We start from the raw sequence: 51593 nt of genomic DNA on the forward strand, positions 1-51593 counted from the left end.
TTCTCATGGAGCATTTCAATGATTTGTCTCTTCCTCGTCTTGGCAAACACATACAGGTCCATGTAGACTGCAAAAGGTGGCTCACGGTCCTTGGAATGCCTGTGGACATCCGTTCCTTCCTTATATTTCGCAAAGCAGTTGTACTGTAGGAGTTGCGATATAGAAAGGTCAGATTTCGATGCTCCATGCACAAGTTGGGACTTGATGTCAGCACCATGTTCGATCATACATACAAATTGCAGCAGTGATGGTGGTACAGCCTGTTCTAGGTCTGTGTCGTTAAAGGTGTTGCTGAAATTTGACTTTTGATGTAGCATATCTCGTCTTATTATCCCAGCAGCTTTTGCTTGGTGGATCGCTTCACCGTACTTGGATGCTTGTGAGAGGATTGAGCCCACATCATTTTCAAAAGCCAGCATAACATCTCGTCCTTGGTGATGAGCTTGCAGCTTGGGAATGTGAAAAAGCAGCTGGTCCTTGAGTCGAGTAGGATGAACATCAGGCGATTCAACACCAAGCTGCTCCAGCCTCTGCTTGTAAAGCATGGTCAAATTAGCAAGCTTCAATATGAGTGGATCACTACTATCACTGGCATTTTTCATCTCACTAATGTAGGTGACTAGTTCGGAGAAAGCAATTGGATATGCTTCCTTCCAGTGCTCCTGTGCTTTCTCTTGCTCCTGCACCTTTAGGTAGGCTCGTTCTCGGTTATACAATGCCACCAAACAAGCAGGGTGATATTTCAGTTCTTGTGCTATGACAACTCCTACACTTAGTTTGGCAAGGAGTTTTCTATCACTGAGTGTTTTTGCACATTCATTTATTCTGTTATTCACTTGCATTGTCATTGCTTCTCTAAGCTCCCCTCCTTTTTTGCAAAAGAAACATTCTTGTGTTTTAGCTTCTTGGACCTTTCGTGGGATCTTACTTCTACCGCCCTCATCACTAGTACCTGTAGGGGTTGATCTTTTTTCAGCTCTGTGTAACTTTGTGTTGTTAAATAGAAGCCTACAACTCTCATGATATTTTGCCTTCTTTTGTCTTAAGGTTTCATTTATCCCACCACCTTCGTCAAGTCTTGCAGGGTCTAGCTTGATTGGTAGTGCATTGAGTGAGTGAAACAGAGGAATATTCGTTGCCAAGTTCATATATCCATCATCGCCTCTTCTGGCAGGATTGCCCTGGGGGGACTTTAGATCTTCTTTCTTAACCTCCTGACATAGGCAACACTTGGTCCAGTCAGTGTTCCACGATTTTACAGTAGCACTTGTGTCCATGGTCAGTATGACGTTCAGGGTTGAGGGTTTATCCTTTTACCACCCTGTACGTGTATAATAGACACTTTCCTGTATGATAGTGTAAAAAGTAATTGAATGAATTAGCTAATTTCCGATAGCATAGTTAGCTTAGCTTAGCTTACACATTGAAATAACACACAATTAACCACAATTTTGAAACACATCACTTGGCACACACAAGTCAGTTTGTAAGTACTCACAGTCACAGATATCTACTCCGGATTAAACCAAAACGATGTGTGGCTGATAGAACTGGCTGCCACCATGTGCTCTCTGCATTTTGCGTCTACTCAAAACACACATGTCGCGCAAAATGGTGCCTTAAAGGTGCAGTACCGAATTTCGCCACCAGGGCGTTTCAATATACTATAATATACTTAAGTAACTACAGTTGAGTAGCTACAGTGACATTCAAGTAACTGTGGAACTGTTAGTTATATATTTTTCTGCAATCCCCTAGAGACTAATACTCATGGTGACAAAAGTCGACAATGGTTCCCAATGGGTTAAAGTATTTCCTGTGGTCGTAGACCCATAAAATAGGTATCAAATTAAAGGTCTTAAATTATCGCATCCATTTATGACCTTTAAAATTTGATTAACCCTTTATGTGCCGATTTATTACGGTTTTCGGGTGGCTAATCTGGCGGCCATCTTGGAAAATGGCCGCCATCTTGGATTTTCAATTGGCCAATCAGGCAGATTTGATTAGTACCACTTGGAGAACAAGTGTGCCAAATTTGATGTTTGTATCATCATTTGCACGATTCTTCTGAAACATTGCTGTTATCTGCCCCACTAAAGGTCTGCAGAAGCAGCAGGGCGCTGGCGCTTTGTATGTGGCACCTGGAGAAGGTCAGCAAAACACGAGAGGATGTCAGACTCTAGTAAACTTCTTACTTAACAACATACTTTTATCATTTTACAAGAGGAAACATCTACATCAGATGCAGAGGATTACTTGAAATGTGAGTATTTGGGGCATTAGTCCTGTACAATGGACCTTCTCAAACTATTTAGTATTGACAATATACTCCACTATGTGTTTACCTTTTTGTAAACCTGTCAAACAATCTTGTGGATTAAACTGTGTACAATTTCAAGGAACAGAGTTGAGGATCAGATGTCTCACCTGGTCGTCCCTGCAGCAGGGACACTGTCTGCAGACTGCAGGCCTCCTCTGGCGGGCAGAGACTCTCCTTCCTGTCTGGTTGTCCTGCGGGAGGACGGGCACTCGACCCTGCAACAACACACACTCATGTTAGGATGAGGCTCTAGAGTCTACAAGTACATGCAGGGTGGACCTTTTTCAAGTATGTTGTCATGTCGTAGTATACAAATCAAATGTGTTATAGTTTTATGTGCTGGAAGATTAACTTGCCAAAGATGGATGTGGTTGTTGGATAAAAATCATAAATGAAGAAACATGAAACATAATCAAAGTCTGAAAACCTCCTCAAGACGAGACAGGTCCGGTAACAAAACAAGAGCCACCTTTAGGCCCTCATGTCAGTTAATATTGTGCTTTAGTGACACATATGTGACGTGATTACAATGTTATATAATAAGCATATGTCTGTTTATTGTTTGAACATATAATATTGCACATGTATATGATGGAAATAATGCTAAGTTAAAGTGAGTGACTTTAATTAGCTTGATTCAAAGTTACAATATGAATGTATTTCAGCTTGAAGCTGGGTGATATAGCCTAAAAAGTTAATATAAATGATTTGTATTAGATACAACATTTATTTGTTAATATTGTCATATAGCCTAGTTTTGATGAATGCATGTGTATTTTTGGTAGTTTTTAATGCAAAGATGTATTAATTGAGTCGTCACAGTATACTTGACCTTAATCTGATAGTTACACTGTTTAATGGTAGGCCTACTTATCGTTACAGGAGACTAAATGATTTGATAAACATCAGTAAACTGTGAGGTTTCTGAAAATGTCGACGGCAAAGCACATTGGAAACAACGGGGACTTTCAACGTTATGAAATCTTACATTTTCCATAATTAAAGTGTGTTTTCTCGCTGTAATAACTCTCAGGGGTTCTCTGACTCTTGTCGGGATGTAAAAAGACTTGAGAAGAAGCGATAATTTGGCAGAATCGTCGAGTGAAAGCGGAGAAAATATTTTCGTGACCGTCTTCAGGTAGTTTTCAGGTTGTTATGGTTTAAATATTGATCCGATATTGACGCTAGTCCTGCGTCAAACCATAGCAACCATGGAATCCTCTACGTCCATTTTGTAAACATAAATATTGAATCTGTAGATATATAACTGGTATTAAACTGGAAATGTATAACACGCAGCTTTCAGTTTGCTAGCTTAGAGATAAATCACAATGTGCAGCAGAGACAAATATCAATACATGGTTTATCGTTATCTTGAACCTAAAGACGAAACCTCTATGGAAAGAAATTATGAAAACACTTGTTATTGAACTATTAGTGGTTGGCCTACATACCTGTTGATGTTGTTGTTGGTCTGATCATTACTCAAATACAGCAAGTTGAGCTAATGAAACATCTGATCTCAAATGTAAAGTACAATCAGCCTGAGATGAAGTCCATGTCTTCATATGAATTTACAGATCTGAAAGCTTCCAGTGTCTGATATAAAACGTGTTTAACTATAAATATATAAATGCTTACGTGCTGTGATTTCATTGCAATCATCATGTAAAATATAAACTAGACTTTGTTTATATGTTCCTCTGAGTGAACCATACTGTGGCAACTGGACACAAGGACCTGTGTTTTGTTAAGTAGAACATTAAAGACAGAGTTAGTCTCTTTCATGATTGTTTTTTTGACAGCACTGTCCATCAAATAGTTGAGCCAAACTGTTGGCAGGCTAAACAATTATTGATATTGAATCTGCACATGTACATTGGAGTTGTAACTAGTAATTGACCAATCAATAGGTGCATCCAGAGAAACAAATACCAACTTCTTTGATTATTGATGTATCCTTTAAGTAATTATCCATGGAAAAAATGCCAGAAAATGCAGTTTTTAGATCTTGGCTTTTCTCTGTTAAATATTATATTAAAGTCAACATCTTTGGGTTTGGACCATAGGTTTGGACTCAACAAAACATTGAATCACTTGGACTTTGAGTCTTTTGAGGTTGTTCCTTTTTTATTATTTTTGGACAATTTATTGAACAAACAGTTTATCGTAAAAGTAATCTGCAGATTACTAATTAAAATAATAATTAGTTGCAGCCCTAATATAAACACTTAAATACTGTGTTCAAGTGTGGACACTACACTTTCTTTCCCCAAACCATCTCCATCTTCGCCACATGGGCCTTGGATGATTTGGAGAAGGTGCTTTTAACCACGTTGAGAGGAGCAGATTTACCGCTGAGGTAGACCTTATTGAGACACGAAGGAACCCAGGACTCCTCTTCCTCCTCCTTCCCTACAGCTTCCACTCCTTTCTTCTTGTTCAGGGTACATGAATGGGCAAAAATGTATCCCGTCATAAAGGCGTCGAACCCGGCACGGTGCGATCCTGAGTCGGCGTTCTTCTTCTGCTCAGTCTTGGACGATTTCTCGCTTAATTTTTCACTTCCTCCATCTTTTGTTCTGCTTTCTTCACCACCATTTGTGTTGGTTTTTGCGTTGTCATCAGTAGTGGGTGTTATTTCAAGTGTGTTGTCTTGGCTCACTCCGTTCCCCTCGATGTCTGTTTTCTCTCGTTCATTCTGTTGGGTGTCCATTAGAGACCCTTTTTCTGAGGATGACTCGGCCCCTTGCTTCTCATCTGGCGTTTCTTGCAGATCCACCGCCATGTGGGGGATTTTGTGTTGAGGGGCACCGTCTTCCGCTGCCTCGCCTTTACCTTTCCTTTTTTCTTTACGTCTCTTCCTCTTAGGCGGTGGCTGCAGGAGAAACTGGTGGTGGTTGCTGAGATGGGGTGGGGCACTCTTAGTTCTGGCGATGAGCAGGAGGGGTGGTGAAGGTGGAGGATGTGGAGGAGGAGGAAGCATCTCTGGAACAGAGCTGTTGTAAAAGGAGTTGTCCTCAGGGCCCTGAAGCAGCTCCTGGTAGATCTGGAAGTGTAAGGTGTTGCATTCAAATATAATTCATCACCGAACTTCCATTAAAAATCCCAATACACTCAGAGTGTTGTTAAGAAATCTCATACTGCTATACTGTACGTACAGTGGAGCTCTCTCGTTTCATGAAGGCATCATCACAGTCAGTCAGGTTCATGTTGAGGAGTGTGAGCTCAGTCTTTCACAACGTTTGAAAACACCTGTGAGAAGAAGAACAAGTGAACATGAATGTAAACAGAGAGCCAGCTTTAATAACACAGAAATATGTTTGCATATTAACTGAAGGACTATATCTAGCGTGTGTTTCTCTGGTCCTTGCTGTTCCACTCAGGTCTCCACATGGCAGTAGGATAACATCTGTGCAGGTTTCCTTATAGAGGCTGTAGGTGGAGGTTTGGCCACAGCTTTCTGTGGGGATCTTCATCTGAAGACGACCACTCCCCCAGTGGTCGTCTTCAGATGGCTGTAGGAATCTGCAGGTGGAGGCGGAAGCTGCAGGTTGCTGACAGAGGCTGTGGGTGGAGGCTCGGATAGCAGTTCACTTCGAGAGGTATAGGCACTGGCAAAGGCTGTAGATGGAGGTTCAGCCATCAGCCATTCAACAGAATGTGCAGTTGGAGGAGATGGCTGCAGGTTGCTGACAGAGGCTGCAGGTGAAGAGTGAGGCAGCAGTTTGATGCTGAAGCTGCTGGTAGAGGATGTAGGCAACAGAGAGACAGAGGCTGCAGGTGGAGAGGAGTCTGTCATCTCACAGGCTGCAGCTCAAGGCTGATGTTTTGTCTGGTAGAAGTAACAGGTGGAGGCTGGAGGGTGGAGCAGGTGTTCTGGCAGGTGATAACTGTTGCTGTTGAGGCTGAAGCTGGAGTAAGAAGACTGTTAACAGAGGAGCAGGAACTGATTCAGAGGAAGACAATTCATCAGTGGTGAGATACATTAAGATCAATGAAAGTAAACTTAACTCAACTAAATACTAACTCTTAACACTAAATACTTATTCTTAATACTAAATACTTAAACTTATTACTAAATACTTAAACTAAACACTAAATACTTATACTTACTACTAAATACTTACTCTTAACACTAAATACTTAATACTTAATACTTCAACTTAGTACTTAAACAGAAAACTTAAACTAAACACTTACTCTTAACACTTTATACTTATTACTAAATACTTAAAATTAAAGACTTGACACTTAATACTTGTGCTTGGCACTAAAAACGTAACACTTAATATGAAATACTTCAAACAAATGACTATAACTAAAAACTTAAACTAAACACTTACTCTTAACACTTTAGACTTATACTTATTACTAAATACTTAAAACTAAAGACTTAGCACATAATACTTATGCTTGGCACTAAAAACGTATCTCTACACTTAATAAACTTAAACTTATCTGCCATACTTTAAAAAAAACTAAACTAAACTTAAAGCACAGTATTATTAGACATGTCAGCTTATGAGAGTGTGTCTTAGTGCTTTGCCCTTTTTGCTGGTGGATATTCGGGCTCTGGTTCACCAGAAACATCCACGTTGTAGAGCGGAGGCTGGACTCCAGCACCGTAGGACACGTCCACATGGACCAGACCGTCTTCATCCACTGTCTCTGTGAACATCGGACGGTCCAGTCGCTCCCACAGCTTCTGCTTGATACGACGACCCAGACCCAAACTATATGGACGCAGGCGACCGTCCGGGAACCTGAGAGGAGAAACACAAAAATAAATCTTTATGATGAAGGAAAATAGAGAGATAGATTTCTAAGAGAGTGGAAACTCTGTAAATGAACTGACTCATTTGTGACGCAACGTACCTCAGCATGTTATCCACAACTTCATGGTAGATGAGCTGGTACTCCTCGACTGAGCGGTTGTGGATCCTGATAGGGTCTTCGAGGTGCAGGGGAGCATTGGAGGTCCGGGGGCTGGAGGCCACATTAGAGACAGGTGGCAGGTCAGCAGGTTTAGGAGGAAGAGCCGCGGAGGTCTGCTTCCTTTTCTGGGGAAGGTCTGCAGAAGCAGCAGGGCGCCGGCGCTTTGTATGTGGCACCTGGAGAAGGTCAGCAAAACACGAGAGGATGTCAGACTCTAGTAAACTTCTTACTTAACAACATACTTTTATCATTTTACAAGAGGAAACATCTACATCAGATGCAGAGGATTACTTGAAATGTGAGTATTTGGGGCATTAGTCCTGTACAATGGACCTTCTCAAACTATTTAGTATTGACAATATACTCCACTATGTGTTTACCTTTTTGTAAACCTGTCAAACAATCTTGTGGATTAAACTGTGTACAATTTCAAGGAACAGAGTTGAGGATCAGATGTCTCACCTGGTCGTCCCTGCAGCAGGGACACTGTCTGCAGACTGCAGGCCTCCTCTGGCGGGCAGAGACTCTCCTTCCTGTCTGGTTGTCCTGCGGGAGGACGGGCACTCGACCCTGCAACAACACACACTCATGTTAGGATGAGGCTCTACAAGTACATGCAGGATGGACCTTTTTCAAGTATGTTGTCATGTCGTAGTATACAAATCAAATGTGTTATAGTTTTATGTGCTGGAAGATTAACTTGCCAAAGATGGATGTGGTTGTTGGATAAAAATCATAAATGAAGAAACATGAAACATAATCAAAGTCTGAAAACCTCCTCAAGACGAGACAGGTCCGGTAACAAAACAAGAGCCACCTTTAGGCCCTCATGTCAGTTAATATTGTGCTTTAGTGACACATATGTGACGTGATTACAATGTTATATAATAAGCATATGTCTGTTTATTGTTTGAACATATAATATTGCACATGTATATGATGGAAATAATGCTAAGTTAAAGTGAGTGACTTTAATTAGCTTGATTCAAAGTTACAATATGAATGTATTTCAGCTTGAAGCTGGGTGATATAGCCTAAAAAGTTAATATAAATGATTTGTATTAGATACAACATTTATTTGTTAATATTGTCATATAGCCTAGTTTTGATGAATGCATGTGTATTTTTGGTAGTTTTTAATGCAAAGATGTATTAATTGAGTCGTCACAGTATACTTGACCTTAATCTGATAGTTACACTGTTTAATGGTAGGCCTACTTATCGTTACAGGAGACTAAATGATTTGATAAACATCAGTAAACTGTGAGGTTTCTGAAAATGTCGACGGCAAAGCACATTGGAAACAACGGGGACTTTCAACGTTATGAAATCTTACATTTTCCATAATTAAAGTGTGTTTTCTCGCTGTAATAACTCTCAGGGGTTCTCTGACTCTTGTCGGGATGTAAAAAGACTTGAGAAGAAGCGATAATTTGGCAGAATCGTCGAGTGAAAGCGGAGAAAATATTTTCGTGACCGTCTTCAGGTAGTTTTCAGGTTGTTATGGTTTAAATATTGATCCGATATTGACGCTAGTCCTGCGTCAAACCATAGCAACCATGGAATCCTCTACGTCCATTTTGTAAACATAAATATTGAATCTGTAGATATATAACTGGTATTAAACTGGAAATGTATAACACGCAGCTTTCAGTTTGCTAGCTTAGAGATAAATCACAATGTGCAGCAGAGACAAATATCAATACATGGTTTATCGTTATCTTGAACCTAAAGACGAAACCTCTATGGAAAGAAATTATGAAAGCACTTGTTATTGAACTATTAGTGGTTGGCCTACGTACCTGTTGATGTTGTTGTTGGTCTGATCATTACTCAAATACAGCAAGTTGAGCTAATGAAACATCTGATCTCAAATGTAAAGTACAATCAGCCTGAGATGAAGTCCATGTCTTCATATGAATTTACAGATCTGAATGCTTCCAGTGTCTGATATAAAACGTGTTTAACTATAAATATATAAATGCTTACGTGCTGTGATTTCATTGCAATCATCATGTAAAATATAAACTAGACTTTGTTTATATTTTCCTCTGAGTGAACCATACTGTGGCAACTGGACACAAGGACCTGTGTTTTGTTAAGTAGAACATTAAAGACAGAGTTTGTCTCTTTCATGATTGTTTTTTTGACAAAAGTTTCATGTGAAGATTTACACTAATTTAATCTCTGTACATTGCCTTTTTTTGATATCACAGGGCAGGGCTCTTCCTGGGTGTATGGCCTTCCTGAAGTGGGACAGGAGACAACAAGAACAACACAACCAGTGTGATCCACAGCGGTCAACACCTAGCACCCCATTATATACACGTGATTGCTTTGATATTGAATTCAATGAAAACACCTCTATTAAATAATCCTGTGTTCTGTGACATACTTTACCCTCAGTGATGTGTTCAAGCTGAACTACTTCCAAACAATGTTGTCACCAGGAATCTGTTTCAACTGAAAGTATTTGTAACAACAAACAAATGTAATTCCTTCTCCATCACACAAACAGAAACAAGAAAATGTTTGTCCAGAGGGTGGCGCCAGAGGACAGGCTGAGTTACTAAAGACCAAATGGTTTATCCTGTGAAGGAGCTATACACCAACTTTCACTGTAGTCAGTTTGCAAACATTTAAAAAATAAAATGATTATCAATCTTGTAGTTCACAATAAAAATGAATGTATCTACAAACAAAAACGTTTTAAAAACGTATTTAAAATGGGATGTCAACTTGTGAGTGTGGTACAATTGGTGCCACACTGCTGATATATTAACTATTACTTCCATGGACAGTCGATTCAAAAATGATGTGCTGGTTATATTAAAGGGATTATAGTATGGCATTTTGTTTTAATCATCCTTCAAGATAAAACCAGTATAAGTAAATAATGAAATAAAGACAATGATCATTTTTAAAGAGCATACATTTATTTTTTCAAAAGGTAACTCCTGTAAAAGGTAATTATACAAACATCTAAAATGAAGAATGAATGCAAATCAAGAATCTGGCTCTTTCCAGAGAAACTTAAGAAACAATACCTGGCTTGATCAAAACAGCTGCCACTGAATTGCACTTTATTACCGTCTTTAATACTATTAATAGTAGGTAAAAATGTACAAAAGTCTTACAAAGAAATAAAAACAGTATAGAGCATGAGAAACAGACTTACATTTCAACACTGCCAGACTGAAAGGTTGTTCCACAAGCAAACTGACCCCCTATTCCATCATTCTTAAAACATGGCAAATGAAAATCAACACAAAATCCTGGTTCCCTAGTTAGGGATTACTTTTTAAATCCATCCATCCTGAGGGAGGGGGGGGGGGGGGCATGGACCAAATTCCAAGCCAATCTATTCAATAATTGTCAAAATGTGTCACTAAAAACAGAAATGGTCAACCTCATAGTGACAGAGGAAGGGGATCTACCCATCCCTCTGGGGTTCAGCACTGTCCATCAAATAGTTGAGCCAAACTGTTGGCAGGCTAAACAATTATTGATATTGAACCTGCACATGTACATTGGAGTTGTAACTAGTAATTGACCAATCAATAGGTGCATCCAGAGAAAAAAATACCAACTTCTTTGATTATTGATGTATCCTTTAAGTAATTATCCATGGAAAAAATGCCAGAAAATGCAGTTTTTAGATCTTGGCTTTTCTCTGTTAAATATTATATTAAAGTCAACATCTTTGGGTTTGGACCATAGGTTTGGACTCAACAAAACATTGAATCACTTGGACTTTGAGTCTTTTGAGGTTGTTCCTTTTTTATTATTTTTGGACAATTTATTGAACAAACAGTTTATCGTAAAAGTAATCTGCAGATTACTAATTAAAATAATAATTAGTTGCAGCCCTAATATAAACACTTAAATACTGTGTTCAAGTGTGGACACTACACTTTCTTTCCCCAAACCATCTCCATCTTCGCCACATGGGCCTTGGATGATTTGGAGAAGGTGCTTTTAACCACGTTGAGAGGAGCAGATTTACCGCTGAGGTAGACCTTATTGAGACACGAAGGAACCCAGGACTCCTCTTCCTCCTCCTTCCCTACAGCTTCCACTCCTTTCTTCTTGTTCAGGGTACATGAATGGGCAAAAATGTATCCCGTCATAAAGGCGTCGAACCCGGCACGGTGCGATCCTGAGTCGGCGTTCTTCTTCTGCTCAGTCTTGGACGATTTCTCGCTTAATTTTTCACTTCCTCCATCTTTTGTTCTGCTTTCTTCACCACCATTTGTGTTGGTTTTTGCGTTGTCATCAGTAGTGGGTGTTATTTCAAGTGTGTTGTCTTGGCTCACTCCGTTCCCCTCGATGTCTGTTTTCTCTCGTTCATTCTGTTGGGTGTCCATTAGAGACCCTTTTTCTGAGGATGACTCGGCCCCTTGCTTCTCATCTGGCGTTTCTTGCAGATCCACCGCCATGTGGGGGATTTTGTGTTGAGGGGCACCGTCTTCCGCTGCCTCGCCTTTACCTTTCCTTTTTTCTTTACGTCTCTTCCTCTTAGGCGGTGGCTGCAGGAGAAACTGGTGGTGGTTGCTGAGATGGGGTGGGGCACTCTTAGTTCTGGCGATGAGCAGGAGGGGTGGTGAAGGTGGAGGATGTGGAGGAGGAGGAAGCATCTCTGGAACAGAGCTGTTGTAAAAGGAGTTGTCCTCAGGGCCCTGAAGCAGCTCCTGGTAGATCTGGAAGTGTAAGGTGTTGCATTCAAATATAATTCATCACCGAACTTCCATTAAAAATCCCAATACACTCAGAGTGTTGTTAAGAAATCTCATACTGCTATACTGTACGTACAGTGGAGCTCTCTCGTTTCATGAAGGCATCATCACAGTCAGTCAGGTTCATGTTGAGGAGTGTGAGCTCAGTCTTTCACAACGTTTGAAAACACCTGTGAGAAGAAGAACAAGTGAACAGAATGTAAACAGAGAGCCAGCTTTAATAACACAGAAATATGTTTGCATATTAACTGAAGGACTATATCTGCGTGTGTTTCTCTGGTCCTTGCTGTTCCACTCAGGTCTCCACATGGCAGTAGGATAACATCTGTGCAGGTTTCCTTATAGAGGCTGTAGGTGGAGGTTTGGCCACAGCTTTCTGTGGGGATCTTCAGGGGGAGTGGTCTTCTTCAGGTGGCTGAAGGTGGAGGTTTGACCGCAGTGATCTGTCAGAGGGCATGGCGTATATAGAGGATAAGAAATATATCCACAGAGACCTGAGAGCAGCCAATGTCCTGGTGTCAGAGAGTCTGCTCTGCAAAATCGCTGACTTTGGACTGGCAAGAGTTATAGAGGACGACGAATACTCTGCCAGAGAGGGTATACTTTTTCTGTTTGAATGTCCATTGTTATTTTTCAGTATTTAGCTGACTCCCAGGGGGATACTTTTGAAAAACCTAAAATAAAAATCGAAGTAGAATTGATGAACTATGTGTGTTTCAAGAGCCAGACTTTTGGTTTCAGTTGCCAGTTCCTCTACTTTTTCAAGCTAAAATAAACCACTCAGTGACCAACATAGGTTTAAACCATTCTTTCTCCTTTCATACTAACACCAGTCTAGTGTGTGAAAATGTATCTATGTGTCATCATAAACCTGATGATTACTGACCTGGAACCAGGAAACACTGAAACTCCCTTCATAGGAACATTACAAATAAACGCAGGTTTTTATTCTGACCTTCATTTACATATTCCATTGCAGTATGGGTCATACACGTGGAAATATGGAGTTTTTTTCCATTCAGCAGATGAATTTGATTTGAATTTAGATACTAAATGAACGGCATATTTAATGTTTTTCAGTGTCAGTTTCCTGAACATACTAGAGCCACCATTCACAGGCTTTTACTGTAAGCAGAATTAATGGCGTTTATTAGTTGTGACCTTTAGCATAGATTTGCAGTTTTATGGCCATACTCTACCAACTCCTTGGCCTAGTAGGCTATGACTGTCTATCACTAAGCTGATCAGTGCAGTAAGGTTAAAACATTTTCAGATGTAAACAACTAATGGCAAAAGCAATTATGATGAGAGCAAATCATTTGGCATTTCAAATATTTTTTTATTTCAGTGACATCTTATGCACTTATCTGCAAAAAACGATTTTACACACATTGATAGTGTAACTTCATGTGTTTTGCATTTTGTAACAACAATTTTCATAGAAAATTCAGTAATGATTGGTTTATGGAAGATTAAAAAGATACAATTTAATCTTCCCAAAGTTGTCTTACTGGATTAATGGTCAATGGTTTTGAAGAGTTTGATTTTCTCCTACAGTATGTTCATGGTAGCACAAAAGCCACTGAGCCAATGATCATGTCAAGCAGCTGGTTTTGTTAGATACTAAATGAACGGCATATTTAATGTTTTTTACCATGTCATGCTCAGGAGCCAAATTCCCCATCAAGTGGACGGCTCCAGAGGCCATCAACTACGGATCCTTCACCATCAAGTCAGACATCTGGTCCTTCGGAGTTCTGCTCTATGAGATTATAACATACGGGAAATGCCCCTACCCAGGTAAAAAAAAAAACCTAAGTAGCCTATTTGTACTACTTATATTATTTGAATTTTTTTTAAACTACAGTGTTATGATCTTTGAATAATGCACAAAATACCATTAAATAACTTGCGTAGCTTTACTTATAACGAACAATTTGACTAAGACAAACGTGGTGACTACAGTAAAAGAGGTTTCCACAATACTGGAGTCATTGTGTTTTGAATATCTACCGTCCTCTACTGGTGATTCTTTACTCAAGCTAATGACTACGTGGCTATATAGAGTATGTGTGTTGTCCCTCTAAACCAGGGGTGTCCAAACTTTTTTCACTGAAGGCCACATACAGAAAAGCATATAAAGGGTTGGGCCCCCCACCAGAGGTGAGGTTTATTGCCTCATAAGTTAAGTTATAAGTTAGCAAAATCAATCAAATGTAGGTAAATTATTCTTGATAATTGAAATGCTTAAAGAGAAAAAAACGCCTACATCACAGCTTTCCATCGGGTTTCATTTATTTAGTTACAAAAAGTGTTGACAACTCATCTCTTAAAACAGAAGCCTCAGATTGCTTATAATAAGGGGAAAGAGGAAAGGTATATTTGAAACTTGATATGTAAGTAAGTTATTGGGCGTTTTTTTATCAACTAAGATTTGTTAGAAAATGTTTTCAACTTTAATTGACTGAATTTATTTGAAAATTGGTTACATGAACACACGAATACTACTGTGTCATATACATATATATTTAAGAAGTGCAATATAAGAAAAGCACAAGTTTCAGATGTGGGCCATATTCCATTATGCTTTTACAATTAGCTGAGGGCCAATTTAAAATGGACAACGGACCGCAGTTGGCCCCCGGGCCGTAGTTGGGACACCCCTGCTCTAAACAATCCTAGATTCTCACCTGCATGCCTGCCTGTGTTCTCCTCAGGTATGACCAAAGGAGAGGTGATTTCCTCGGTGCAGCGCGGCTACAGGATGCCTCAGCCTGACAGCTGTCCTGACGAGCTCTACGCCATCATGACGTCCTGCTGGAAGCACAAACCTGAAGACAGGCCCACCTTCGAGTACCTGCAGAGTGTCCTGGACGACTTCTACACCGCCACAGAGGGACAATACCAGCAACAACCATAGAGAGGGACACTTTCAGCCAGAAATTATATTTGGAGCTGCTTTGGATGTGTTGTTATAGTTGTAATATTTTGTATATACCAGACTAATGTCTAAAGCCCTAACAATCTTGAAATGTGCTCCTATACATGTTTACAATGTGTTTCTTATATATTTGCTGTTAAGAACATTTCCCTGGATTTACCGTACTGTACTATTCAAAGTGTATGTGCTATTCCAGTACCTGACCATCTCAAATTCAATGTATGTTTGAAAGGGACAGAACAAATAGGTGACATTATACATAAGAGTTTGCAATGCTAGGACACAATGTCTTTATTCCTGTCCAAAAAGCTGCCTAAAAGAGACTGGATGTGTATATAATGTGGCAACAATTGAAAAAGGGCCATGCTGTATTTACGATTAGCTGTTTGACTTCACACAATCATTTCTCCTTTTATATAGTGTAAATGACTGAATTTCACATTTCATGACTTATTATTTCGTAAGCTGCTCTAACAATGTTCTTCAATCTCTAACAAAATATTCTTTAATCATTTTCTGTTTGTTAACTGTTTCTTGAATATCCTGATCATCTCTGAACCCCACTTCATATTGAAGTTATTTAGCATTTGTTTAATTGTTTAATTGGTGTGAATATGTTATCTGTATTATTTCAACTGTACATATATAGTGGGCTATTATATAATTAAATGTCTGGCTTTGACATATTGTGACTCTTGGTATATTTGGTTCATATTTAGAATTCACCTTAAATGTAGAGGAAAAATAAACTTTATTTTGGAAAATTGAAACAACACGCTTTTTATTTATTTAATACGCATTTCAATGATACTTGTTGATATTTCAGATGAGATTGTGGAAATGTTGTATTGGCTGAAATAGCCGTAATTGCAGTAATTACATTTTGTGTCAGATGTCTTTGTACATTTGGCTCAAGAAATTCCGACATGATGAATTACTAGAAAGTGAATGTGTTAATGTTATTAATGTATTAATATAAACCCTAAATAAGTGGCGACTAATAATTAATATACCATGACAAAGGAACACACTTCAACTTAAACACACAAAAACAATCATATCCTTAGGATCTGTTTTATACAAATTATTCTGGTCTCAAATTACTGATCAGATGGTTGCAGACAATAGTTCATTTATTGTAAAACAGTGCAGAGGCTTAAAAGAGCACATTGGACGTCGTATTAGGGGGCGTTGTTGGAAAAGTAAGGCACTGAAGTCTCGGGTGGAGCGTCTCTGCAATCTTTGGCCTTCAATGAATCGGCATGCGTAGAAAGTGCTGGTGGTTGCAGAGATGGGGAGGGGCATTTTTAGTCCTGGCAATGAGCAGGAAGGGTGGTGAACGTGCACGATAGGGAGGAGGAAGCATCTCTTGATCTGGAAGTCCAACAAGGCCTGGAGAAAACACAAAGAAAAGGTGTTGCATTAAAATAGCATTCATCAGCAAACTTCCATCAAAAATCCCATGACTTAATGTCTCATACTGCTATACTCTACGTACAAGTGGGAGGAAGAGGAGCTCTTTCTGTTTCATGAAGGCATCATCACAATCAGTCAGGTTCATGTTGAGGAGTGTGTGCTCAGTCTTTCACACAACGTATGGAAACACCTGTGAGAAGAAGAAGAAGTGCACAGAATATAAACAGAAGCCCAGCCCAGGCATGCTATTTTTATACAGATATATTTTCCCATGTTTACTCAAAGATCATATTTACCAGTGTTTCTCTGGTCGTTGCTGTTCCACTTAGATCCAACCATAGCAGTAGGATAACATCTGTGCAGGTTTCCTTATAGAGGCGGAAGGTGGAGGTTTGACCCCAGCTTTCTGTGGGGATCTTCAGGTGGAGGAGGTGTCTTCAGGCGGCTGGCAAAGGTTACAGGTGGAGGTTTGGATGGCAGTAGTGTACGAGAGGTGTAGGTGCTGGTTCAGGTTGCTGACAGAGGCTGTGGGTGGAGGTTCAGCCGCAGTTGGCTTCAAGAGGTGTAGACGCAGGTGCACTGGCAGAAGCTGTAGGAGGAGGTTTGGCTGTCAGCAGTGTCTGTCAGAATCTACATATGGAGGCGGTGGCTGCAGGAGAAACTGGTGGTGGTTGCTGAGATGGGGTGGGGCACTCTTAGTTCTGGCGATGAGCAGGAGGGGTGGTGAAGGTGGAGGATGTGGAGGAGGAGGAAGCATCTCTGGAACAGAGCTGTTGTAAAAGGAGTTGTCCTCAGGGCCCTGAAGCAGCTCCTGGTAGATCTGGAAGTGTAAGGTGTTGCATTCAAATATAATTCATCACCGAACTTCCATTAAAAATCCCAATACACTCAGAGTGTTGTTAAGAAATCTCATACTGCTATACTGTACGTACAGTGGAGCTCTCTCGTTTCATGAAGGCATCATCACAGTCAGTCAGGTTCATGTTGAGGAGTGTGAGCTCAGTCTTTCACAACGTTTGAAAACACCTGTGAGAAGAAGAACAAGTGAACTGAATGTAAACAGAGAGCCAGCTTTAATAACACAGAAATATGTTTGCATATTAACTGAAGGACTATATCTACGTGTGTTTCTCTGGTCCTTGCTGTTCCACTCAGGTCTCCACATGGCAGTAGGATAACATCTGTGCAGGTTTCCTTATAGAGGCTGTAGGTGGAGGTTTGGCCACAGCTTTCTGTGGGGATCTTCATCTGAAGACGACCACTCCCCCAGTGGTCGTCTTCAGATGGCTGTAGGAATCTGCAGGTGGAGGCGGAAGCTGCAGGTTGCTGACAGAGGCTGTGGGTGGAGGCTCGGATAGCAGTTCACTTCGAGAGGTATAGGCACTGGCAAAGGCTGTAGATGGAGGTTCAGCCATCAGCCATTCAACAGAATGTGCAGTTGGAGGAGATGGCTGCAGGTTGCTGACAGAGGCTGCAGGTGAAGAGTGAGGCAGCAGTTTGATGCTGAAGCTGCTGGTAGAGGATGTAGGCAACAGAGAGACAGAGGCTGCAGGTGGAGAGGAGTCTGTCATCTCACAGGCTGCAGCTCAAGGCTGATGTTTTGTCTGGTAGAAGTAACAGGTGGAGGCTGGAGGGTGGAGCAGGTGTTCTGGCAGGTGATAACTGTTGCTGTTGAGGCTGAAGCTGGAGTAAGAAGACTGTTAACAGAGGAGCAGGAACTGATTCAGAGGAAGACAATTCATCAGTGGTGAGATACATTAAGATCAATGAAAGTAAACTTAACTCAACTAAATACTAACTCTTAACACTAAATACTTATTCTTAATACTAAATACTTAAACTTATTACTAAATACTTAAACTAAACACTAAATACTTATACTTACTACTAAATACTTACTCTTAACACTAAATACTTAATACTTCAACTTAGTACTTAAACAGAAAACTTAAACTAAACACTTACTCTTAACACTTTATACTTATTACTAAATACTTAAAATTAAAGACTTGACACTTAATACTTGTGCTTGGCACTAAAAACGTAACACTTAATATGAAATACTTCAAACAAATGACTATAACTAAAAACTTAAACTAAACACTTACTCTTAACACTTTAGACTTATACTTATTACTAAATACTTAAAACTAAAGACTTAGCACATAATACTTATGCTTGGCACTAAAAACGTATCTCTACACTTAATAAACTTAAACTTATCTGCCATACTTTAAAAAAAACTAAACTAAACTTAAAGCACAGTATTATTAGACATGTCAGCTTATGAGAGTGTGTCTTAGTGCTTTGCCCTTTTTGCTGGTGGATATTCGGGCTCTGGTTCACCAGAAACATCCACGTTGTAGAGCGGAGGCTGGACTCCAGCACCGTAGGACACGTCCACATGGACCAGACCGTCTTCATCCACTGTCTCTGTGAACATCGGACGGTCCAGTCGCTCCCACAGCTTCTGCTTGATACGACGACCCAGACCCAAACTATATGGACGCAGGCGACCGTCCGGGAACCTGAGAGGAGAAACACAAAAATAAATCTTTATGATGAAGGAAAATAGAGAGATAGATTTCTAAGAGAGTGGAAACTCTGTAAATGAACTGACTCATTTGTGACGCAACGTACCTCAGCATGTTATCCACAACTTCATGGTAGATGAGCTGGTACTCCTCGACTGAGCGGTTGTGGATCCTAATAGGGTCTTCGAGGTGCAGGGGAGCATTGGAGGTCCGGGGGCTGGAGGCCACATTAGAGACAGGTGGCAGGTCAGCAGGTTTAGGAGGAAGAGCCGCGGAGGTCTGCTTCCTTTTCTGGGGAAGGTCTGCAGAAGCAGCAGGGCGCCGGCGCTTTGTATGTGGCACCTGGAGAAGGTCAGCAAAACACGAGAGGATGTCAGACTCTAGTAAACTTCTTACTTAACAACATACTTTTATCATTTTACAAGAGGAAACATCTACATCAGATGCAGAGGATTACTTGAAATGTGAGTATTTGGGGCATTAGTCCTGTACAATGGACCTTCTCAAACTATTTAGTATTGACAATATACTCCACTATGTGTTTACCTTTTTGTAAACCTGTCAAACAATCTTGTGGATTAAACTGTGTACAATTTCAAGGAACAGAGTTGAGGATCAGATGTCTCACCTGGTCGTCCCTGCAGCAGGGACACTGTCTGCAGACTGCAGGCCTCCTCTGGCGGGCAGAGACTCTCCTTCCTGTCTGGTTGTCCTGCGGGAGGACGGGCACTCGACCCTGCAACAACACACACTCATGTTAGGATGAGGCTCTACAAGTACATGCAGGATGGACCTTTTTCAAGTATGTTGTCATGTCGTAGTATACAAATCAAATGTGTTATAGTTTTATGTGCTGGAAGATTAACTTGCCAAAGATGGATGTGGTTGTTGGATAAAAATCATAAATGAAGAAACATGAAACATAATCAAAGTCTGAAAACCTCCTCAAGACGAGACAGGTCCGGTAACAAAACAAGAGCCACCTTTAGGCCCTCATGTCAGTTAATATTGTGCTTTAGTGACACATATGTGACGTGATTACAATGTTATATAATAAGCATATGTCTGTTTATTGTTTGAACATATAATATTGCACATGTATATGATGGAAATAATGCTAAGTTAAAGTGAGTGACTTTAATTAGCTTGATTCAAAGTTACAATATGAATGTATTTCAGCTTGAAGCTGGGTGATATAGCCTAAAAAGTTAATATAAATGATTTGTATTAGATACAACATTTATTTGTTAATATTGTCATATAGCCTAGTTTTGATGAATGCATGTGTATTTTTGGTAGTTTTTAATGCAAAGATGTATTAATTGAGTCGTCACAGTATACTTGACCTTAATCTGATAGTTACACTGTTTAATGGTAGGCCTACTTATCGTTACAGGAGACTAAATGATTTGATAAACATCAGTAAACTGTGAGGTTTCTGAAAATGTCGACGGCAAAGCACATTGGAAACAACGGGGACTTTCAACGTTATGAAATCTTACATTTTCCATAATTAAAGTGTGTTTTCTCGCTGTAATAACTCTCAGGGGTTCTCTGACTCTTGTCGGGATGTAAAAAGACTTGAGAAGAAGCGATAATTTGGCAGAATCGTCGAGTGAAAGCGGAGAAAATATTTTCGTGACCGTCTTCAGGTAGTTTTCAGGTTGTTATGGTTTAAATATTGATCCGATATTGACGCTAGTCCTGCGTCAAACCATAGCAACCATGGAATCCTCTACGTCCATTTTGTAAACATAAATATTGAATCTGTAGATATATAACTGGTATTAAACTGGAAATGTATAACACGCAGCTTTCAGTTTGCTAGCTTAGAGATAAATCACAATGTGCAGCAGAGACAAATATCAATACATGGTTTATCGTTATCTTGAACCTAAAGACGAAACCTCTATGGAAAGAAATTATGAAAACACTTGTTATTGAACTATTAGTGGTTGGCCTACGTACCTGTTGATGTTGTTGTTGGTCTGATCATTACTCAAATACAGCAAGTTGAGCTAATGAAACATCTGATCTCAAATGTAAAGTACAATCAGCCTGAGATGAAGTCCATGTCTTCATATGAATTTACAGATCTGAATGCTTCCAGTGTCTGATATAAAACGTGTTTAACTATAAATATATAAATGCTTACGTGCTGTGATTTCATTGCAATCATCATGTAAAATATAAACTAGACTTTGTTTATATGTTCCTCTGAGTGAACCATACTGTGGCAACTGGACACAAGGACCTGTGTTTTGTTAAGTAGAACATTAAAGACAGAGTTTGTCTCTTTCATGATTGTTTTTTTGACAAAAGTTTCATGTGAAGATTTACACTAATTTAATCTCTGTACATTGCCTTTTTTTGATATCACAGGGCAGGGCTCTTCCTGGGTGTATGGCCTTCCTGAAGTGGGACAGGAGACAACAAGAACAACACAACCAGTGTGATCCACAGCGGTCAACACCTAGCACCCCATTATATACACGTGATTGCTTTGATATTGAATTCAATGAAAACACCTCTATTAAATAATCCTGTGTTCTGTGACATACTTTACCCTCAGTGATGTGTTCAAGCTGAACTACTTCCAAACAATGTTGTCACCAGGAATCTGTTTCAACTGAAAGTATTTGTAACAACAAACAAATGTAATTCCTTCTCCATCACACAAACAGAAACAAGAAAATATGTGTCCAGAGGGTGGCGCCAGAGGACAGGCTGAGTTACTAAAGACCAAATGGTTTATCCTGTGAAGGAGCTATACACCAACTTTCACTGTAGTCAGTTTGCAAACATTTAAAAAATAAAATGATTATCAATCTTGTAGTTCACAATAAAAATGAATGTATCTACAAACAAAAACGTTTTAAAAACGTATTTAAAATGGGATGTCAACTTGTGAGTGTGGTACAATTGGTGCCACACTGCTGATATATTAACTATTACTTCCATGGACAGTCGATTCAAAAATGATGTGCTGGTTATAGCAAGGGGTTATATTATGGCATTTTGTTTTAATCATCCTTCAAGATAAAACCAGTATAAGTAAATAATGAAATAAAGACAATGATCATTTTTAAAGAGCATACATTTATTTTTTCAAAAGGTAACTCCTGTAAAAGGTAATTATACAAACATCTAAAAATGAAGAATGAATGCAAATCAAGAATCTGGCTCTTTCCAGAGAAACTTAAGAAACAATACCTGGCTTGATCAAAACAGCTGCCACTGAATTGCACTTTATTACCGTCTTTAATACTATTAATAGTAGGTACAAATGTACAAAAGTCTTACAAAGAAATAAAAACAGTATAGAGCATGAGAAACAGACTTACATTTCAACACTGCCAGACTGAAAGGTTGTTCCACAAGCAAACTGACCCCCTATTCCATCATTCTTAAAACATGGCAAATGAAAATCAACACAAAATCCTGGTTCCCTAGTTAGGGATTACTCTTTTAAATCCATCCATCCTGAGGGGGGGGGGGGGGGCATGGACCAAATTCCAAGCCAATCTATTCAATAATTGTCAAAATGTGTCACTAAAAACAGAAATGGTCAACCTCATAGTGACAGAGGAAGGGGATCTACCCATCCCTCTGGGGTTCAGCACTGTCCATCAAATAGTTGAGCCAAACTGTTGGCAGGCTAAACAATTATTGATATTGAACCTGCACATGTACATTGGAGTTGTAACTAGTAATTGACCAATCAATAGGTGCATCCAGAGAAAAAAATACCAACTTCTTTGATTATTGATGTATCCTTTAAGTAATTATCCATGGAAAAAATGCCAGAAAATGCAGTTTTTAGATCTTGGCTTTTCTCTGTTAAATATTATATTAAAGTCAACATCTTTGGGTTTGGACCATAGGTTTGGACTCAACAAAACATTGAATCACTTGGACTTTGAGTCTTTTGAGGTTGTTCCTTTTTTATTATTTTTGGACAATTTATTGAACAAACAGTTTATCGTAAAAGTAATCTGCAGATTACTAATTAAAATAATAATTAGTTGCAGCCCTAATATAAACACTTAAATACTGTGTTCAAGTGTGGACACTACACTTTCTTTCCCCAAACCATCTCCATCTTCGCCACATGGGCCTTGGATGATTTGGAGAAGGTGCTTTTAACCACGTTGAGAGGAGCAGATTTACCGCTGAGGTAGACCTTATTGAGACACGAAGGAACCCAGGACTCCTCTTCCTCCTCCTTCCCTACAGCTTCCACTCCTTTCTTCTTGTTCAGGGTACATGAATGGGCAAAAATGTATCCCGTCATAAAGGCGTCGAACCCGGCACGGTGCGATCCTGAGTCGGCGTTCTTCTTCTGCTCAGTCTTGGACGATTTCTCGCTTAATTTTTCACTTCCTCCATCTTTTGTTCTGCTTTCTTCACCACCATTTGTGTTGGTTTTTGCGTTGTCATCAGTAGTGGGTGTTATTTCAAGTGTGTTGTCTTGGCTCACTCCGTTCCCCTCGATGTCTGTTTTCTCTCGTTCATTCTGTTGGGTGTCCATTAGAGACCCTTTTTCTGAGGATGACTCGGCCCCTTGCTTCTCATCTGGCGTTTCTTGCAGATCCACCGCCATGTGGGGGATTTTGTGTTGAGGGGCACCGTCTTCCGCTGCCTCGCCTTTACCTTTCCTTTTTTCTTTACGTCTCTTCCTCTTAGGCGGTGGCTGCAGGAGAAACTGGTGGTGGTTGCTGAGATGGGGTGGGGCACTCTTAGTTCTGGCGATGAGCAGGAGGGGTGGTGAAGGTGGAGGATGTGGAGGAGGAGGAAGCATCTCTGGAACAGAGCTGTTGTAAAAGGAGTTGTCCTCAGGGCCCTGAAGCAGCTCCTGGTAGATCTGGAAGTGTAAGGTGTTGCATTCAAATATAATTCATCACCGAACTTCCATTAAAAATCCCAATACACTCAGAGTGTTGTTAAGAAATCTCATACTGCTATACTGTACGTACAGTGGAGCTCTCTCGTTTCATGAAGGCATCATCACAGTCAGTCAGGTTCATGTTGAGGAGTGTGAGCTCAGTCTTTCACAACGTTTGAAAACACCTGTGAGAAGAAGAACAAGTGAACAGAATGTAAACAGAGAGCCAGCTTTAATAACACAGAAATATGTTTGCATATTAACTGAAGGACTATATCTGCGTGTGTTTCTCTGGTCCTTGCTGTTCCACTCAGGTCTCCACATGGCAGTAGGATAACATCTGTGCAGGTTTCCTTATAGAGGCTGTAGGTGGAGGTTTGGCCACAGCTTTCTGTGGGGATCTTCAGGGGGAGTGGTCTTCTTCAGGTGGCTGAAGGTGGAGGTTTGACCGCAGTGATCTGTCAGAGGGCATGGCGTATATAGAGGATAAGAAATATATCCACAGAGACCTGAGAGCAGCCAATGTCCTGGTGTCAGAGAGTCTGCTCTGCAAAATCGCTGACTTTGGACTGGCAAGAGTTATAGAGGACGACGAATACTCTGCCAGAGAGGGTATACTTTTTCTGTTTGAATGTCCATTGTTATTTTTCAGTATTTAGCTGACTCCCAGGGGGATAATTTTGAAAAACCTAAAATAAAAATCGAAGTAGAATTGATGAACTATGTGTGTTTCAAGAGCCAGACTTTTGGTTTCAGTTGCCAGTTCCTCTACTTTTTCAAGCTAAAATAAACCACTCAGTGACCAACATAGGTTTAAACCATTCTTTCTCCTTTCATACTAACACCAGTCTAGTGTGTGAAAATGTATCTACACTGTAAACAATTACCAGCATTTCACAACATTTAACAGTATTATTTTACAGTGACATATTGTAATCAAGGCCCCCTGTAATATCCCAACAAATACATGTAAAAAGGACTGTATCCTTGTGATTTCACAGCATTTAACTATTATTTCACAATAAAATACTGCAATCAAAATCCTCTGTAATATCACATCAAATGTTGTAATATCACGACAACATTGTAAAAATTGCAAGGATTTCACAGCATTTAAGAGTATCATATTACAGAGAAATATTGTAATCAAAAGCCCCTGTAATATCACAACAAAATATCTATAAAACAGTAGAATTGGATTTCACATTATTTAACTATTATTTCACAGTAAAGCACTGTACTCAAAATCATCTTAGCACAACCATGATAGACTGTATATAAAGAGCACAACTCATTACTGTAACATTTGAATTGTGCACTATTGCACATGTGCAGAATAGACTATTCTAATCGGCGTGTGTCCTGGCAACCCTGTCTCCTAAAAATTACGTTCCCACAGAACTAAACTGCATTCTCAATTACGTTTAGCTAGAAATGTATTTTTACAACGATTCCAGGGATGCCTGACTTGAGTTTCTAGCACCAGGGAAAGTGGAAAAAGTGCCCCAAATCAGCGTCTTAATTTACCCAGGGCCTAGTGCTTGGCTTTCGGCATGAAAATTCAGGAAACTCCCCTGAGTATTTTATTACATATCTCAACTTTGGAGAGGAGTTGGGGGACAAACGACACATCAAATCACATCTCCACATCAAACCAAAGCTAACTAGAATACTCTTGTCTGCCTAGCATGCGGGAAAATTGGCGTGCTCTGTCACCACAAGAGCGAGAGTGAAAGCGGCATAATGGAAGGCTTTGTCCCGTTTTAAGCCGTAACGTTTGACATTCGGAGCAGCAGAGGGATGAATCTGCATGTACTCTTCGAGGCGATTCCAACGACACCAAGCTCAAAGCTGTCGGACCTTCATTTGTGCCGTCTAGAGTACTGAGAGCCATGAAAACATGACCTTTAACCTTAGTTTGAGACTTGGTTGAAGGTCACCGCGGCCCCAAATTTTGCAAGCGGGTTCCACACAAGTGAAGCAACACACTCTCAAAGTCTCGAAGCGCCAAGCACCTTTTTTCAATTTTTTTCAATTTTCTCTCCCTCCCTCACCAAAGGGTGTCCAATCTTTAGCTCTAGACAGGATTTTGTGAGAGTTTGACATTAGATTGAAAAAAAAATGTCTGGGTGAGTTACGGTTCCCATATTTCATATTTCTTATCTGGGCCCTATTTAGAGGCCCCTGGTGAAAAAAGTATCTTTCCAGCCCTTTCCAAAGTCAGGTTATTAAAGATGAAAGATTATTCAACAAAACATTTCAATAACGTGCTTTAACCACTAGGTGTCCCTATCTACCAATTGGATCAAATATATAAGTCAGCCGAATTAGTGTTGATACTGAAAGGAGACGTATTGTGTGAAAATAAATGGAATATGTTGTTTAATTGCTGATATATTTATATTTATTTTATTCTGCTGAGAAAGTTGAAGATCACATACACGCCAGAAAAAACGTCATTTCTGGATATTTGTCCACTGGTTTGCCTGTTAACCGTAGGTGTCACGTTTGAAGGGACGAAACGGAACGTCATCGCTCGAACGGCCAATCATATCGCGCATTGAGGAACCCAAAGCCTCCTAACAGAGATGCCTCGATCCTTTCGAAAATTCGCACGGAGGCAACAGTCAAGGTGAACATCTGTGAGTTTCTCCAAAGCGGTTACCATCGGTAAACAGCAAGTAAGTACTGCCCATGTTGGAGTTTTGAGGTTTTTACAACCCCACTCGGCTCCGCGTGTCGTTTTGACGAGTCCTGCTTAAAATCATAACAGGAAGGAAATCAGACAGAGAACACCCAGATACCAGTTTAAACAATCTGTTTTAATTATCAAAGGTAATAATGCAATGCACTATAATACATTACAACACCATATAATACAATATACTAAAATCATATTGTAATGTTTTAAGAAGTAGCCGGCCACTTCTGCCCTGGTTCGCGTGCTGCGGAGATCCTTCCGGTCCTGACAGCATGTGAAGAGAGGCCGAACTCAGGAATCGACAGAATATATACCAGAAGACAGAAGGAAGGGGTGAGGTCAGCTGGTCATCTTTTCAGGTCCTCTCATTGGCAGACGCAAAATATGCTTTGTCACAGTGACCCAGCGCTGGCCAGCAGAAAACCAAACGGGCCCATTTTACAACAAAACACATCTTATCACCCAAGTCATGTGTTTCTTTATGAAAGCCATACTTGTTGGGAATATAACAGTCATTATCCCATGACATCCTCAGAACTAGCTCACCAACAAGCCTAACTGTCTTCATCATGTGTAATCATCTCTGAACTTTTATTCACCCGAAGTAAGCTCACCCTTAGTCTAAAAGGACCATTGTCTCTCTTAACTGTGTGACTAAATTCTCAAGGCCTGCAGGATGCGCATAATTAACTTAGAACGAATTTAGCCACTATATCTAATGGTTAACCAAGAAAAACACTCAAAAGGGTAATCTTTTCACTCAAAACAGAACTCACAAGTAATTCTGCATTTTACCCCTCAAAAATAGCCTAAAGCACCCTTTTGATGAAAAGGGTAAAAGTGAGAGAAAAAGACTATTGCGCTAATCTACTTTAAAGAAAAAGGGAACATTGTTTCAGGAATCTATAAAAAACCTCTCTATATTTAAGAGGAAAAATGTATTGTGTTCCTTCAACTATTAATAAACAGGAATGTATATACCCACACATATATTTAGGGATAACATGATGCAATACACCTCTTATATATTGGTGAGATTAAAATGAATATACCAAAAATATGCTGCATCACATCTTCTGCATAATACTCTTCATAAACTTCTGCACCCATAATGTGGATTAGTGGTGGATATTATGTGCTTTCGATTGTGAACGCCAGTGGAGTAGTGTCGTGTTGGTTTGTACATGGTAGCGAATAGATAGCTAGCGTTAGCTAGTAACATTAGCTTGATAGCAGCCATGTCCACCTTCAAGCAGGTGGCCTTAACGTTAGCCTAGCTAGTGCTAGCCAGCGCCGTATATGGCTATGGTAGATGGCTCTGGTGCTAGCCAGCCAACTGTTGCTGACTGTTCCATTTGTTGGCAGAAGGCTTATGATGTATTCGAATGAAAGAGCGAACAATGAATACTTTAACCGGTAAGACTGGTATAATTGCCATTGGTATAAGCTAGTTAGCTTAGCATTGCTGCTAAGTTTGAATTCTGACGCCATGGTCTAACTAACTTACTAGTAGGTTAGCTGATGTTAGCTAGCTAATGAATGTTTCTTGTGCTTGGTGGTTTCATGACATTGTCTAATCAAATTAGACCTAATCTAAATCGGTGTCAAAGTTGGTAACGTTAGTTGCTCTTACAATGTTCTTGATGAATTCGTCACAGACCCTATTGCACATTGGTGTCACCACGTGTCATCACTAGGGCTGCAACACACGACTAATTTGAATCTATCGATTCATCGATTATTCGGATCGTTAAGGTTTTAACTGTACTACTCAGGGTTCGTACGGGTGCTTGAAATCCTTGAAAATGCTTGACATTTGACGTGGTGTTTTCAAGGTTAGGAAAGTGCTTGAATTTTGGAAATGGTGCTTGAAATTGAGATAAAGTGCTTGAAAATGTAAATGCTTTACTTTTACAATAAATTGCTGTCTGACTGAATAGTTCGCTTTTTAGATTAAAAGAAAAGAATTGCTTCGCTTCTACATAAAACAGCTCCGCTGCGGCCTTCCCGCGCTATGCGCGCGACCTGCAAGTGTTTGTGTTACGTGTGACCTGGGCATTCTGATGAGAGTGATAGATGACTGTGTGCCAGGAGGTTGCAGTTTCAACGAGCGTTGGCTAGCAGAAGACAAATACAAGCCATGGCTAAGACGAGGGTCAAGCCCACGAGTAGCCTCCTGCAAAGTTTGCAAAAATAACGATGCGAGAGTCTGCGCTGACGAGCCACATGAAAGGTACGCCGTAGTAGAGCATTTTAGATTAGGCTAACGTTGCATGTTACGTTTGTTTAAGCTAACGTTAGCTAGCTGAATAGCGATCTCGATTGAGGGATAATAATAATTGCAGGGGACAATCATTTCAGAGGAGCGTATCTATGTTAATATGTGCGTTACAGACGCCACCCTGTGGCGAGCAAAGTTTCAATCACTCAATACTTTCATCAACACTACTCTGGATGATAAAGGATTACCAAACTCTCTTGCCTCTTCACAATGTTTACAGATTCGCAATGTTTATAGGTTTGAAATGTTTATAGGTTATTGCAATGCGTAATGTTATTTCTCTGAAAACACAATTTTTTAAATCTTATTTTACTTCTATACTATTCTAGCCTAAATTAGCTTCTACTTTTACCTGCATTTTGTACACTGTCCTGTTTTGCACTTGTCCTGTCTTGTCCCTGCACCCTGTCCAATGTTGTCTTTATGTCAGTACCTATCAGCAACACATTTCTAGTATGTTGTAAAACTACATGGCGAATAAACAGATCTTGTATCTTGCTCTAGGCCTACTGATTGCCTGCCTGGTGTTGACCGACGCGACGAGGTGTATTGCCTAAATCCAATCCACGGATTGCTTCCTAGTTGGAGGTAGGCCTAGTATGCAACACAGACCGTAGTTTATAGACTGTGCATAACTGCAGTCCCCAGCTCCAGTGCTTCCCTCCATGAAGTACTGAAGCTCAGACATTTGTTACCTGTGCAGCACACCTGAGATTAATCACTTCATCCAATACTGTTTGACAGTACATTTATGTGAGCTTACCTCTCTTGCTTCCCTGTGGTGGTTTTTTACTGCCTCTATTCCAGATTTGACATCCTCGTGATCCTGGTGTGCGTGCGCCATCCTCGAGGAAATTGCTAGTGACTGTTCGAGTGTTGTTGCAGCTAAGGTAGTTAACATTTCGATATGATTGTGACTGCTGTCTCGTCTAAATGGGATGCTCGACTACCTGACCTTGAACACCTTTACAACATGCTCATGTTCATAATCTGCATGCAAACTGAAAAATTCCTTTTGTTGGTTGCCTTTGTAATTTCTCCTTTCTCTGGTCTCCTTTTTTCTAGGTCATCAGAGAGGACAGACCATCCTGCATTTCTGTCAGAAACTGGACAACCCGAAGATCAGGGAATTTCTGGCCAGCTATGATCCAGAGGGTTCGGAGAAGGCTGCCTGCATCCTCCAGCTCCTTATGGTCTACTTTAAGGAGCCTACGGAGAAACTGATGCTCGAAGTTGATGTAAGTTTTTTTAATTTATTTAAATATTTAAAATGCTAAACGAGTGATTACATTAGGGGCAACTGAAGCTCAGTTGGTAGAGCTGGTCGTTCATCGACCGTAGGGTTGGTGGTTCGAATCCTGGCTCTGACTGTCCGCATGTCGGAAGTGTCCTTGAGCAAGACACTTAACCCCCAAGTTGCTCCAAATGGGCCGAGCTGATCTGTGTTGAGCTGTAGTGCGCGGATTAGCTGTTGCCTTAGCATCACCCAGGCGGGGGCTACACATTGGTTTGCGGACGTCCATTTGTAAGCGCTTTGGGTGTCTTGAAAAGCGCTATATAAATGCAAGTAATTATTATTATTAGACCATTTATTATGTTCTGATTTACCTCTGACCAATGAACGATCTTCATCCTTGCATAATGTTAAATCTATGCTATTGTGTGTTACTTTGTTACAGACCTGTGCCACTGCTGCTGATGTAGTGAATACTGCAGCACTCCCAAGCACCCCCTGCTTGATCATTCAAGGTAATGTAATGTTCAGGGATGGGATTGTTCCTGTTTATACAGGATTTCCTGCTTTTCTGACCTGAATGGCTAGACTTCACTGCTGCTTTTATTCTAGTTATATAATTTCTCTTAGGACATCCCTGTTCTGCTCCACCATCGATGAGGTATAGGATACTGAATAGTTACTCTAAAGAGCTTAAGTGTTCCTTTGCATCAAGGGGAGAATCTGACTGAAGGCCTTCCATCTCTCCTGCACTCCATTCAAGTCCAGTCTGTGAAACGACACTTACGATATTCTGACGCCATATGTTTCAGCGATTCGCGTTAGTTAAAATCTATAGCCTGTTTCAATGATTCAGGGGTCTGACGAGTTGACATGTTCTCGTTCTAGCTGGGCTCGTAACCATCTACCCATAGAGGAATGAGGTTAAACCGTCTATCCATAAAGGCAGAGGGAGGAGGGCTAGGGAGTTGCTTTGTCGTTCAGCCAGATTCTCCTATCTGCACAAACACCTTTGATGCTTTTACAGTGACTGTTAAGTAGCCTACCTCACTGATGGTGGAGTAGAAAAGTGCTGTCCACCTGGAGGGTTCTGTGTCATGTCCTTGCATGCTCTGCACTGTATATTTTCCTGCTTTTTGGTCCTTGGCAATCATGAATGTTACTCGGATCTGGTATTGACATCTCCAGCTCAAGTATTATTTTTGATTGATTCTAGGAATGTACCTATCCACAATAACGCATGACGGGGTATCTGTTCATTTCAGGTGACACAATGAAGCCTTCTGGGTGGATGCTATCGAGGGACAAGTGGTAATGGGCCCACACCCATTTTTTTTGCATGGGCTAGCTGCTTTATTCAGCAGCTACTATGTCTTCAACCTCAAATATCCCGTTGGATCATGCACACTGGAGTTCATCCAAAGGTATTGTAACACTCAAACACATGATCAATGTCATCAGTAAGACTTGTCATGCAAATTTGTGTTTCACTATCTTGCTATTAAGTCCATGCCTTTCTACAGAGGCTATAAAGTAGATTAAATGCTTTGAGTATGAAGCCTGGAACCAAATATGCGAATTGGGACCACACCATCACTTGATGTTGCTGGGCTAGCTTGTTAAAAAATTGACATAATGGTTTAATTCACAATATAGTATGGCTTCAAAATTCAGATAAGTAAGTAAACCTTATGTTAGAGGTACCTGAGGCACTCTGCTAGGCTACAAATAATGTTATTGTGAGAGGATGATCCAACAGGTTTGTACTAGTAACAGTCGGTGTGGGAAAAGACACAGGTGAACACCTTGATAAATGCTGCCTGCAATACATGAGTGTATTTAAAACTGAAACTTATCTTTGCTTATTAACAGATGCTTCTTGGGCATCAACCCGGAGAAAGGCTCCAAGGCAAAGAAGCGAAGCTCCATTAACCCTCACGTGAGCACCCTTCACCGGAAGCTGATAGACTTGGAATGGTCTGCATAGACTGCATGGTGTGCGGGGACAAGTTTAGTGGGAAGCATTACGGTCAGTTCACCTGCGAGGGATTATTTGTTTAAAGGATCCGTTAAGGGTTCATCTGTTTTTTATGGATAGTTGAGGTGAACTAGTTCATGTTCCTGTTTGTTTACTCTGTTGTTTATTTTGTCAATAAATATGCCAGTGGGCTTCCATTGATTTTACCTCATTTGTGCGTTTGGTGTGTTGTTTTTAATTGTACAATAACATTACGTGCATTTTTATAGTGCAGCTCCAGTACTTCCAGGAGGAAGCTCACACTTTGGTTTCCTGTTAAACTTGGACAGGAAACCATTGTATGAGCTTCCTCCAGGAAGTACTGGAGCTGGGAATTACAGTTATGCAAGTGTATCATTGTAAATTACTGGCTACTCCTGCAGTACTTTCACAGTACACATTGTAAATTCACAGTAAATTACTGGCTACTCCTGCAGTACTTTCACAATAGAAATGTAAAAGTACAGGCCCTTGTTGTAATTAATGTACAACAAAATAATGTAATTCCCCAGTAACATACTGTAATATCACAGTAATTGAAGCTGTGAAGTTACAGTATACAGTTGTACCTTTACAACAATGCATTGTAATATCATGGATGTGAAATTACAATACATTGCTGTGAAGACATTCACAGTAAATTGCTGTGAACCTTACTGTGAAAGTCATGCAACAAGTTGCCAGGTAATTATTGTGAATTCACGGTGGATATTTTTACAGTGTACTGTTTGTATCTATTAGTTGTGTTTTTGTGTAATCTATAGTAATTCCACACTCGCAAAATACAAAATGGACGCCACTTTGTTGTTGTAGCGTTATCGTCCGTGAGAAACTAAAACAATGGCATCATGTTGGTGAACGTATAAATAGATTAATTGTATTTCGTGACTATAACAGGCAGTAGTATATAAATAAAGCTGTATTGTATATCAACCCAGTGTATATATATATATATATATATATATATATATTGTTATTCCACACACGCCAAATGGATGCTGTTTTGTAGTTCTACAGACATTGACTATTAGCAGTTTATAAATAAGCTGTATTGTATATCAGTCTATATATATACTATAGCGTGTGTTCTTCTCTCTGAAGAACCAGCACCTTACCGTGGTAGAGAGGTTTGTGTGCCCTGATGAACCTGGGGGCTGTGTTGTCTGGAACCTTGTGTCCTGGTAGGGTCTCCCATGGCAAATTGGTCTCAGGCAAGGGGCCAGACTAAGATTGGTTCAAAAGACCTCATGAAAGAAAAACTAAGAAGTGAGGATACCCGGCCCGGAGGAAGCCCGGGGTCCCCTTCTGGAGCCAGGCCCAGAAGGAGGACTCGTCGGCGAGCGTCTGGTGGCCGGGCTTGCCACGGAGCCCGGCCGGGCCCAGCCCGAAAAGGCAACGTGGGCAACACCTCCGCTTCTCCGTCCCGCGGGCCCACCACCTACGGGAAACATCAATGGGGTCGGGTGCGCTGCCAGAAGGGTGGCAGTGAAAGCGGAGGGTCTCGACGGACCAGACCCGGGCGACAGAAGCTGGCTTTGGGGACGTGGAACGTCACCTCTCTGGGGGGGAAGGAGCCGGAGCTTGTGCGGGAGGTGGAGCGTTACCAGTTGGATCTGGTTGGGCTCACCTCTACGCACAGCGTCGGCTCTGGAACCTTACTTCTGGATAGGGGTTGGACTCTATTCTTCTCCGGAGTTGCTCAATGTGTGAGGCGCCGGGCGGGTGTGGGGATACTCACAAGTCCCCGGTTAGGTGCTTCGTTGTTGGAGTTTACCCCAGTGGACGAGAGGGTCGCCTCCCTACGCCTGCGGGTTATGGGGGGGAAAACTCTGACTGTTGTGTGTGCTTATGCACCCAACAGCAGTTCAGAGTATACGGCCTTCTTGGAGACCCTGGAAAGAGTCCTGTATGGGGCTCTGAAGGGGACTCTTTAATCTTGCTGGGAGACTTCAACGCACATGTGGGCAATGATGGAGACACTTGGAGGGGCGTGATTGGGAGGAACGGCCCCCCTGATCTGAACCGGAGTGGTGGTTTGTTACTGGACTTCTGTGCTAGTCATGGATTGGCCATAACAAACACCATGTTCGAACATAAGGATGCTCATAAGTGTACGTGGTACCAGAGCACCCTAGGCAGAAGGTCCATGATCGATTTCGTTATCGTATCATCGGACCTGAGGCCGTATGTTTTGGACACTCGGGTGTAAGAGAGGGGCGGAGTTGTCAACTGATCACCATCTGGTGGTGAGTTGGGTCGAGTGGCGGGGGAAGCCTCTGGATAGACCTGGTAAGCCCAAACGTGTAGTTCGGGTGAACTGGGAACGTCTGGAGGAGGCCCAAGTTCAGGAGGCCTTCAACTCACACCTCCGGCGGAGCTTTTCGGGCATTCCTGTGGAGGTTGGGGACATTGAACCAGAGTGGTCGGTGTTCAAAGCCTCTATTGCCGAAGCCGCGGCGGGGAGCTGTGGTCTCAAGGTCCTAGGTGCCTCAAGGGGCGGTAACCCTCGAACCTCCTGGTGGACACCGGTGGTCAGGGAAGCCGTCCGACTGAAGAAGGAGGCCTTCAGGGATTTGTTATCCCGGGGGACTCCCGAGGCAGTTGCAAGGTACCGACAAGCCCGAAGGGCAGCAGCCTCATCCGTGGCCGAGGCAAAGCAGCGGGTGTGGGAGAAGTTCGGAGAAGACATGGAGAAGGACTTTCGGGCGGCACCAAAGTTGTTCTGGAAAACTGTCCGACACCTCAGGAGGGGGAAGCAGGGAACCATCCAAGCTGTGTACAGTAAGGATGGGACGTTGTTGACCTCAACTGATGGAGTGTTAGGGCGTTGGAAGGAACACTTTGAGGAACTCCTGAACCCGACAACTCCGCCCTCTATGTTAGAGGCAGAGCTGGAGTATGACGGGGGATCAACACCAATCTCCCGGGGGGAGGTCACTGAGGTCGTCAAACAACTCCACAGTGGCAAAGCCCGGGGGTGGATGAGATCCGCCCGGAAATGCTGAAGGCTCTGGGTGTTGAGGGACTGTCATGGTTGACACGTCTCATCAACGTTGCGTGGAAGTCGGAAACAGTGCCGAAGGAGTGGCAGACCGGGGTGGTGGTCCCCCTTTTTAAAAAGGGGGATCAGAGGGTGTGTGCCAATTACAGAGGCATCACACTACTCAGCCTCCCCGGGAAAGTTTTACTCTAAGGTACTCGAAAGGAGGGTCAGGCCGATTGTCGAACCTCAGATTGAGGAGGAACAATGCGGATTCCCGTCCTGGTCGTGGAACGACGGATCAGCTTTTTACTCTCGCAAGGATCCTGGAGGGGCCTGGGAAGTACGCTTATCCCGGTCTACATGTGTTTTGTAGACTTGGAGAAGGCGTATGACCGAGTTCCCAGGGAGTTACTGTGGGAGGTGCTGCGGGAGTATGGGGTGGAGGGGGTCTCTACTCAGGGGCCATCCAATCTCTGTACTCCCAAAGCGAGAGCTGTGTCGGGTCCTCGGCAGTAAGTCGGACCCATTTCCGGTGAGGGTTGGCCTCCGCCAGGGCTGCGCTTTGTCACCAATCCTGTTTGTAATATACATGGATCGGATTTCGAGGCGTAGTCATGGGGGAGGGGGTCTGCAGTTCGGTGGACTAAGGATTGCACCACTGCTTTTTGCAGATGATGTGGTTCTAATGGCTTCATCGGTCTGCGACCTTCAGCACTCACTGGATCGGTTCGCAACCGAGTGTGAAGCGGCTGGGATGAGGATCAGCACCTCCAAATCTGAGGCCATGGTTCTCAGCAGGAAACCGATGGACTGTCCACTTCAAGTAGGGAATGAGTCCTTACCCCAAGTGAAGGAGTTCAAGTATCTCGGGGTCTTGTTCTCGAGTGAGGGAACAATGGAGCGTGAGATGGGCCGGAGAATCGGAGCAGCGGGAGCGGGAGCGGTACTGCAGTCGCTTTACCGCACCGTTGTGACGAAAAGGGAGCTGAGCCAGAAGGCAAAGCTCTCTGTCTACCGGGCCATTTTCGTTCCTACCCTCACCTATGGTCATGAAGGATGGGTCATGACCGAAAGAACGAGATCGCGGATACAAGCGGCCGAGATGGGTTTTCTCCGCAGGGTGGCTGGTGTCTCCCTTAGGGATAAGGTGAGAAGTTCGGTCATCAGGGAGGGACTCGGAGTTGAGCCGCTCCTCCTTCGCGTCGAAAGGAGCCAGTTGAGGTGGTTCGGGCACCTAGTTAGGATGCCACCTGGGCGCCTCCCTAGGGAGGTGTTCCAGGCACGTCCAGCTGGGAAGAGACCAAGGGGTAGACCTAGGACCAGGTGGAGGGATTATATCTCTTCGCTGGCCTGGGAGCGCCTTGGGATCCCCCAGTCAGAGCTGGTTGATGTCGCCAGGGAAAGAAAGTTTGGGGCTCTCTGCTGGAACTGCTACCCCCGCGACCCGACCACGGATAAGCGGAAGAAGATGGATTGATGGATGGATGGTGTGTGAAATAACAGTATACATATATATATATATATATATATATACTATAGCGTGTGTGAAATAACAGTATACATATATATATATATATATATATATACTATAGCGTGTGTGAAATAACAGTATACATATATACTATAGCGTGTGTGAAATAACAGTATACACATATATATATATGTATACTTTTATTTCACACACACTTAATGGAGGAATTATTTCTGATTTGAGTTACATTTTTGAAAGAATAAGCCAGTGAAGTAATCAAAGTAATTGTTTTTTCCACATTTGTTTTCACAGTGATGAAGACAAGTATCAAATGGCTTCTGGATCACAGCCATCAACATCTGCCTCATCCGAGCTACGACGTGCATCAGATCAGCATACAGTTGCCCCAGAGCCATCAACATCCAAGCTACGCCGCCGGACGTCTCCACCAGTACTAACTCAGCCTCCCTCTGCATCTTCTGATTCAGTGGACAGACTGTCAGGAGGAAAGTGAAACGGGCTGGTGTGTGGCAGACTAAGGTTGTTACCGTTCCTGACGCTGTGGTGGACTACAACAGAAGCATGGGCTGCGTGGATGTGTCCGATGCTTTGATTGGGTACTACAGCGTTCACCACAAAACCATGAAATGGTACAAGACCTTTTTTTTACCATTTTCTGGACATTGCAGTGGTGAACAGCTTCCTTCTCCACAAGGAGCTGCACAAGATGAGGGGTGACCCCGGCAGGACGAAGCCACACACCCAGAAGTCCTTCAGGGAGCAGCTTGCTGCAGACATGAGGGGTGAAGTCCCTGCAGCAGCACCACCACTCCCCCCCCCCCATCATCACTCGTATGCATTCCCAAGTATTATGGGGAAGATGCCACCGCGCTCAGGAGGTGCTCTGATGCTGGCAACACAACGGTGAAGACCTATCTACTGCACTAAGTGCCTGGTGCCTCAATTCAAAAACACTAAACACATTCAGGTTGTGTACATTTTTTCTTTTTTGCCAGTGTTTACAAAAAATATGCTTGTGTGTGTTATTTCGGTTTTAGTGTCGTTTTTTAGTGTGTTATTTTTAAAATAAATCTGCTCCTGTTGGAGACAAATGTATCCTATGTTTCCTAATTGTTATTGTGTAAGTAAACCTTCCTAGAAGTGTTAGTCGGGTGATAAACATGTAAGGACTGTGGCAAACTCCACACACACCATTTACATATTAAAAAAAATGTAATTGAAAAAATTTTTTTTTACATTTTTTTTAAAACACTTCTATTTGGATGGAATGATTACCTATAGTGATAATAAAATTATTTTTACAGTATGGTACCTGAAAAAGGTCAAATGGCACTGATGGTATCCAAATGTGCCAAAATGTGCCCAAAGGTCACTTTTTGCTAAACCTCTCTAAAAAGGTCAAATGTAACTTGTTTTGCCTCAATCTTGATACAGGGTACTTATATGTTATACTTTGGATTCCTAAAGCTTTTAGTCTACTATCCCATCATTCAAGGGTAGTTTTCACTATAAGTAATGTTTTTTTTTAGGCGGGGGTAAGAATTTACCTTTTTTTACTATGTTCCATCTGAATTACTCTGACTGTAATATCTATTGATTCTGACACTTCTACATCCAACTCACAGATGTATGTGCGCACCTGCGCACATAACTGGTGCGCAGGTGCTTTTATATAGGTTGTACGAATTTTAGTCATCCAGCTTTTGAAAAGCATGAGAAGAGCAAAGAGCATGTGAAGATAGCTGACAACCAGGATAAGAACCCCAATCGTCCCTCGACAGGTGGCAGGATACACTCAATGAAGAACAGCGCCAAGCTCTGAGTAATATGTTTCTGTTGGCCTTTCACAAAGCCAAACATGCACGTCCTATGCGTTCATATGAGGAGGACATTGCGCTTCTCAAGAGGCTTGACGTTAATGTTGGGACTGCTTATCATTCGAGAGAAGGGGGATCCCGCATCATGGAGACCATCGCACAGGCAATCAGTTCAGAGTTGTATGAAAATTGAAGGCAGCTGAATTTTGGGGTGTGCTTTTTGATGGATCAGAAGATATAACAAAAGTGGAGCAGGAAATTGTGTACATTGTGTCTGTGGGTAGCGAGGGAGAGTTTAGCTCAGATTTCATTGGGTTAATTAATTTGGGTGTGAAACGAACGGCACAGGACATAACAGACGGGCTGGAGAACTCTTCCATGCTTGTGGCTTAGGAGATGAGTGGAAGACGAAGTTGGTGTCTGTATGCACACGGAGCTGCAGTGAATGTCGGAGTTTACAACGGGGTAGTCCCCAAACTGCGTAAACTGGTGGCGATTGGGGATTCCCTTGTGCATATTCTTTGTACCGCCCACACCCTCGAGAACTGCGCCAAGTCAGCTGATCGCATGGTTCCATACTGTGAGACATTTAATAGCTCCGTTGTCAAGCTGCTACGCTTTTATTTACAGAAAGGGGGCGCCAAAAGAACAGAACAACTTAAGATGATATGTGATGAGAATGGCATTGCCTTTGTAAAACTAGGAAAGTTTCACAACATTAGATGGTGTGCATGGAGACAAGAGACTCTTTTGAAAATATGGAGGCTATTACCTGCCATTCAATCTCAAGTGGCTACAAGTGATGACAGTGACCTAAAACATGTCTGCACAGAGCGTTTTAAGTGTTTCTTAGCCAACATGCTTGACACTGGAAACATTTTACAGTTCACCTCCCTCAAGTTCCAGCAAGAGAATTTGACTATTGGTGAATGCAAGGATGAGCTCATGGCAGCTATCGGACAGCTGACACTTCTGCTTGACAGTGAAGGCAAGTACAGGAAAGAGACTGTTTCAAATGCTGATTCTGACAGGGACAAGGTTGATGTATTGAGAGGTCTAATTCAGGAGTTTGAAAGCAGATATGAATCCCTCAAGTCATGTGATCCATTTTTAATGTTTGATCCTTCAACTTGGCCTAAAGAAAAAAAAGATCTCCACAGTTTTGGCAACACAACACTGACTGACATTCTTCAGAAATATGAGGCCATCCTGTCTATCGACAGAGACTCCACTGTAAGAGAATGGATGCTTTTAAAGCAAGCAGGAAAACGTTTGGCAGCGTTCTCTGTGTATGACTTGGTCAACATAGTGAAGACAAGCAATCCAGAAAGATACTCCAACATTCAGAAAGTCCTGCTGTTGTCCCTTACACTGCCCTTGAGCAGTGCTTCATGTGAGAGGGGATTTTCACATCTTAATATAATAAAAAGCAAGTTCAGATCCTGCCTGTCAGACTCGCGCCTCTCATCCCTGATGCACATCCATTTGTCTAAGATGACAACAGAGACTTTCGACCCAAACCCAGCTGTTGACTTGTGGATGCAAGCAGCTAATCGCAGACTCAACCAGAGAGAAAGTAGTAGGCCTACATCATCAGCTACCATGTCTGACAGAGAGGAAGACAGAGAGGACAACAGTCAGGAGGGTAGTGATGACAGCTTGTAGGATTACTGGTCGTGCTAATGTTTTCTTGTGTTCACGTCTGCATGTGTGTTCTGTGTTCACCTCTGCACGTGTGTTCTGTGTTCACCTCTGCATGTGTGTTCAGTGCCGTGTGTCTGGCAAATAAAGTCAAGACCCCCTCAAAAGTTACGGTTTATTTCATTTTAAGGATGAGCACCAAGCAACATCTCCAGGTGCTCCTTTGAGTAACAGGGCAAAAAAGTTATGTGCACCCCTGCATATAACCCTTTCAGAAGTTAAGTTATAGTCATTTGTTTTGGGCATAGCATTTTCGAGCCTGAAACCTTAAAAACAGGCTCAGGGTTTAAGAGGTTAACTCATTCTGGGTTATTTATATGGTATTGGGTTATTTTTGTACCCAACATGTATATTATTTATTTACCCAATACCTTAAGCACTTTGAGCTGCATTCATGTCATGAGAGGTGCTATTAAATAAAGTGTATTCTTATTATTGCCCCTTTGGACACTACTTTCAAGTCTGACATTTACCTAGACCACCCATAAACATGCACAACACATGTACCAAAACACACGTTCAGTAGTGTTTTTAATTATTAGGATCCCTATTAGCTGCAGAATATGCTACAGCCATTATACTGGGGTGCAACACATGTTTTATAAATACTTAAGATCTAAATTTGACTCTGCTGGTAATTTAGTTTTTCTGTGTTTGCAGTCCTACCAGTGAGACAAAATTATCGCAATTAACGATGTCCCGGGGACCATAAAAATTCCTACTGGGACAAAATCTATTTTGTCTGGGACTATTTCGGGACAGTGAAAAGAAAATTAAAAGTAAACTTCAAAATGAGTGTTATTTGCAAAGTAATTGGGCTGTCAATCATAGAATGCATTCTACGCCATCCACTCTGCTGCTGACTGCTGCTAGACTCGCGCCAATGCAACGGTCACGACAGTTAAAAAAAGAAGAAAGAAATGCTGAGGTGGTTGAATAAACAGCCCCCTGATGCAAGCCCCAATTCTGCCGACTCCCGAAACGAAAACATCCCAAGTCCTGGTCATGATGCATCGTCTTCCACTGTGGTAAGTTAGTTGTCTTAAGTGTCAATGTTAGCTAGCGCTAACTAACGCTAGCAACTGAAGTGTGCCTTACAATGCATACAAATGTCCTAAAATGCAGTGTCATGTTCTTTTGAAGTTTGTGAAAATTATGTGAAATACAGTTGATCAGAATAAGAGGTGTAGCCTATCATTTTTGTATTTTCTTTGTCAGCCAGTCAGTGACCAGGCTAGAATCTTTAGCTGCAAAAACGTAAGGCATTTAGCTAATCATTTAGCTTTTCATCTTTTTTTAGTGTTTAGTTTTTTTTGGTCAAGAACGTCAGTCAGATTGGGTGACGATTAGAAAGGGGGTCGCAAGGTAATTTTAGTTTGTCAATCAACTCTGGTATGAGAATAATGTGTCATGTTAAGAGAGTAATGTTCCAGTTGTTTTTGTGCCTTGGGGTTGAATGAGTGAGAGCAAGATGATTGACATTCATGAATGAAGATAGAAGATCAATTTATATTCCTATAGTACTACTGACTTGTGAGGATAACTTGTAATTAGAACTGAAAACAGATACATTTATTAAACTGTATTATGGAACTTCTGTTTTTTATTATCATTCATACTACTTTTATTGCCAGATAGAGGGTTCCGATCATAAAACACAGAGACCATACAGCCATACCATATTGAATTGAAAAATACAAATCAGAATTCTTCAATGTTGACATGACAATGATAAATTAGTCTGGATATTGAGAAACAATAGAAAAACATGTCTTAAAACAACTCTCTTCCCTTCTACTCTAGGAGAGGCAACAGATCAGACTAATATTCATATGTTTAAAAGAACAAGTATTTTAAACTTACATGGTGGACCAGAGTCTATGGTGTGATGATTAAGTGACAAAAAAGTATCAAATTATATGTATTCTGCATAATTGGGGGGGCGACGATACTAGGGGTGTAACGGTACACGTACCCGTACCGAAATTATTCGGTACGGGCCCTTCGGTTCGGTACACGTGTGTACCGAAGTGTACCGAACGAATATAACGTTAAACGTAAAAAAATTGAGAACGTGAACAACTTCTTGGAAGTAATCTCAGGTGCTGCGTCGCAGCATTCAGAGTAATTTGCTCACATTGGGTTCAACGCGTCATAGAGCGAGCAAGTCATTTCATTGGACGAGAGGCATACTATGAGAGCTGGTCAGAGGGATGCGTTCAAATTTAGTCAGTAATTTGAGGAACTGTCGAAAATTAATGGCGAACGCAGATAAAGTTGAGCTCGAAAATCCTCCAGCATCATTGAAGTCTCCGGTTTGGGAACATTTTGGTTTCGCAGTTACGTTCAAGGATGACGGACAAAGACAGGTGGACCGAACCAAAGCTGTTTGTCGGCATTGTTCAACTAAAATTGGTTACGTGGCTGGCAATACATCAAACTTGCACTCTTGAAAAGGCATCACCCGAACGTGAATATCACCGGTACCAAAAGAAAAATGACTGAAGTGCAAACCCAACTCCCGCTAGCATTTAAGCCTCCACCAATCGCAAAAAGTTCAGACCGAGCCAAAGCTATTACAAACGCCAAATATCCTTATGTTGCCATGTTAGCAAAGCGCTACCTGGCTGTTTCTGCTACCTCTGTCCCTAGAGAGGGTGTTCTCCACAGCAGGAGACATTGTTAGTGCCAGCAGATCTGCCCTTTCGGCAAGCAATAGGCGCATTCACACCGCGGTACTTTTCCCACAAAGGTTCATGCGATCTTAGTTCATGAGAACCTTTTTACCCCTCGAAAGTCCTGCTAGAGAGCAGGGACTTTCGAGTGGCTCTTTTGTGAGAAAAGAGCTATATTTCTGATTGGCTGGGCAGATTACAAACCACGCCCCGTAAAACTCCCAAAAAGTTTTGTGAAGCCGCCATTTTATTATCCTTGCATTAGCATTATTAGCATTAGCCCAGCGCAGAAACGCAGAGAGACTAATTTATGGCAACACAAAATAAAACATGGGAGTGGTGGAGATGAGGAGGTGTCGGCGTTCTGGCGATTTACTCGGAAGGCTTCAGTAGAAGCTGCTGGGAGTCCCAGCAGCTTCTACTGAAGCCAGTCCCCAACTCCGGGGACTTCCGGCCGGGGACTTTGGGCGGCAGTATACCGTGAACTGGTTTGCGGCCTGCCAGTAAACCCAAAGCAGAAGAAGAAGAAGTGACGTCAGCGCCTTAATTTGCCTAATCCTCCCCCAGGGACTTATTCCGGTGTGAACGCGATCTGTACTTAGTTCATGAGAACTAAAGAGTTCTCATGAACTAAGTTCTCATGAACCTTTGTGGGAAAAGTACTGCGGTGTGAATGCGCCTAAGGTGGACAAGTTCATCTTTCTTTAAAAAAAACATGAAAATACAATGACAAGCAAGTCATAATGTCAAACTGGCTGCTTAGGTGCTAGTACAGTACAGTTCAAATACAGATGATTTCAGTTAATCGAAATGCTGCACCTTAATGTTTATTTTATTATATTTTGTATTTATTTGAGTGAATACATTATCCACAGTTTAATAATAATAAAAAAAAATATATATATATGTTTTGTTTTGTGAAAAAAAATTCTGCTGTACCGAAAACGTACCGAACCGAACCGTGACCAAAAAACCGAGGTACGTACCGAACCGAAATGTTTGTGAACCGTTACAACCTAGACGATACAAATAAAAATTTGGGACACTGCTGGTTATATCCGGGACAATACAAAGTAGAATTCGGGACAGTTGTGGGACACTGAGGAAAAAAGTTAATTTCGAGCCCTGGCTGCAGCTTTGATTCATGGGTTTCCCTCCTTGAAGGACGAGTCGGACTCAAGCAGTGGCTTCGTAAGTAATTAACATTTTATTGAGGAATTGATGCTAAAACAGTCAGTTGAACACAATACAACTCATCTCCCAGCACCAGAGTACTGGACTTCTGTGCTATTTGATGCCTGGTGTTGTCAGACAGACATACAGACAAACCCTGTTCTAGATGGCTCAGCCACATGTTGTCGCCACGCTATCAAAATGTGCCTCATCTCTATTCACCAAAGACTTTCATTTCTTGACAGGGATACTGGTTCACCCCAGGACAGAACCGCCGCCCAGCCACTGGATTCCTCGAAGAGAGGCTTCGGAACGTCAGAAAGAGGATGAAAAACCGGCCAGGTCATAGAGCACGCAGCAGACACCACCACAAAGTAGTGAAGCTGGCACTCGTAGGACATTCATACCAGTTAATCGTTGGAAACTGAATAATTTGTTTAAGCAATACAGACATATAATTTTGAGATTGTTAATATCCTAATGTGTACTTTTATAGAATGTACCATATCGGAAGAAAGAGCCATACAGTGTAAAGAATGGCTGAAACACAATTCGCAGCCCCTAAACCAGGTGGAGCAATACATGCAGGATACAGCAGTGTACAGGTCAGTAGGAATGCACTGAGGACACTAGCTGCAGCACTCATTCAATGTCATTTTGCCTATGCATGCACCTCATGGTACTGTAGCACATCAAGTCATTCAAATCTGAACTACAGACTTCTCAAAACAAACTACTACTAGACCTCTCATTTGACTATTATGCTACCAAAATGTGGAACACCCTACCACAGCCATCAAGAAAGTGCAACTCCTTACCCTCCAAAACTGCCATACAAGAGCACCTGTCTGCAACTGCTGCCATAAAAGAGCACCTGTCTGCAACTGCTGCCATAAAAGAGCACCTGTCTGCAACTGCCCTTAGGGCTTTTTGTGTTATCCTTTTAACATTCTTGTACTGCTGTACTTTCTGCAAACTATCAAACAGGGCCAAGTCTTTTAGGGAAAATGGGTGGGACATTCAGGGGATCCGCCAAGAGTTCCCACATCTATTCACTCCAGGCATGGTAAGTTAGGAAGGAGTATATGTTTACATATGATGTGGATGCATTGTTTATAACAATCTTTTATCAGTATGTCAGCTGCCACATTGAATTTTCTTTTTTTCATTTAGATTGCACAGGACTTTCAGATCCTACATGGAGAGGCTGCGCCTAAGCTCTTCGAAACCTGGCTACCTTTGTTTAAAGACAAGATCCTGCACCTGGCGAGACGGGAAGGGAAACTTATCTCGTCGCTTGATGGATTAACACCCGGTAATACATTGTTATATTGTACAGCAGACTTTATTTTGCTACTAAATGACCAATTCACAGATATGCCATGCCACATATTGATACCTATAAAATTGTCTTCCTACAGATTGTTTGGGGGAACTTGCTCTGAGCCAGTTACCAACACTGCTTCCACCAACTGTCTACAGGGTTGGCCGAAAAGTGTTCCGGTACACTATCGAGGAGTCTAAGTTGGCCTTCATCGATCATAAGCCTGTAAGTCCCTCTGCATATCTAAGGGAAATGTTATTCTTTTAATCACTTGAACCCAGCATCCATATTCTTGGGGGTGGCGGGGACATTAGCCAAAAATGGCAGCTAGATTGGCTATTTTTGGCGAAGATGGAAAACAGTGGTCTAAAGTACAGAGCCAACCCAGGTCCAGTTTAAGTGGTTAAGAATGTGCCTGACTGCCTGTTATTCCTGGGCTCAAGAATAATTCAGAACATTGTTTCTGAATATGCATTGTATCAGCCACTAACAAATCTTGCTTACTCTTTGCTTTTCCACAATCTTTTACTTTGTTTGATTTATCTTTGTTCTTTATTTCTTTCTCAGGTTGGAACAAACTTGGTGGATACTCCATGAGGCGAAGGTGTCAAGACCTTACCCATATGTCCTGTCCCTGGGAAACGATATTTGGCACACCTCTCAGGCGTTCGTTATTCTTGATGGGGAGGCGTTGGAACAAAACACATTGCTTCAGGCAGTAGATGTCTGTTTCAAGGTATTCTATATATTTGACATCGACTACACAAAGCAGTGTGAAGCTGTATGGAAATTCCTCAAATGCAGTGTACGAAATCAAGGGAGGAGAGGAGTCAAAACCTGCTACGTCCTTGCATGCAGCAATACTTTCTTGCAAGTAGACTTGTGGTCTTGATCCTTTTCTTTTCTGCTGCTGGTCCTCCTGTTCTATTCTCTCTCTTCTGCTGCTTGGCTCAGAGTAGGGTTCTATCTGGTTAAATCAAATATTGCTGGATTTCTGAAGTGTGTTCATGTTCATAATACTATATTGTGGACTTGATCCTTTTCTTTCCTCTTTCTTCTGCTGCTCTTTGGCTCAGAGTAGAGTTATATTATATCTGGTCAAATCGAATGGTGTTGGATTTGTGAAGTGTGTGTGTGTGATGTTCAAAATACTACCTCATGCTCAAAGTATTTTATAACCAAGTTGTGTGCTGAGTTAAAAGAGCTAAATGGGGAAGCATAAATTGTTAAAATGTTTATTTGCACATCTTAGTTTCCTGTAGTTCGGATCACCTAAAGGAGCAGTACATTTTTGTGATCATGTTGGAGGATTTTCTTGTAACGTTTACATAGCCAGTATATGAACCAGTAATTTGCTATGCTGGCTGGCATATTTGCTGTTTTTCATCATGGTTGGTGACAAATTTGTCTGACACAAACATGCCCTTTAGATGCTGCTTTGGTTAGGGCGAGTACTAGATGCACATTTTTATTAATTGCCGATGTAAGGAAACAAAGGGAATCTGTGGTGTGGGTGGGATACCCTTATTGGGAATATCAAGCCTTTTTGGGAGTACCCGATTCTACAAATGTCTTTTAAATCTAACAGTTTTCTGAAAAAACTCATCTTGCTACCAGAAGCAAAGATTTTGAGATTTAGAAATGGCAGATCTACAAGTTCATAGCGTGGCACAAAGTGACGTGCTATGAACTTGTAGATCTGCTAGGATGCTGTTAGGATGTGTTTGTTCTAATGAATTTACCCAGGGCTGTAATTAATTGACCCAGCATTTGGATTAAATGTATAACCCATCTCCTGGGTTAAAATACACAACCCAGTGTTCCCCACAGATATGAAATATACTTGGGCGGGTGGTGGCAAGGGGGGGGGGGCGGGGGGTTGCGCGAAAAAAAAAGAAGTTTTAACAACATTATTTATTGACTTTTCATTCCGGTATAATCATTTTGCGCAAAGATGGCACTGTTTGTCAGAGCACTTCATCCTTCTGGGATTTCATGAAGAACAGCTCCAACGCCTGTGTGTATGGGAATGCCTCTGGTGCTGGTCCATTAACTGCCAGTGTTTCCCACAGATCTGAAATATACTTTGGGGGGGGTGGTGGTAGCGGGGGGGGTTGAGGTGACGTGCAACAACATTAACCTTTCTGTTGGTCGCTTGTTAGCAGACCCTTCACGCGATGCAGAGCGAACAGGTACAGGTACAGGCAGGGTCCATAATGATAGCCCTATAGTTTAAATCTACTACCCACACATGAACATATGGAAATGGGTTACTATTTTAAAAAATTAATGTATTTATTAATGTATTTAGGAACCTATCCATGTGATTTTTAGTGGGGGTCGACCTCAAATCCTCTAGGGGGGTCCAGGGGCATGCCCCCCCGGTAAGATTTTATTTTTTATTTTGGAGTTAAATGCATCAATCTGGTGCATTTTGAGGGGAAAATAAAGAGACTAGATCTATGGAAACACCTATATTAAACAGAACTGTATACATTTCAATAATCATAAAATCAAGGCCATAACCAACAACATCCCATTTCCAATATGAAAAAAACACTGAAACTTATTAATTTATAGTTGGGAGTGTGTCTGTGCTCCTGAATCGCCTCTCCTGTCTCCCTCCCTCCCCCCTCCTCTTTGAGGCAGCAGCAAAGACTAGTTTCTCTCAACAAGTTTAAAAGTGTATCTTACCTTTTTTCACCTAGTTAACTTTTTATTTATTTATTCATGCATATTTTACTAATCACATTACATTTCATTTAGCTGACGTTTTATCCAAAGCGACTTATAATGACCGATTACAGGGACATTCTCCCTGGAGTAACTAAGGGCTAAGTGCCTTACTCAAGGGCACACTAGTGGTGGTGTTCCTGGCGGGATTTGAACTCACAGCCTTCCGATCTTCAGCCCACCTCACTCCATTAGACCAATCACTACCCTCTCAAATGGAAATATGTGTTTACATAAATGGTGACCACACCGTTTGAGACCCACTGAGAACTTAGACTAAGTTAACTATCTAAACACTCAGAGAGTCCTTTACCTCACCTGAGCTGAGGTTATCCCGAGCTTGAATGACACACAGAGACCAATCAAGGGCTTTGATTTATGATCTGTATGACAGTGGCCATGTCGGCAGGCCACATCATGTGGACAGCCACTTAACAGGCCAGAAGGAGGCGAGATCAGAGCAAGGGAGCGAGGGATCATTGTCTACAAATAATCGATCGCAGATGGCGTCGTGGTCACGGAGGAATAAAAAAAAAAAAAACATTAAAAATTTTTTTTATAAATAAATAACTAAATGGGTCGCGAAATATACTTGGGCGGCCGTTAATATACCTGGGCGGCCCGCCCAGGTATAGTCTATGTGTGGGAAACCCTGACAACCCATTTCGTTGGGTCAAATTAACTACTGCTGGGTTGGTCCAATATTGATCCTGGTGTTGGGTTAAAAAAACGACCCAAATGGGGTTGTTTTTAACCCAGCATTTTTTAGTGTGCAAGCTCTGATTCAAGCCCTGTCAGCGAGTCAGCTGAACATTTTTAGAGTGGCCTTTTATTGTGGCCAGCCTAAGGCACACCTGTGCAATAATCATGCTGTCTAATCAGCATCTTGATATGCCACACCTGTGAGGAGGGATGGATTATCTCGGCAAAGGAGAAGTGCTCACTATCACAGATTTTTTCAGATTTGTGAACAATATTTGAGATAAATGGTTATTTTGTGTATATAGAAAATGTTTTAGATCTTTGAGTTCATCTCATGAAAAATGGGAGCAAAAACAAAAGTGAAGCATTTATATTTTTGTCAGTGTATATCATTTATATAATTGAATATTATTTCACATTTCATTTGCATGTTGAATGTTCAAAAAAAACTTTTGTTTGAAAGGATGTACTTCCATTATTATTTATATTATCATTATGTCAGTGGTCTAAAATGGTCTTACAACGGTGCCGACAAATTATTGTTTATAGCAATCATTTCCGGGAACATTTGTCGTCCAAAAAATTATCGTGACAGGCCTATGTGGGAGTGAATATTAATAACACTATAACTGCACTCTTAAGTCTTTTAAATAGTAGTGCAGACTTTTTCAAATTTGGATTCCCAAAAAATGCCTTTCACTGACACGTCAACTTCAAACCTCTTACAGTTACATTGATTCTCAAAATGGGTTGCAGACTTTTAAGAATATTTTTTTCATTTTACAAGTTATCAGGGGAGAGCGCGAACGCAGTCCCCCACTACCACAAATTATGCAATCGAGATTCCCACATTTGAGGAATTCGCAGAGGTCAGCTCGACCGGTGTGCAATGGCCAAGCCTCGCCCTGGGTGAACCACCTTCTTGATCATGGTATATCTCCCTTGCCAGGTAAGTATGAGTTGTACACATCGGAGACAGGCAGCTCATTCACACACATGATACACTGAATAAAGGTGCTGCAATTATAGAGACTACCAAAAACAAAGACATGTAAAAAAGGGGAGGATTATCTACGGGTAATTTAACACAAAATACTGTCTTTTGTGCGTAAGATGACAAAGATCTTTACATTTAACTTGGATATAACAGGGGTATATCCCATGATGCAATGCTGCATTTCAACATTGAAAGACAACTAAAAATCACTAGTTGTACCAATTTTACTCCAACAATTGAGAAACAATCAACCGGTAAGTTTAGATAAATTGAGAATATATAATACTGTATTGAAAAGTTGTTCTATTCACGTTTATAATTTAGAGAAAATGCAAAAATCACATGTCCCACATTTACAACCCCCACCCCCTCAACTCACATTTCAAAAACTTCTCTTTCTTTGTTTGCTGCTGGTGGCGGGCAACTGACATTCCTGGTACTGCCATCTAGTGGTCTGGAGTGGTAACAATGATGGTTGTGCAAATATAAAGGAAAAGCAGCATCACAATCAGCAGCCTCCAAAATAAACATCTTTCTAAGAACAATAACTAAACATGAGCTGTTAATATATATCAGGGATGCAAACTCATCAGGTATGAAAAAGGTGACAAGGATCCGAGCCCCCCGACCCCACGGAATATCGGTTTCAAAATGAGGAATAACAAGATTTTAGCAGTCAGAACTAAAGCAGTTAATAATAACAGAAATCTAATATAAATATATAAAAACATTTATTGTCATGCCACTGTGCAAGGCTTAGTCTTTCTATTTATAGCCACTGGTGTAAAGTAACTAAGTTCATAAACTCAAGTACTATACTTGGGTACAATTTTGAGCTGCTTGGACTTTATTGAAGTATTTCAATTTTCTGCTACTTTGTACTTTTACTCCTCTACAGATCAGAGGTAAATGGTGTACTTCTACTCGACTACATATATTTAATCCCTTTAGTTACTTCACAGATGTGGATGAATGATGTGAAATATAATCAAGTGTTAACTCAGACTTTAGTTCCACCTGGAGTAAATCCACAAGCTACCCTGCAGTATACAGTCATTCAAACCAGCTGCACCTTTACCAGCTTTGAGAACACTTTCATGATCAATAATTATAAAACATATCATTAATATTATTCTGAAATGGACCAATCTGCACAAAGACTACTTTTACTGTCGCTATTCACTATATTTTGATGAGAATACTTTTCTACTTGAGGAACATTTTTGAATTAAGGACTTACTGACAGAGTATTCCTCACTCTGGTACTTCTACTTTTACTAAGTACAAGATCTGAGTACTTCTACTTTTACTCAAGTACAAGACCTGAGTACTACTACTTTTACTCGAGTACAAGACCTGAGTACTTCTACTTTTACTAAGTACAAGATGAGTATTCTACTTTTACTCAAGTACAGACCTGAGTACTTCTACTTTTACTCAAGTACAAGACCTGAGTACTTCTACTTTTACTCGAGTACAAGATCTGAGTGCTTCACTTTTACTCAAGTACAAGACCTGAGTACTTCTACTTTTACTCGAGTACAAGACCTGAGTACTTCTATTTACTAAGTACAAGATCTGAGTACTTTTACTCAAGTACAAGACCTGAGTACTTACTTTTACTCGAGTACAAGACCTGAGTACTTCTACTTTTACTCGAGTACAAGACCTGAGTACTTCTACTTTACTCGAGTAAGACCTGAGTACTTCTACTTTTACTCGAGTACAAGACTGAGTACTTCTACTTTTACTCTAGCACAATATCTATACTTATACCACCTCCGTTTATAGCCTATGAAAAAATATTAGAAAACGAAGGCTAAAGCTAGCTCAACGATTCCTTAAATAATATTGCGAAAGAAAAACGTTCAGTGCACATCACGCTTGCCGCTCCGACAGGGAGCTCTGCTCTGAACACCTGAACGGCCGTTCTAACAGCTGTTCAAACGGTCCAGTCGTGCCACAGTGACTCCGGACCACACAGTTAATA

The 51593-nt window shown here is 41.4% G+C and overlaps 5 protein-coding genes, 1 long non-coding RNA gene and 1 other non-coding gene across 15 annotated transcripts; 2 read left to right on the top strand and 5 right to left on the bottom strand.

Annotated features, from left to right (window-relative positions):
* Positions 1–4349: 4349 nt before the first annotated feature.
* Positions 4350–6381, bottom strand: LOC117538711 (target of EGR1 protein 1-like). Of its 2 annotated transcripts, XM_034204610.1 has the most exons (3): positions 5677–6381; positions 5485–5578; positions 4350–5372 (listed from the first exon to the last, which is right to left on the bottom strand). In XM_034204610.1, the coding sequence occupies exons 2-3, from the start codon at positions 5533–5535 to the stop codon at positions 4581–4583; spliced, it is 843 nt and encodes a 280-aa protein (XP_034060501.1). In that variant the 5' UTR covers positions 5536–5578; positions 5677–6381; the 3' UTR covers positions 4350–4580. The 2 variants fall into 2 exon arrangements, with proteins under 2 accessions (XP_034060501.1, XP_034060502.1); XM_034204611.1 differs by lacking the exon at positions 5677–6381 and having other exon boundaries at positions 5468–5576.
* Positions 6382–6500: 119 nt separating this feature from the next.
* LOC117538704 (uncharacterized protein C22orf31-like) lies at positions 6501–8840 on the bottom strand. The gene is made up of 4 exons (XM_034204597.1): positions 8835–8840; positions 7724–7831; positions 7202–7437; positions 6501–7089 (listed from the first exon to the last, which is right to left on the bottom strand). Exons 1-4 carry the CDS (start codon positions 8838–8840, stop codon positions 6861–6863), a joined length of 579 nt encoding a protein of 192 aa, XP_034060488.1. The 3' UTR covers positions 6501–6860.
* A 1335-nt stretch (positions 8841–10175) lies between these two features.
* On the bottom strand, positions 10176–18629 carry LOC117538709 (target of EGR1 protein 1-like). Of its 6 annotated transcripts, none has more exons than XM_034204606.1 (4): positions 17477–18629; positions 17287–17380; positions 17016–17174; positions 10176–11802 (listed from the first exon to the last, which is right to left on the bottom strand). In XM_034204606.1, the coding sequence occupies exons 2-4, from the start codon at positions 17335–17337 to the stop codon at positions 11170–11172; spliced, it is 843 nt and encodes a 280-aa protein (XP_034060497.1). In that variant the 5' UTR covers positions 17338–17380; positions 17477–18629; the 3' UTR covers positions 10176–11169. The 6 variants fall into 6 exon arrangements, with proteins under 6 accessions (XP_034060497.1, XP_034060500.1, XP_034060495.1 ...); XM_034204609.1 differs by having other exon boundaries at positions 17270–17380; XM_034204604.1 differs by lacking the exons at positions 17016–17174; positions 17287–17380; positions 17477–18629 and adding exons at positions 12074–12167; positions 12264–12440; positions 14688–14883 and having other exon boundaries at positions 10176–11961.
* LOC117538713 (tyrosine-protein kinase Lyn-like) lies at positions 12376–15625 on the top strand. Its single transcript, XM_034204616.1, has 3 exons — positions 12376–12594; positions 13666–13797; positions 14715–15625. The coding sequence occupies exons 1-3, from the start codon at positions 12453–12455 to the stop codon at positions 14915–14917; spliced, it is 477 nt and encodes a 158-aa protein (XP_034060507.1). The 5' UTR covers positions 12376–12452; the 3' UTR covers positions 14918–15625.
* A 4100-nt stretch (positions 18630–22729) lies between the features above and the next one.
* Positions 22730–24440, bottom strand: LOC117538712 (target of EGR1 protein 1-like). 3 transcript variants are annotated; one of them, XM_034204613.1, is made up of 3 exons: positions 24055–24440; positions 23865–23958; positions 22730–23752 (listed from the first exon to the last, which is right to left on the bottom strand). In XM_034204613.1, the coding sequence occupies exons 2-3, from the start codon at positions 23913–23915 to the stop codon at positions 22961–22963; spliced, it is 843 nt and encodes a 280-aa protein (XP_034060504.1). In that variant the 5' UTR covers positions 23916–23958; positions 24055–24440; the 3' UTR covers positions 22730–22960. The 3 variants fall into 3 exon arrangements, with proteins under 3 accessions (XP_034060504.1, XP_034060505.1, XP_034060506.1); XM_034204614.1 differs by having other exon boundaries at positions 24038–24440; XM_034204615.1 differs by having other exon boundaries at positions 23848–24439.
* Positions 24441–26254: 1814 nt separating this feature from the next.
* LOC117538708 lies at positions 26255–32178 on the top strand. Its single transcript, XR_004567896.1, has 7 exons — positions 26255–26454; positions 29260–29343; positions 29563–29645; positions 29821–29993; positions 30435–30504; positions 31255–31413; positions 31862–32178. It is a non-coding gene; the product is annotated as an uncharacterized LOC117538708 (long non-coding RNA).
* Positions 32179–49397: 17219 nt separating this feature from the next.
* LOC117538715 lies at positions 49398–49563 on the bottom strand. Its single transcript, XR_004567897.1, has one exon. It is a non-coding gene; the product is annotated as a U1 spliceosomal RNA (small nuclear RNA).
* Between the last annotated feature and the right edge of the window lie 2030 nt (positions 49564–51593).

Source organism: Gymnodraco acuticeps, unplaced genomic scaffold, assembly GCF_902827175.1.
Source record: "Gymnodraco acuticeps unplaced genomic scaffold, fGymAcu1.1, whole genome shotgun sequence".
Lineage (NCBI taxonomy): Eukaryota > Metazoa > Chordata > Actinopteri > Perciformes > Bathydraconidae > Gymnodraco > Gymnodraco acuticeps.

What these genes read in the sequence shown, in the direction of transcription:
- LOC117538711 (XM_034204610.1), bottom strand. Translation starts at nt 5,535, where the DNA reads ATGAACCTGACTGACTGTGATGATGCCTTCATGAAACGAGAGAGCTCC. An exon ending in TGAAACGAGAGAGCTCCACT is followed by an intron (nt 5,373 to 5,484) that starts GTACGTACAGTA and finishes TTACACTTCCAG; the next exon opens with ATCTACCAGGAGCTGCTTCA.
- LOC117538712 (XM_034204613.1), bottom strand. Translation starts at nt 23,915, where the DNA reads ATGAACCTGACTGACTGTGATGATGCCTTCATGAAACGAGAGAGCTCC. An exon ending in TGAAACGAGAGAGCTCCACT is followed by an intron (nt 23,753 to 23,864) that starts GTACGTACAGTA and finishes TTACACTTCCAG; the next exon opens with ATCTACCAGGAGCTGCTTCA.
- LOC117538704 (XM_034204597.1), bottom strand. An exon ending in CCTGCTGCAGGGACGACCAG is followed by an intron (nt 7,438 to 7,723) that starts GTGAGACATCTG and finishes GACCTTCTCCAG; the next exon opens with GTGCCACATACAAAGCGCCG. An exon ending in GTTGTGGATAACATGCTGAG is followed by an intron (nt 7,090 to 7,201) that starts GTACGTTGCGTC and finishes TTCTCCTCTCAG; the next exon opens with GTTCCCGGACGGTCGCCTGC.
- LOC117538709 (XM_034204606.1), bottom strand. Translation starts at nt 17,337, where the DNA reads ATGAACCTGACTGACTGTGATGATGCCTTCATGAAACGAGAGAGCTCC. An exon ending in TGAAACGAGAGAGCTCCACT is followed by an intron (nt 17,175 to 17,286) that starts GTACGTACAGTA and finishes TTACACTTCCAG; the next exon opens with ATCTACCAGGAGCTGCTTCA. An exon ending in ATCTCAGCAACCACCACCAG is followed by an intron (nt 11,803 to 17,015) that starts TTTCTCCTGCAG and finishes AACCACCACCAG; the next exon opens with TTTCTCCTGCAGCCACCGCC.
- LOC117538713 (XM_034204616.1), top strand. Translation starts at nt 12,453, where the DNA reads ATGGCGTATATAGAGGATAAGAAATATATCCACAGAGACCTGAGAGCA. An exon ending in CGAATACTCTGCCAGAGAGG is followed by an intron (nt 12,595 to 13,665) that starts GTATACTTTTTC and finishes TGTCATGCTCAG; the next exon opens with GAGCCAAATTCCCCATCAAG. An exon ending in CGGGAAATGCCCCTACCCAG is followed by an intron (nt 13,798 to 14,714) that starts GTAAAAAAAAAA and finishes TGTTCTCCTCAG; the next exon opens with GTATGACCAAAGGAGAGGTG.